Below are 71,241 nucleotides of genomic sequence, written 5' to 3' on the forward strand. Positions count from 1 at the left end.
CTATTGTATAAAGAAAAAATTTTCACTTGTATTTATTATATATTAATTATGAGTTTTTTTTAAAAAATAAAAAATAAAAAATAGCTGACTTTTTTATTTATATAAATGTGAAGAGGAACATTCGTACAAATAACCTACACCAGTACGGTCGGTCAAAGAAGCCCCCGCATTCAAATCTCGCAATCGCGAACACGAAAATTCAAAAGAAAGAACCGCGTGAGCCACATCTGTGACATTTCCTCGCTACCATACCAGTTACCATACAACATTATTATATTTTATTAGTCCAATAGACCCCATAACCACAAGGCCAAACAAATCGCATTTCCTCCGATCCCATTCAGCTATTTCAAAGGTAAGCGGTAAACCTCTCTCTCTTTCTCTCCTCTCTTTCTCTTTCTAAATATAAATATGGATATGTAAATTAATAGTACTATATATACAACTGGCGTAGAATATCCATTTCTCAGGAGTGCAAATCCAGCATTTCGTTCTCCGATCCCATCGTCTCTGTATTTGTATCTGAAGCTTTTGTGGCGATTGCTTTGGTTGGTCGGTGGTACAGGGTTAGGGTTTTCGGTGGTGAGATGGGGCAGCAATCTCTGATCTACAGCTTCGTGGCTCGGGGCACTGTGATTCTGGCTGAGTACACGGAGTTCACAGGAAATTTCACCGGCATCGCCTCCCAATGCCTCCAGAAGCTCCCGGCTTCCAACAACAAGTTCACCTACAACTGCGACGGCCACACCTTCAATTTCCTCGTCGAAGACGGCTTTAGTATGTCTCATCTATATTTATTTGATCTCTATGTTATTCATTTTCATCAACTCTCTCATCGGCACCTAATTTTGATCTAGATCTCGGTTTCTTAGATTCGCTGGTTTTGTTGACTTTTTTTTCGTCAGGATCTGTGTATTTGACCATTCGACTGTGCCTTATATATATATACACACACACACGCATATGTCTATCTACATATATGCATACGCGTGTGAGTTTATGTGCGTTTGAATCATGAAGGTTTCGATTATGTGGAATTGTTTCTTGATTTGTGAGATTTCGATTTTGTTCTGGATGAAATATGGTTGATCTTTTGATGAATGTTTTGGCGTGGAAGAGAGAGGATCGCGCATAGGTATAAAGTTATACTTTGTTTGGCCTTCGAGAAAATCGAGGAAGAGAAGAATTCAGATTTGTATTTTTGTCATTTATGGAAGCTGGGTTAAATACTTAAATTGATTGTCTAACTGAATATTAATACAAGATAATACTTTCTTTAGTCAGAATCTCGAGCCATAGGTTATTTTTTCCCATATCTCTTATGATGTTTTAATTCCTCACCTTTTGTCTTGCCTTTTGAGATTGGTAAGAAGGGAAGAAGCAGGGGGAAGTGCTTCGGGTTGCAGATCTAGTATTTTGGAGTGGAACTGTACTTTCTTTTGCTATTATGTCATGAGAATTTGAATTTGATCACATTTTTTTGTTTGATGAGTAAGACTAATATCATTAACACATTTCTCACTCATATAATGTCAATTATACCTGGCTGTATACACCAAACCTCTTTGTCAAATGTAGGCATCCATGTCGCACATGTGACATGATGCTGACATTCTGAAGTGTGTTGTAAGCCGTTCCAGAGTATGGGATGGAGGTTACACTTTTACTTTTTCGCTCCTATCTAAATGTTTCAAAATTGCTTTATGTTTATGAGAATGCTGCTGTTTGCTTTGGGTCTATGACTTTATCAATGTGGTGGCGTCTTTTAAGAACTTCTCACTGAGAATTCATTGAAAGATAACGAGGAGTTAGAGTAAGATGTTGCATAATATTAGCTGCAGAGTTTCCTACTTCACCTTCTCATAAGAGTTGGTGCGTAAATAAATCAAAAAGTAAACACAAATTTCTAAACTGAGTTTCTATGATGCTAATACTTAACAAATTGCATGTTCACTCTTTCTTGTTTTTTTCTCTTATCTTTTTTCTTTTTCTTTTTCTTTTTGAGTTGTTGCAGCTGCCTTTCTTGTTATAATAAAAATGAGGAAAGGATTGTTAGATCATCTGATTGTATCAAAGCAGTGTACTGTGTACAAAATAAAGTTAAATGCTTTGTTGGTTTTAATCCCCAGGTATAACGTATGATTTTGTATTTTTACCCTGCTGCTTTATTTTGGATGCTGCAGCCTTTTGTGTAGTTGCTGTTGAATCTGCAGGCAGACAGCTTCCCATTGCCTTGTTGGAGCGAGTTAAGGAAGATTTCAACAAGAGATATGGTGGAGGGAAAGCTGGGACTGCCATTGCCAATGGCCTGAATAAAGAGTTTGGGTATCTATCATCCTTTCTTACATTTCATGGAGATGTAACTTTGTTTCTTCCTAGAGTATTTGACTCTTCGGTCCATATTATAGGCCCAAACTGAAGGAGCACATGCAGTATTGTGTGGATCATCCTGAAGAGATAAGCAAGCTTGCGAAAGTGAAGGCTCAGGTTTCTGAAGTCAAGGGTGTTATGATGGAAAATATTGAGAAGGTATGGTGCTGCTGGTAGCACTTGTAATGTTATAATGTAATTTGGAAGTCAAAATTTACTGAAGACATAGGCTGCATTTGCTTGCATGTTTTGTTAAACTATGTTATTGGTAATTGGTATAAAATATCAGGCATTAATGTTAAGAAATTGACGTGTGCCTTCTTTCCCTTTTTTATGTTCCATTTTTTTTATTATTATTTTATTTAAAATGCTTCATGTTCTGATTAAGGAAATTCATCTGTCGTGCACAGGTTCTTGACCGTGGTGAGAAGATTGAACTGCTGGTGGATAAAACAGAGAACCTTCGCTCGCAGGTTAGTACTGGAAAATCTTTTAATAGTCAGATAGGCTCTTGCGGAATCTGTATTTGTTTTAGTTCTCATTCTTTATTTCTTTCCAGTTTTGCATAGTGTCTTCTCCTCCCTGATTTGTTGATATTGCATTACCTGATCCTAACAGTTGGATAAATACTTTGTTGGATGTATGGTTTGATGTATTTTTACTGATTCTACATTACAGGCACAAGATTTTAGGCAGCAGGGAACTAAGATGAGAAGAAAGATGTGGCTCCAGAATATGAAGATCAAATTGATTGTTTTGGCTATTATCATTGCGTTGATTCTTATCATTGTTTTGTCTGTTTGCCATGGCTTCAATTGTTAAATTGACTTGGAACTTCCTGGACACTTCCCTGCCGGCATTCTGATTTGGATTGTCTTGGTAGATTTTTTTCCACCTTGCAGATCCTTTCCCTTGGGTTTTTGATCTTTTAGGTTATACCTGTCCCCCTTCTGATAGCTTTATAGGTTTGGGGAGCATTTGTATTCTGGATTGCTTGTATAGTTGATGTGCTTCAGCTCCTGCTGGTAGATAAATTTTCTCTATGTTCTATGTTGTGGATTTTTTCGTTTAAGATGTAATGGGGGAACACTTGCCTGCATATTACTGTCCTTTTGGAATGCTATCTCAATCTGTCATAAATTTTCTTTGTATAATTTCTTCTTCTGATGTTTTTGGGGGATATGCAGTGGTGTTGGATGAGCTCTTTTAAGTTAACCAATATAATCTTATTATTACGTTAATGTGGCGCTTGGTTCGTGGCATCTAACATTTTCCCGGCATCCACATTCTCAGGAATGTGATGCCTAGAAATTGGATTCCCAAGAATGACTAGTTCCACATTTTGAAGTGATTAAGAATCTGATACGATTATCGGGGATGTGAGATTCTCATGTTTGGTTTACTTCTAGACGTCTTATAATTTATTCTTCCCAAAATATCCTTTGATTTTTCTCTTTGATTGCATAATTGATGCAAAAGTTTAAAAATTAAACGAAAAATAACGGAAGAAAAAATTATATATAAACCGTATTTTTTCTTTCATTTCCCAATTTCTAAATTGCATATACTATTTAATTTATTTTCTTTATTTTTCATCCATAATCAAATAAAACCTGTTCATTTTCATTTTTTGTGGAATAGAATAGTTCCTCACTTGTTATACAGATTTTACGCTCATTTTTCGTTTTTGGTGGAATAAAATTGTTTCACTTTTGTATGTAAATATTACATATGGTCACAATCAAACCCAAAAAATAACATTAAAAAAATACAATGTCAGCAACAGTTATTTCTTGTGGGGGCATGATTTTGTAACCCACCTATGTTTTATTATCATTTTTGCACCCATTGAGACAATAACGAAGAAAGGTATAGTTATTGGAGAGGTTGATCAGCCTATTTGAAATTGTAAGCAAGGGTCCTATGTTTGCTCAGCTACTTGGGAAGCAATTAGGCAAAAAGAGTGTGAAGTTCAATGGTGGCAGATTGTTTGGCATTCAGTAGCTATTCCTAAGCAAGCTTTTATGTTGTGGCTTGTTTTTAAAGATGCTATGATTACTAGAAGTAAATTGTGGAAATGGGGCTTTATGGGTAATTGTCTTTGCCCTTTTTGTCGAGGCTGTTTGGAATCTAGAGAGCACTTATTCTTTGAGTGTGGTTTCAGTTTTCGTATTTGGAGGAATCTTTTATCTCTTTGTTTGGTGACTGGGCCAAAAAGATCTTGGGAAGACATTGAAAAATGGTGTATAGTTGAGCTGAGAAATGATAGTTTGTGGAGTAGATTGTGCATTTTAAGTCTGGGTGCTGCTGTATATAATTTGTGGAAACATAGAAATGATATTCTACATGGTAATGCTCTTATCTCTGAAGAGAGAATTTTTACTAAGATCAAGTGGGAGATCCGGGTTCGTGTCATTGCCAAGGGTCCTTATAAACGTTCATCTTTGAATCTTCGTCTTGCTGATTTGTGGAATCTTCATGGCATTTTTTTGTAGTTAGCTGCTTGTTTTTGATTTCTACAGGTTTGAGGATGTATTTGTTGAGTGGTTTGTTTGAGGCCTGATGGTTTTGGGCGTGTTCTTTGTCTGTTGTGTAGTTTGTTAGTTTGTGGTAGGGATTATGGGTTGTTTGATCCTTTTGCTCTGTGATTAGTTTGTACCTTTAGGTGTGATTCTTTGGTGTTTGGATTTATAAAGTTTTTGATTCATCCAAAAAAAAAAAAGGTATAGTTATTGTCAAATCTACATAGCCGACCAAGGAATCGTCTAACTTTATCTTTTGAAGCAGAGGTAATTAGTTCTGAGTCTCCTATTTGGACCAAAAAATACTTATATATATATATATATATATATGTAAGCTAGAGGATGGTTGAAAAAGTTGGAATGTGTCCCATGAGATTGTATTTTGGTTTAGCATTTCATTAGAATTTCGCCGGTCCGTGTGTTACACAGCAGTAACATGTGAGAATGAATTCTTTCAATGAAAAATGTTTAGAAAATTAATGTGATTTTGTTTGCTTAATAAAAAACCAAATATATTTTGGCAAATCTAATATTTTGTCTCCATTTTCCTTCTTAAATTTCTTCTATTTGATTTATGACGTTTGCGTTTGTTCTCTTAGTCAAAATTTAATCTTTTGCTCTGCCTGAATAATTTGTCCAGTCCATAGATTGAATGTGCAAGGAGAAAGTTTGATCAACTTAGTCCACGCTTTCATTATAACTTCGCACAACACAAAGGTTTCTCCTATGAAGCTAAAAATGGTCTACGATTTCGTCTCCATCATACGGTGGTCACAACTCTTCAATTTTCTCTAGTGCCATTCTTCACACTAGTGACCCGTCATGGGTGGCCATCCCACATCAGCCACATAATTTTCTTTTAAAAGAAAAATGGAAACAAGAGTCAAGCACCCCCAAAAAGTTTTTCCCAAAATTGTGAGCTCCTCCCTCTCCTCCTTCCCCCCACCGTGCTCCTCTCAAGTGACAAAGCGTATCATGTAATGATAATCATTGACTGAGTTGAGATTAGACCATTCTAGTCATGGTCAGATTTAGAAGGCATTGCAGAGCTTTAACGCCTTGCTGTCCTTTGCGCGATAAGACAAAAGGTCGTTAACTTCGTGAACAAGATAAAAAAGTTGTGATTCGGAGTCTAGCTCGTCCATAATGCGTTGGAGCTCTTCGAAGGTGGACCCGAGCGATCCGAGGACAGCACCTCCTCTTGCCATCATTGACGTTAAAAAAAATATCAGTGTAAAGAGTAGTATTACTCTATTAGCAATTTTTTCAAAACAATGGCTTTATTTGACAACATTTTTTCTTTCTTCCTTGTGGTTTTTTTTTTTTTTTTTTTTTTTTTTTTTTTTTTTCAAACAAAAACATTAACAAACAACCAAAAACATAAAATACTCAAAACTACTTTAACCTATATGTCACATCAAAACATTTTTTTTTAAAAAAAAAAAAGGAAAAAAAAAAAACCCTCTTAACATCTCAAAACTAGATAACATGCATTTGTGTCCCGACTGCCTCTCATCTATTAAAGCCTTAAAGGCATCAATAATGAAAAATTGACAACTGTAAAAATTAATATCTCATCTATTAAAGCCTTAAAGGCATCAATAATGAAAAATTGACAACTGTAAAAATTAATAATGGTGGGATTGGTAACCAATTTAAGTCGTATTTATCATATTTTTTTGGTCAACTTTTCTCACGTGCAAAAGCCTCCTCCTTGTAAGTCTCTCCACCTCCGTCGTGAGTACATAGGGAGGAGGGATGAACTTTGTCTCTTCCCTCCTCCCAGTCCCCCTTAGCTTTTTTTGTCTCTCTCTCTCTCTCTCTCTCTCTCTTTTCCCCCTGTTTTTTCTTTGGTTTACTTGCATAATCTACGGCTCCACCCCCTCCCCACCACCACAAGATTGATTCTCCTCATCGACATATCCAGATCGATTTTTATCAGTCTCCAGTTGGTTGCCATTGCAAAAATCCTCAAGCAGTCTTGTCTCTTGGCTGGCATAAAAAATCACCTTTGCGGCTCATTTCTTGACTTTTAACCCAAAATATAGTGAATCGGACCATTTTTAAGAGCTTGTTTGGTAACCCAACCAAACAATTTCAATTTCCATTTCACTTCTCTCAAAAAAATCAAATAAAAAACATTCCAACTTTTTTACACTTTTTACATCACATCAATAATTTTTTATTACTATTCAAATAAAAAAACTCACTACAAAACAAAACTTTTTCACTTTTCTATAAAATATTCTCAAATTCTATATCACATCAATCATTTATTACTACTATTCAAATAAAACATCCATTTCCCACAACTTACCAAACAGCTCCTAATTGTACTTGTTTTCGGCACGTATTTTTGTTTCCTTGTAACCCCTTTCCCACATTGAATAAAAAGAAGGGAAAGCCGTATTTATCATGCCATCGTAGAACTAGTAAAAGACACAAGTCAGCCCCCGATGGCCCTTTACAAAGAACGCCTAGAAGAAAATATACAGATGCTTTGGAATGAATACTCATATGCTACACTGGCCGTCTAGGAATGCTAAAAGTCATTCTTTTGTTATTTTTATGTCCTTTCAAGAATAATATAGCTTTTAAAATCACTAATGAGCTTGTGATTGATCACTACTAAATTTTGATCAAGTCTCAACGGTAATTTTAAAAATCAAATTATTTTTTAAGGGACACAAAATTGACTTACAGAATTACTCTTGGCACCCCAAATCCAAGTGAATCAGTCCTGCAGGTCGTTTTCCTCGCAGACAAACATTCACAAATGAAAGAGGTGAAAGAAGCTCAAATCAACAAGCTAACTGGTCTCGAAATGGAGATATCTCTTCAAAGATGGGCAGTCTCCTTGTTCTGATTGGGGCCCATTCGTTCATCAACTGTTCAAGCCCCTCTATGTAAGCATCTTCCATACTTGATCTTGAGAGGTTTGAAGATGATGGTGGAGATTGGTATTTCTCTAGTTCCTGCAGCAGCTCCTCTGCGCGATTTCTTGACTTGGCATCTTCGGACCCTGAAACTTTACCCTGCAATACATCTTCAAGACATGTCCTTGCCTCAGTATGTCGAGATTGCTTGATCAGGCACAGGCACAAGTTGCAGGCCTTGTTCGCATCTGGGTCGATTATTTGAGCTTTGCGATAAACCACTTCGGCAGCCATATGGTTTCCTTGCTGCATGTAGGCCCAACCCAAGTTTCCCTGTGTCAAAGGCTTCCAGAGTCACATGTTTGTGCTGACAATCTAAATAATGACAAATGGGAATGGGAAATGCAAGGATAAGACAGCTAAAAGCCATTAGTTTTCGATATGATTTTAATTACTCATTTAGGATTACATGATAAAGCATGGGTGAATCTTGAGGTCAGCAGCTCATGGTTATGTAAATAGAAGACAAAATGAAAACAGAGCACTCCGCATGCTCCGAACAAACTATAATATAGGAGGGGCAAAAGAGAAACTCCTGAATTCCATGGGGACATACAACACGTCATTACCTTTAGATTTCAAACAACTGTTTTTGGGTCTTTCAGGAAACAACTAACAAAATCTTGAAATTTATCATAAACTTTTGTGCTTGATTAGTAAAAAACGCAGAATTAGAAAATAAAAAATTGTAATAATATTTCATTACAATAAGAAGCTCATACAAGTACTAAAAAACCAGAAAGAGTAAGCATCAGCAAAGAGGTAATTGATGTTATATAGTACCAGTATCCTGGACGTCTCTTGCTTGATGGTGACCTGGAATTTCTTTCCATGAGAACGACCAGTTTTGGTTGGCTTACCATTGAAGGCTTCTCCTTGGTAAATCATCCACAGCTTCTGCTTCAATAGCTCAATCTGCTCCTCGATTCTCCCACATTTCTGCTAAACTTATTAATGGTTACAAAAGGAGAGAAAGATAACGAAGGTGAGGAGAGAACCCCATCTATGTCTTTTATTTAGCAACACAATATAAGAACCATAAAAGCCACAAGAGTGGAAGTGGTTGCAGACATGAGCAGATTATTTGCAAAGTGTATAAGAGGTCCAAGGGAATCACGCTGCTTGATTCTGAAGCAGGGGAAAAGGAAAAGAAAATTTTGAATCTAAATGCCCTTCTTTTAACACATTCAACCATACAATATGGAGAGATATCACGACTATCGGTATAATGTTGAAAGTATATTGTTTATTAAAATTCCACGATGCCCATCATCATTGATTGCATCAATAAGTCAAGATAAACTGCTGGATATATACTAAATGCTGAACAGAGACACAGTACCTGATAAATAACTGTTAATCTCAAAATCTTAAACTGATGAAAAATGGTGAATTCAATCAGTTTTTATTATTCTAACAGTAAGTCAAGTAAAAAACAAAATCTTTAAATTTGTTTTGTGCTTCTGTGGGTACCTTGTACAAGTCAATAAGGACGTTGTCCAATGATTCCTGAGCTTGCTTCGAGCAGCGATCCCTGAAAGCTTTTATAGCTTCAATTGCTTCTTCTGCTCTATCTTGCTGTTTCATAACTACTGCCATGTCTTTGAGGGCACTGTCTATTCTATCACCCACATTTATTGCCTTCCAGAACAACACTATAGCTGCTTCTGGGTCCTTCTCAACTAGCTGCACAAAACCAATAGTTTGAGTTAACTCATTTAGATACGCAGCTTAAGTCGAACAAAATAAGTAGTTTGCAGTTAAACGAAGAAAATAACGAACTTATATTTACACCCAACTGGCGCACGAAGCTCCAAGCAAACAAATCTGAGAACTGATTGAGATATGTGCATGTTGGAAAGTTGTGCCAACTACATTTGAAAAAAACTTCAACCACCGCTTAGAATTAGATCATGCTAGAATATTAATTAAATTATTATTATTTTATTTTATTTTATTTATTTCAATTTTGAGATAAACAGTAATTTAAACCTTTTACAGTCATTCACTTTGTATTTCAATTAAATATTTTAGGCATTGGGGGAGAGCGTAAATGAATATTGGTCAACTGAAAAAAAGAAAAAGAAAAAGGCTTACTCATAATTTCAAAGCACCACTTGCGTTTAAAACTTTTCGTTAAATATAAAGCAACTACTTGGATAGAATTGTTTGCGATTCAGAAGCCAGGCATGATTCAGAGAAATCCAGCCACTTTGCGAATTTTGGGTAAATTAGGATAAATAAAACAAGGTTGGATATGGCCACGGCAGGAAAAGTAGTTCAGAGAATTGAACAGAGTCTGGGAAAAGAAAACCCGGGAAATTATTATATGGGAAAGGCAGAAGGCCCAATCCCAGCTGCCAAGACCTCTAAACACAAGTAGGATGAAAAAAACAACATTTACACACCCACGCAAACATTTTACATACGTAAGTGAAAATTTACAGTTCTCTTATTTAAAAAAGCACCGATTTCATGTGTAAGCGGAAAATCTTACGGTACCCGCGGTTAAAGGAAGAGTAATCAGTAATTTTCTTTTCCATACATGACCGTAAAAACATCCACAAGTACAATTGAAGATTCCAATGAAAGAACTCCCAGAATTCTCTCCTCAATCGTGACCAACAGCGGCAAAAGCAGATTGGCAACAGAAGTAAAAAAAGAAGAAGAAGAAGAAGAACCTGGACGTGCTTGGCTCGGACGTAAGGGCTATCACCGGGAGGGAGCTTGTGAATTACGTGGTACGGAGAAGGAGGATCTTCGTTCTTCGGGCTCATCTTCCTCCACACACTTTGTTTGCGGTGATGAACGAAAAGAAAGAGTGCATTTGAAGCTGCGGGGAGAGAGAGAGAGACTGGAGGTCATGGGAGCTGTGGGTTGGGAGAGGAACGAACCTGGACGCATTAGCGTCCGCGTTCGTTGCTTTGTGGATTCGCTTCGTTGGTAGGACCGGCTTGATTGACACGTATGAGTGTTAGACACGTGGCAGTCGAATGTTAAGCGGAGGTGCCCCTCTCTATTTTTATTTTTTAAAATTCTTTTTCTTATTTTTATTTTTATTTTTTTTAAAAAAAAAATGTGTCATAGAGGACTGGTCGGGATTTGATTTAATAAGTTTTCACATGTTGGTCAAAAAAAAAAAAAAAAAGTTTTCACATGGCATGGACCGTTAAATTTTTGAAGGAAATTGGCTATTTCATATTTGATATGGGGCCAAACCAAAACTGTAGCTCATTAGTATGTCACAAACTCTCTATGAATAAGTTTTTTTTTAGGCAAATATGATATTATTAGTAAGTTAGTTATAATAATATATGAGCATTTTATTTTAAATAAAAAGTACACATAATTTTTTCAAATTATCACCTTATTATTATTCCTCTAAACTACCGATTGTGTTAATATATCTTTCTAAACTATTGAAAAACATCAATGTCTCCCTTAATGACAAAAATAAAACCTTCATAAAATTATTAAATTTTTTGAAAACTATAAAAAAAATCGAAAAATAAAAAAAAGTTATACAAAAATAAAAAATAAAAAATTTTTAGTTATTTTTTCATCTTTTTTTTTAAAAAAAAATCGTTCTTTTCGTTTTTTTAATTTTAATTTTTTCGTTTTTTATTTTAATTTTAATTTAATTTAGTTTTTAATTTGTTTTTAAGAAGTTATTTTTTTTATCTTTTAGTTTTAGTTTTTATTTTTTCGAATTTTTAAAGACAATTTTGTGTTAGTGAAAAAAAAAATTAGGGTCATTTATTACTTATCAAAAATAAATAAAAATTAGGGTATTTTTGTTGGTCTTTCAAGGAATATTGGCATGTTTAATAGTTTGAGGAGATATATTGACACAATTAATTTGGAGGGATACATTTACTTTTCTCTATTTTAAAACTTTTGCTTAACGTAACAATTATTCGCAATCGCATAGAGCCAACTCTATAGAGAAAAAGAATAAAGAAAATAGGTGTTTGAGGAGGAGGGAGGCGCCCCCAATGGGGCTTCCCGCCTGGTCGTTTTAGAGTTATGAATGTTTTTTGTTTTTTCCTGGTCATTCTAAGGTTATGTAGCTTTTGTTCTCTTAGTCATTCTAGGGCTATGGATCTTTGGGTCTCCTAGTCATTCTACGACTATAGAGCTTTGTATTTTTTCTTGTTTTTTGTTTATTCATGCAAGAAGGCTAACACAAGACGTCTCGTATGAAAGCGGCCTCTCCATTCGTGCCGCCGATGAAAATTTGGCTGAGCTTTCTTTTTCTACATCTACTTTTGAGGCTATATTTATATTTTTCTGCCAGTTCCTGCAAGACACACGCAGTTTCTTTTTCAACGTCGGCTTGTGTTGGGTGCTTTCTGTAGTTGTTTTTTTCTATTTTTTTTAGAGTAGTTTCTGAAAGTTTGTCTGTTAAATTTACAGATTTTACTGGACTTTTTATGACTTGTTAGCTAGATCAGCCATCTTTTATTTATTAGGGGTGCTTTACTGTTAAGTGTTAAAGAGTGGTTCAAACATCTGTCATTATAATAGTTGTTTATTTGTAGGTAGCACTCAAGTCAGATTTTTCTGACTTAGTGTGTATGATGTTGATGTGCATCTATTCGTTGTATTTGCCTCCGAGCCTCTTCAAATTAATGCATAGTAGCTTCCGTTATTTTGTTTAAAAAAAAAAAAAAAAAACCTTTTGCTTAACATAATAAGAAAAAGGCTTTAAAAACGATAATGATTGTGGTAAAACACTAAAACTCACCTTGCATTCTTCTTGTTTAATAATTATTTTCCTCAAAACTTATACGTAGAAGGTCAACAACTTTTGTTTGATTTTAGTATTTATTTATTGGGATTTGATTCATACACAACACCATCATAACAACCACACAATAATCACTTGAGGTTCATTTTCATATGAGAAGTTGTTGTGTAATTGTTGTGTTGGTATTGTAAATTTAATATTTTCCTTATTTATTACGCAATGCACATTCTACCGCTTTATTTTCGGATCGCAGCCATTTAAAGACAAAAGATATAGCGACATAGACCGTCTGTCATAATTCCTGTACATCGAACGGTCATGGAAACCCCACAGTGACCCTTGCCCAACCGAAAACGGAGAAGTGGAAGGGAGCCACGTGTTCCACCCGCGGCCAGGCTTTCCCCACTCCATTAAAAAAAACACCTCAAATATGCATTTCCACCAAATCGTGCAGTCCACTATCGGTCTATCACACTATGGTTGCTGCACCACAGCTCGGTTTCTGTGGAATCGAGTCCCTCCGGTGCACCTTTCCGGCTCATTATCCACTCCCGAACAGAATTCGGGTTCGCAGACGGGCGAACAGGATTTTCTCGGTCGCCACCGAGCCGAAACCAAATCCGACCGGTTCGTCCAAGTCCACCTCACCAAACACCGTCAATGGGTCCTCAAGGTCTCCGCCGTCACCAAACTCCGCCAACGGGTCCGCGAAATCGCCATCTTTGAAATCCGTCAACGGAGTTTCCACAGTAAATGAACTTGCTGAATTTTTGTTTTCTTTTTATTTTTAAATTATTATATAAAGCCCATGCTTCTGTTTGGTTGCTCAGAAAGAGGAGGAAAATGCAGGGGAATGTAATTCTTTCTGCTGTGGAAAAATTTGGTAAATTACACGAGTCAACGAGCTGTTTTGGCTGTTGACTATATTCCGTTGAAAATGACTAAATTTTCTGATTCGTTCCTGAGAAAGTGGAGGAAATGGAGAAGAAGAAAAGACGATTGCAGTTCACAATTTTAGCAGTGATTTTAACCAAGTGGTCAATCTTTTTGTTCGTTTTCTTATTGACTGTTTGATTGGTTTTGGAAATGGCAGAGAATTGGAGATGTTTCACAGGAAATTAAAAGAGTGAGGGCACAGATGGAGGAAAATGAAGAACTAGCAATACTGATGAGAGGTCTTCGGGGACAAAATCTAACGGATTCACAATTTGCTGAGGATAACGTTCAGCTACGCCTCGTCGAGGTATATATGCATGCATTATATCGGTTGATTGATGTTCGGATTCCTTTCTGTGATGTCTGTGTAGTGTATTGCTCGTAAGTGTTCGAGCTCTGATGAAATGTATACTGGCTTCTTTAATAATCATCCAAGTTTCGTATAAAGTATGTGAGAGGGTAAACTTGGTTTTTTACGTTTATGAAACAGTAGGAAGTGAAAATAACTTAGGAACTGAAGTTCAGTATTGGTGTGGAATGTCTCCGACTCTCCATCTTTGTATTCAGGTATATATATTTGAACTGCAAATGTAATTTGTTGAAAATGTTAATTGTAGTTGGGGCCTAGTTAGAGGCAGTGAGAGCTTGTTGACATTGATCAGTTGAGGGGTTACTTCTCTGAACCTTCAATGTCAATTATTAAAATATTTATAGAAGAAATGAGAATAAGATAAAATTTGGTTAGTATATTGATGACTTGATATATACGTGGACACTTTTAACTACAGAGATGAAAGTTATGTAGGCAGTATGAGTATGTATTGGTACGAGATGCTTGCCTTTTGATTTTACTTTTGTGATATCTAGTAGTTCTGAGCCCATCGTGTTAAATTTTGTCCTCTTTGGTGTTAAATCATGCCACTGGGCCTTGGATGTGTGAAGGAACGTGATGGCAGTGGGCAGGTCTTAGGTTCAAGCTCTAACCAATTTAAAAGAAAACTAAAAAGAAAAACATTGTCCGGCAGACATGAATATAACATTCTTGTAAGACGGAATGAATTACTGTTTTCAAGTAAGCGTATCAACAATTCATAGTACTGCACAGGATTAGTCAGCTCTTAGAGTGGATGAGGTTGCTACAATGAATTGGGAAACATATAAATCCGCTACGTGTTTGATTCTATATTTTTCCATGAGAATTTAAGCAAAGATGTTTTGATATGAATCAATGTAGATCTTCTTGTGATCCTTAATGGTTTCTCTTCATGAGTTTGGCACTGAAACTTTCTAGTTGGTGCGACTGTTTCCCTATTATAATGTTGGCTGGTTATGTGATTTGCTTTGTGTGCTTCTGTAGGTAGATGAAAGCAGTGAGTTTTTGCCTTTGGTGTATGATCCTGCTAGCATTTCAGCATATTGGGGAAAACGGCCACGTGCTGTTGCAACACGAATTGTTCAGTTACTATCTGTTGCCGGGGGTTTTCTTTCACGTCTTGCTTGGGATGTGATTAACAAGAAGGTCAAAGAGGTATCTTTTTTATGCCTCTTTTGCTTTCTATGCTGACGGTAATTTCGCATGATCAGTTGACTTATTTAAACAATTAATAGATCATATATATTCTTGCTACAAAAGCAAGATAATTCAGTTTTAAGCAGCATCGGGTGTATGTGAATGACAATACCTTTTCCCTTGGAAGTTCTTTTTTCCTACAATTTCTCTCCAGAAATGGAGGATGTGGGTTTCCTCCATTAATTGATGTCACCCGATGCAAATTATTTTGAAGAAGGAAACCTAGCTGATGCGGATTTGATATTATTCTGCGGCTCTGCCATTATTTTCTGATCTTATTGTCATTACTATTGTAATCTACATTAATTATGATTCCATAATAACTTTTATGAATTTTCTATTTAAACACATGTAGATGTCGTATGGCATATGCATAAGGAATAAGATAACTTCTTCTTCTTCCTCTCTTCTCGTTCTTTCTTTCTTTTGCTTTTTTTTTTTTAAGTAAGAAACCAATCTCATTAAAAAAGCGTAAGGTGCATCTCGTAAGGCGCTCCTTAATACATTGGGAGTATACAAGGAAACACCTAATTAGAAAGAGAAAAGCGAGCAAGAAAGTCAACAAAAGTAAAAGACAAAGGGTGAACATACGCCGTAGTCCAAAAGTACAAAGTAAGGTAGTACGAGGATAGAATCTCTTCCAAGGTACTTTCCAAATCTTCAAAGCTCCTATTGTTTCTTTCCCTCTACAAGCACCAAAATAGGCAAATAGGCACCATTTTCCAAATCGCAGCGCTCCTTGGCCTTCCAGAGGACCACCAACAAGCAAGCAAGTTGACAACCCGTCTAGCCATAACCCAAGACATCCTGAAACGACTAAAGCCTCATTCTTTCTTTTTTTTGTTCTTCTTCTTTTTTTTCAACTTGGTATTAAAGTAGACGTCTCGAGTTCAAACGTAACCCTACAATTTAGTCCTCATTTAGTTGAATATTCCACGTACTAAGAAAAATATTAAATATTTCACGTGTTGGGCCTCACTTATTGATAAGGAATTTGATCCCACACATGAAGGGAAGAGTTACAATATTAATTAAATGATTAAATTTACGATTTTTATCAGCTTAAACTTTTACGATAATTGGTGATTTAAAGAGGTAGACGTGCTTTCAGAAAACTTGTATGCACATTTTTTTATAGGGGTGTAACCTGACCAGGTATTGAATCCCCCCCCGCGCGCGCGCGCGCGCTTCGAAAGTCACATACTGAATCAACCATAGAGCCAGCTATACCGAATTGCATTGTCGTTGATAGGTGGCGAGCAGTGATCGGTTAGGTAGGTCGATCGGGCGGCAGGGAGGAGGGTTGTGCTCAGATCTATTGATGAGCAAGACAGACTCACTATTGATCTGCAGCATATCAAGCGAGACAAGCTCACCGCCTCATTGAAGATGATGAGCTATGGGGGAGGAGGGTGGCGTAGGGGTGGAGGGGCCATGGCCCATGGGAGGGGAGTGACAAGCACAACCTAGGGTTTCTCAACTCCAATGACAGAGAGAGGGAAAACCAAAAAAAAAAAAAAAAAAAATTCAATATGAAAAGGAGGTATTCCAAAGAGAGTTGGGGTTCGAAAGAAGAGGACGACAAATGTTCCAAGAAATTGAGAGAAGAAAAACAGGAATCAAAGAGGAAGAAGGAGAGGGCAAAGAAAAGTGAAGAGGGCTTTTTGAGGGGGTGGCTAGGGTTTTAAACTGAAAGAGAAAAAAAAACCATATATATTAAGGAGGTCGGGTTCGGTTGGGTTTCTGACCCTATATAGCCGACTTCTGACCCGACCCTGGCAAATAACGGCCGAATTTGGGTGGGTTCAGTCGGCCGGATTGGGTAATCAAGGATTTTGAACAGCCCTAGTGTTTTTAATTGACCTTAATGGGTATACCGGTTTGAGATGTGCCCTCATTCATGTCCAGTATTTAAAATTAACTTCACACTTTCTGTACGATTTACTCATTAATTGCTTTTCCATATCAGAATGAAGTTGCTAGAGCGATTGAATTAAGGGAAATTGTCACTTCTTTGGGTCCAGCGTATATAAAACTTGGTCAAGCATTGAGCATTCGACCAGATATACTGTCACCTGCTGCAATGACTGAGCTGCAAAAGCTTTGTGATAAGGTAAGTTACTACGCTTCTTCTTCTTCTTCTTTTTTTGTTTGCTTTCAGTTTCCTTATTTAAATGATTACACTTAATCAAAATCACTATCCTTATGATGAGCTCTTCTAAAGAAAAGAAGGAAAAAGGAAAGTTACCTATATGATATCCATAACTTTCAGTATCTCTATAAGAGAGATGGTTATAAAACAAGAAAATAAAGCTACATTATGTTGCGCAAATATGTACTCAGCTATAAGTTACAGATGTTTAAGTTCATTTTCAATTAATACCTTTTATTGGTTAGTGACAGTATTTTAGATGTGCTGTAAATTAGGATGTAAAAACTACAGAAAAGAAGCTAATCGGGTTTGTGGATTAAGGCGATTTCTAATTTTTTTTGTTTATTGATAAAAAAAAAAAAATCCTATTCATTTTGGATTGTGATGTTAGGAATCTTGTTGGTAGATGTCACGGGTGCATTATTCTTCGGCTAGTTTCTTCTACGGCTAGTTGGGAAGTGAAGTTGTTGTTGCGTAGGCTTGTGAAGGGAGCTTAATGGCAGCACACGTGGAGTCTATTAGTTGGTGGAGTGGATTACGCTAATGGCAGCTGTAATCCGGTTGAGTTTAGTTACGCACGTGTTAAGAATTGTTAGTTAGTTTAACTGTATTCTAGTAGTTGTTGTAAGTAATTGAAAGAAGCTTTATAAGCTGTAGTTAGCATTTGTAATTGATATCTTGGATCATTGTTGTTCATTGAACAAAGGAGATTTGCACTCTCGAACGTGCCTGGAGAGTAGCCTTCTCGAATTTGGCTGATTCTATAAAATTTCAGAAGTTCATTCTTTTCTTCCTCAATTCTTCTTCTTTTTACATTTTATACACTGATTTTTCATAACAGTTGAAGACAACTGTTACAAGTGGTATCAAAGCCCACTGATCTTATCACGCTTATGAGAACAAGATCTGCGAGTATGGCAGACGAAGGACTGGTTTCAAAGGAGATGAAAGCTCTTGGGAGCCGAATGGATCAGATGCAGTCACAATTGTTGATGGTTCAGACAGTTGGTCAAACGGAGCTGCTGCAGCAGGTGCAGAAATTGATCGATGCGAACAATATGAAGCTCCAGGAGATGTGGGGAGCTACACAACGACAATCTCAGAAGGATAAAGGTGTTTGCCCAGATGTTATGGGGCAGAGTTTCTATGAAGGGGAGCCTTCAGGTCAAGAAGGGCATCATTCCGGTGATGGGTTCCAGACTAGATCTATGAAGTTCGATTTTCCTCGCTTTGATGGGGAGGATCCGGAGACTTGGAGTTCTAGAGCGGGGCAATTTTTTGATTATTATTGCACACCTGATAAACAGAGATTGTCTATATCCTCATTCCACATGGAAGGTAAGGCTTTATCTTGGTTTCAAGAATTAAAGTCTAGTGGTAGTTTATCTTCTTGGGATGAATTTTTACGGGCCATGAAGATTCGGTTTGGTAAGGGGTCTTACGATGACCCCATGGAAAATCTCACCAACCTTAAGCAAGTTGGGTCCTTAGAAGATTATAAAACTCAATTTGACACCTTAGCCACTAAGGTGCATGCTTTGCCTGATTTTCATAAATTGAGTATGTTTCTTGGAGGGTTAAGGGATGAAATTCGGTTGCCTGTTAGAATGTTTAATCCCAAAACCTTAATCGATGCTTATTCGTTAGCTCGGATTCAAGAGGAAAATGTTAAGGCTTATCGAAGAGTCAGTAGGCCTGCTTGGCATAATTCCTCTTCTAATCAGTTGTATTCAGGGGGAAATACTGATTTTATTGGGGGATACCCTAAAGGCAGTGGGTATAATGGCCCTAGAATGAATTTGTCTGTTCCACCAAGACAATCACATGGTCAATCATGGGCTGCTAATCAGGGTAGCAAGGAGGGGGGTACTCAAGGGAAGCCTCAGCCCTTAGTTCCTATTCAGAAAATTTCCCAAGCCCAGATGGAAGATAGGCGTAAAAGAGGGTTGTGTTATACATGTGATTCTAAATGGGTTCGGGGGCATGTCTGTAGTGTTCCTAAGTTGTTCTTGATTGAAGCTATACAGGAAGAAGTTAATACAAATATTGGTGAATTACCTCAAGAGGAGGAAGATCCGGGTGAATTTTTTTTGGAGGAATTTCCAGAAATTTCCCTCAATGCTATCATTGGGACACCTAGTCCCAAAACAATGAGATTGGTAGGCATTGTAAAGTTTCATACCTTGACCATCCTTATTGACTCGGGGAGCACTCATAACTTCTTAGATGTGAAATTTGCTGCTAGTTTGGGTTTTACACCGTTGCAAGGGGACGAAATTTCAGTAAGAGTAGCTAATGGTCAGAAGGTGCTTAGTCCAGGGAGCTGTAAGGCTGTGTGTATTAAGTTGCAAGGGTTCTCTTTTCAAACCGATTTGTTCATCCTCTCGTTAGCAGGGTGTGATATGGTTTTAGGGATTCAATGGTTGCAAACATTGGGCCCTATATTATGGGATTTTGTTGCATTAAAGATGCAGTTTTCCTTTCAAGGACAGCAGTATGTGTTACAGGGTATTCAGCAAGGACCTCAAGTGAATATGATAGAAGCAGATACTTTTAAATTTCCTAGAGCCGAGAGTAAAGGGGTATTGCTTCAGCTGATGGCCACTGAACCTCTCTTGCATTCTACACCTCCTGCAGTGCATGGACCTGTGCAGGATCTTTTACAGCAATTTGAGGACATTTTCAGAGAACCAAAAGGGCTGCCTCCTCTTCGGTCGCATGATCATGCTATACCTTTACAGGATGGTGTCACTCCAGTTTCTGTGCGCCCTTACAGATACCCCTTTTATCAAAAGGAGGAAATTGAGAAGATCGTCAAGGACTTGCTCAAATCTGGTGTCATTAGGCCCAGCCACAGTCCCTTTTCTTCTCCAGTTCTGTTGGTCAGGAAAACGGATGGTACGTGGAGGATGTGCATGGATTACCGAGCACTTAATAAGGTAACCATTAAGGATAAATTTCCTATTCCTATAGTAGATGAGCTGTTGGACGAATTGTGGGGGGCTAAAATATTTTCGAAATTGGACTTAAGGTCCGGATACCATCAAATTCGGGTGGTTGAGAAGGATATTCCCAAGACGGCTTTTAGAACTCATGAGGGACATTATGAGTTCTTAGTTATGCCTTTTGGCTTAACTAACGCCCCCTCGACTTTTCAAAGTTTAATGAACCATATTTTCAATCCATACCTTCGGAAGTTTATACTAGTATTTTTTGACGATATTCTAGTATATAGTAAGGATTTGAAATCTCATCTGGAACATTTGCAAGTTACTCTAGGGCTGTTGAGACATAATCAACTATATGCAAAGTTGTCAAAATGCAGATTCGGGGTGGCTGAGGTGGATTATTTGGGGCATATAGTATCGGCTGAGGGTGTATGTGCCGATCCGGGTAAAATCAAGGCTATGGTGGACTGGCCTCTGCCCTCTAACATTAAATCTCTGAGGGGATTTCTTGGCCTTACGGGGTATTATAGAAAGTTCATTAGAGGGTATGGTTCAATTGCAGCCCCCTTGACTGCAATGCTTAAGAAGAATTCGTATTCTTGGAGTGATTCAGCAAGGGCAGCTTTCAATGCTTTGAAGACTGCAGTAACTCAGGCACCTGTCTTGGCCTTGCCAAACTTTTCTGAACAGTTCACTATTGAGTGTGATGCAAGTGGACTTGGTGTTGGGGCTGTATTGATGCAGGATAAGCGTCCGATTGCCTATCTCAGTAAAGCTTTGAAAGGGAAGGCTCTTCACATGTCTACATATGAGAAGGAGCTCTTTGCTTTAGTCACAGCCATTCAGAAGTGGCGTCCTTATTTGTTAGGGCATTCATTTGTGGTAAAGACAGATCAGCAAAGTTTGAAGTTCTTATTAGAACAAAAGATTGGCACTCCTTTTCAGCAAAAGTGGCTCACTAAGCTGCTCGGCTATGATTTTGTTGTTGAATACAAAAAAGGGGTCGAAAACCGAGTGGCTGATGCCTTATCACGGAGGGAGTCTTGGGAGCAGGATGTCTCCTTATTTCTGCTGTCCAGTCCTAGTGTTACGTGGGTGCAAGAGTTAAAGAATTGTTACAGTTCTGATGCTGACTTAAAACCATTGTGGGACAAATGGTCTCTTCATGAGTTAGACACAAGGAAATACTCTGTTATGGGTGGACTTCTTCTCTACAAGAACAGAATAGTTTTGGGCCAATCTCCTGAATTGAAAACTCAAGTCTTAATGTTTGTCCATAGTGATCCTCTTGCTGGTCACTCGGGTTATGAAAGAACTCTTCAACGGGCTAAAAAAGACTTCTACTGGAAGGGTATGAGGAAAGACTTAAAAGCTTTCATTCGGTTATGCCCTACTTGCCAACAGAATAAACATGACAATATGTCTCCTGCGGGTCTCCTTCAGCCGTTACCTATTCCTACAAGGGTGTGGTCTGAAATTGCTATGGATTTTGTGGAAGGGCTGCCCCTATCTCAGGGTAAGTCTGTTATCATGGTGGTGGTTGACCGGTTGTCTAAGTATGCTCACTTCACAGCCTTGGCTCATCCCTACACGGCAGCTTCTGTGGCTAAACTCTTTATGTCTCAGATTTTTAAGCTCCACGGTATGCCCACATCTATAGTTTCTGATAGAGACCCGGTGTTTACTAGTTCTTTTTGGAAGGAATTTTTTCGTCTGCAGGGTACTTCACTCAAAATGAGTACAAGTTACCACCCGCAGACTGATGGCCAGTCGGAAATAGTTAACAAGTGTTTGGAAACTTATTTGAGATGTTTTTCACAAGATAGACCAACTCAGTGGTCTTCATGGCTGCCTTGGGCGGAATATTGGTACAATACCAGTTGGCATGCTTCAATTAAACTTACTCCCTATGAAGCAGTTTATGGGGTTCCTCCACCAAGGTTGCTTTCTTATGTTCCGGGGACGACTCAAGTTGATGCAGTTGAGGAAGTCCTTCGCACTAGACAGCAGATTTTAACTCTGCTTCAGCATAATCTGCAACATGCACAGCAGAGAATGAAGAGGTATTCTGACTTGAAACGCACTGAGCGTTCCTTTGAAGTGGGTCAGATGGTCTACCTGCGGTTACAGCCTTATAAGCAGTCTTCGGTTGCTGCTCGTCGGAACCTCAAGTTATCGCCTCGTTTTTACGGGCCTTTCCCCATTATTCGGAAGATCGGGGCTGTAGCTTATGAGTTAGATTTGCCTCCTACATCTCGGATTCATCCTGTTTTCCATGTTTCCCAGCTTAAGCTCAAGCTGGGATCTTCTTCTTCAGTGTTGCCTAAACTACCTCCGGTTGATTCTCATGGGGTTTTCTCGCCTGAGCCCGTGGAGGTATTGAGTCGTCGAGCTCGGCCTCGGAACAATAGGCCCTTTATTGAGCTTTTGGTCCGGTGGGATGGTCAATCCAAGGATGATGCTACATGGGAATCCTATTATCGTTTGAAGGATACTTTTCCACACCTTGTGGGCAAGGTGTTTTAAAGAAGGGAGTAGTGTCACGGGTGCATTATTCTTCGGCTAGTTTCTTCTACGGCTAGTTGGGAAGTGAAGTTGTTGTTGCGTAGGCTTGTGAAGGGAGCTTAATGGCAGCACACGTGGAGTCTATTAGTTGGTGGAGTGGATTACGCTAATGGCAGCTGTAATCCGGTTGAGTTTAGTTACGCACGTGTTAAGAATTGTTAGTTAGTTTAACTGTATTCTAGTAGTTGTTGTAAGTAATTGAAAGAAGCTTTATAAGCTGTAGTTAGCATTTGTAATTGATATCTTGGATCATTGTTGTTCATTGAACAAAGGAGATTTGCACTCTCGAACGTGCCTGGAGAGTAGCCTTCTCGAATTTGGCTGATTCTATAAAATTTCAGAAGTTCATTCTTTTCTTCCTCAATTCTTCTTCTTTTTACATTTTATACACTGATTTTTCATAACAGTTGAAGACAACTGTTACAGTAGATGTATTAGCGGAAGTGTTCAGGGTGTCTCACAAGATTTTGCTTATGGGTTTTCTTAATAAATCAGCTGAGTTGAGCTTTTGGTAGTCCTTTCAAGTTATTGTTTTGCTTAGGCAGATATTGGCATGGCTTGTCCAGTCCCAGTTGTTAATCGTAGTCAATGTAATTCGATTTGAACTTGAAGATCAAGTATTTTGAACTTTGAATTCTTCTAATATATTATTACTCCATCCCCCCTCCTGACAAATGAAAGAAGAATTCATAAAAACGGGTTGAACCTCAGACCTCCACCTATCAAAAGAGAAGAGATAGCACTTGGCTTGATTTTTGTTTAATGTTTTCTGAATTTGTATATTTTAGGTATCCCTCTTCATGGCTGATATTTCTGTTTGATGATATGTGAAGGTTCCTTCATTTCCAGATGATGTTGCTATGGCTCTTATTGAAGAGGAACTAGGTCAGCCATGGCAAAATATCTATTCTGAACTATCATCTTCCCCAATTGCTGCTGGTAGGTTCTCACATAACCTTTTGTATATAAGACTGCGTTAACAGTAAATTCTTGTTTCCCTTGACTAGCTTTCTAAAATTTATTAGTTCCAAAGTATTTATTCTTCCTGTGATGGCAGCATCTCTTGGACAGGTGTATAAGGGCCGTTTGAAAGAAAATGGGGATCTGGTGGCTGTTAAAGTCCAGAGGCCTTTTGTTCTTGAGACGGTTACTGTTGATTTGTTCGTCATACGAAACTTGGGTTTGGTTCTAAGGAGGTTTCCTCAGGTAATGTTGCACAGATCTGACTTGTAGTGAATTAGTACCTTTCTTTTGAAGCGGTAACTACGGGTAGCAATAATGGCTTCTTCTTTTTTTTTTTTTACTTACGAAAAAGGAAGAAGCAATAATGGTTTTTCACACCCCCTCCCCTGGCTTTCTACTTATATTTTTCAGATCTCAGTAGATGTAGTCGGACTGGTAGATGAATGGGCTGCTCGTTTTTTTGAGGAGTTAGATTATGTTAATGAAGGGGAAAATGGAATGCTCTTTGCTGAAATGATGAGGAAGGACCTTCCTCAGGTGAGTCTTAACAATGTACTTCTATTACGTTTCAAGAAGTTTGCGTTGATTTCAGCTACAAGGTTTGGTGAAACTCATCTTTGTTCAAATATTTATCATGAAGCACTGGAATGTTGTAATACAGGCTATGGAAATAACTAAAAACTCCAAGTTTAAATAATGCATGGGCGCGATGCTCTAAAGTAGTTTAACCTCTATATAGGACTAATGAGTTGATATTTTTGATAAGTACTAATGAGTTGATATTTATCCTGTGACAATGCTTTTTACGTTGAACTGTCATGTTTTCATTACAATGTTTAACAGTCAATATAGCTTATAGAAACACAAGTTACACAAGTGCGTTTTTTACTATGATATTCCTCAGTAAAGGATAGAAATTGTTCTCTTCTGGATACATCCCTCAACTGCCATTTTGACATGTTTACATTTAACGATGATAACCTTAATTGAAGAAAAACATTCTGGTCTTTCTATGTACTATTGTGCCGATGCTTGGGTACGAAATGTCTATTGTTACTTTGGATTTCAAACCTGTGATAACACGAAGGAAATTCTGTGAATGAGCTGTTATACTACCTGACTGTAGAAACCATGGCACGCTAAATATCTGTTTAATAATGCCTGGTAATAGGTCTAGACTTTCTGCTGACATAATTTCCAATAGACTGCAAACTAATCTATCTTGTATATCTTCAAAGCCTGCCTTTTCATAATTGCAATTCATTTACTCTGACAAGTGACAATAGTTAATTTTTTTTATTTTTTTATTTTATTTTAAGTAAAAATGGAATCTGACAAGTGACAATAGTGAAAGCTCTAGTTATCCATTAGATTTTTTAATTTTAATTTCAATTTTTCTTGTTTGTACAAATTCTTTCAACAGAAACGTCTCTAAACAACTTCTCACTTGGTGGGAGACTTTGTGTGAATACTGCTTAAAAAGCCTATGAATTTCAGGTTGTGGTACCAAAAACCTACGATAAATATACTTCAAGAAAGGTTCTTACTACAGGATGGGTAGATGGAGAGAAGCTGTCACAAAGTACAGAAAGTGATGTCGGAGAACTGGTTAATGTTGGAGTCATATGCTACCTAAAGCAGGTATGCATTTCTATTGGGATTTTTTATGCATGCTATGGTACTGTGGATGTTAAAAGTAAATTGTAAAGTGTCTATGGATATGTGAAATACTGCCTTACCTTGTTGTTTCTTGCTGTAAATCTACTAGTTTAAAATGGACAGACTATAATTTATACAATTGCAATAGAAATCATAAACTGAAGCAAACCCCCCATTCCTTCGCAACCCCCAGGGCTCAAAAAAAGTTGAGATCATTTGTAATAAATTTGATTTTGTTTTGACTCGGGAAAATTTTTTATCAAGATGAAATAGAAACACTCCAAAGCATGAAGGTGTTAGCAGGTTGTCTTGACTCATCTGGTATTAGAGCAGTTCTTTCTTGGGGTGGGGCTTTCTTTTTTTTCTTTTTTTTTTTTCTGTACGGTGCAGTGAGCCATCATTCTTGGTGGTTTACCTGTGCGGAGGTTGCTCTAAAGTTGGGTTTCTCTCCACTGTGCATGGGTGTTTGGGTTGTGTCGCTCTCACACTGGTGAGGGTGCTGCTAAGTGGTCTTGCGTCATCGTGTAAGGCTGACGGTGATCCCGAGCTGTTTTGCGAGTGCTGAATGGTGGATTGTGCCTAAGTGTTGTTGGGCTGAGTGTGGGGATGACAGTCAGTGGTGGGCTGACACCATTCTTTTCGGTAGTAGCGAAGGTTGGAAGCCGTGGTGTGCAGCCAAGGTAGGCAACCGTGTTTGTGGAGAGTGTGATAGGGGTGGACTGAGCTGTGCGATTGTGTTTGTTTGTGGAAGAAGGGTGCGGTTTGGTTGCACGGCTTGGTGGTAATCCCTATTCCAGTGAACAGATAGGTTTATTCCAGCACAGATATTCTCTTATTCTGCTTGAGTGTTGGAACTTATAGCTGTTTGGTAACAGGATTAAGTTAGCACTTATTCCAGTTTACTGTATTCTGAATATATCCTATTTAGACTAAGGGCAAAAAAAAGGTTTATGCCTTAGTCAGAAGAGAGAGCTTGTTATTACCGTCTTAAGTCAATTCGCTATGGCTTCCAGTAGCAACGTTCCACTGGAGGAAGCTTCCTTTGAATCAAGAATTGTTCCAAAGATTGTTGAACAGTTGAGGGAATTAATGGAAGATTCTGTTGAAAGAACTATCTCGACCGTTGAGGGGTGAACTCTAGGTCAGACAAAAATTGAGTCACCGGAAGTTTGATCGCAAAGGGAGCAAGACTCTGGGTTAGACAAAAATCAAGAGTCATTGAAAGTTCGATTGTGAAGGGAGCAAGAGTATGAGGCTCCACATATGAAATTAGAGTTTCCACGTTGGGATGATGGAGATCCCTCGGGATGGGTATCCAGAGCGGAATGATTATTCAAATATCATGACACACCTGATGGTTCGAAGGTGGAGATAGTATCAATTAGTCTTGAAGGGGATGCCATACAATGGTTTGATTGGTTGGTAGCATGCTGTGGAGAGCCAACTTGGTATGAATTTGTGGAAGGATTCCTTGTTCGATTTGGTCCTTCAGCATATACAATGTGGATGGTGAGCTAGCGAAGATTCGGCAAACATCAACTGTGAGTGAATATTAAAGCCGCTTTGAGCACCTCCATAGCCAAACTCGAGGGTGATCAGAAGGACAGTTGGTTGGATCTTTCATTGAAGGAGTTCGGTCAAATATCCCACTAAAAGTCAAGGCTCAATGACCAAGGATGATTATAACTGCCTTCTCATTAGCCAGAGTGTAGGAAGAGAGGCTCAATGAAGACAGCCGCCAAACTTTTAGAGAGGTAAATAGGCCAATGGTTGGTAGCTTATCCTTGACTCCCGTTTAGAAAACTCCGGCCATACGCCTGACACGAGAAGAGCTCAAGGAATGGACCACAAGTTGGCATTGTGACAAGAAATGGCATAAAGGGCGTCAATGCAAACAGGGGAGGTTATTGATGATTGAACCTGTAGAAGAAGTGAAAAGATCTTCAGGATAGTGAAGACTCGGACTTGGACGTTTTGGAATCTAACGGTGACAAGGATTTGGGTATGAACATTGCACATGCTATAGCTGGTTATTCCAACCCTCAAACTATGTGGGTAAGTGATTTTATTGAGTTACAGCCAATGACAGTCTTGATTGATATGAGTAGTACTAGCACTTTCATGGATATTGATACTGCCACATAATGTTCACTCCCCGTGGAATCTTGTACACTGTTTGAGGTTAAACTTCCAGATGAGAGGGTCTTGCAATACCAAGGTATGTGCCGTAAAGTGAAGTTAACTGTGCAAGATCAAGAAATAACTAACGACCTCTTTTTATTACCCTTGAAAAATTATGATGTTGTTTTCGGTATTGAGTAGCTGCAAACGTTTGCGAGATATTTATTGGAACTTTTCAAAATTGAGTATGAAAGTTATGTTGAATGGGACGAATGAGGCTCTTAAAGAGAAGCGCACTATGCGTAAGAAGGACCGCAATGGAGAAAGCTAATTTACCACATGGGAGACTTCATCAATAATCAACCTTGAGGGCAATGTTGTTTTTAAGGTGCGGGAATGTTAGAAGCCCAACATTTTCCTTTCCTCAATAGGCCTTAAAGGCAGATTCTGATTTCCTAAATAAGTTGTATCAACATCTTTTCCTTAATTAGCTCAAACCTTAACTTGTCTTTCCTGAAAAAGCCCTATTTATTTTCTATAAATTCAATGTAGATGCCGTATGGCAATTCACTGAAGAGTAATTTTCAGTTAGTTGCTATAAGCAATTTGTGGAGGCCGGCCCCCTCGAAGTGGTCAAATCTCTCCTCTTTCTGTTTTCCTTCTGATTTTTGCTAAAAGTTCTTACCAGAAAGGAAAAACTGAATCTCATGGTCATAAGTAATTTACTGAACATTTACTTATAAAAATAAAAAATGACTGAATATGTTGCAGAAAATACTCGCAACCCCTTAGAAGACACTGATTCATGTATTGTGGAACTAGGGAGTTAAAGATACTGATGAAATACATGTAGTTGTCATATTATTCACAATTTTCTAATATTGATTTAGTTGGATAAATGAGAGAGAGCTGATCGGAGAGTCAATTGCGTGTCTCCTCTGTATGCTTCTAATATAAACTTGCATAAATGTTACATTCTCTACCAATATTTCATGTATGATAATGAATGTGTTGTGAATGAGGAAAATGATGCTTGTTAACATGGTTTCAGTTGCAACTTATGGTTGGTGAGAATTCCTAGTTCCTAGCCTACTAAGCGTCATTCTATTTTAAACTTTGAACTTAGAGTTTCCTAATTTGTCATGTAAATGTTTCTCTCTCTCTCTCTCTCTCTCTCTCTCTCTCTCTCTCTCTCTCTCTCTCTCTATGAGGAGTAGCGCGTGAGGGCTGGGGTGGCGCGTGAGGGTCTTTGCGGAGGTAAAACACCAGTATTCAGTTTTAACTAGGAGTGAGTCATTCTTATAGTGGATATTGAGGTATTAATCTATGGAGCGTTGGTGTTGCATGGAGGCCAAGACTTTTGTTTTCACGGTAGTAGAAGGAGCTTCGGTGGTGAGATTGGTAGAAAGGAGGAAGTCTTTCTCCGGGCTGGTTATTCTCAGTTCTCAAAGTTTAGGGTGGTTGGCGTCGACAATGGAGAACTTGTAGTGGTGTCCGGGGGAGAAGGACTTTATCAGGTCCTTCAGGGAGGGGTCTAAGGTACTCATAGTCAGACGAGGGGTTAACGCAGCAGGAAGGTTTCTTGAAGTGGGAGTCTATGGTGTGGGTGGTCGGAGAGGAATTATCTTCATTCCAGAAGGTCGTGATGGGAGGGGCTGGAGGAGTTTTGTCCTTGAATTGGATAAGATCAATACATTCCTAAAAGCATCGTTTAGGCTTGGAGTGACTCGTCATGCTATAGTTCTAGAGAAGACAAGGAGAAACGGTGACGGCGCCATTGGAGGATATGACCCGGTTGATACTAATAGAGCTCTCAGCAAAGATGGTGCGCCCTCCTTCGCAGATGTTCTGCGTTCAGGTCCTGGTTGCATGGAGGTGGAGACGACGCTGCCTCTACCAGCGATTCCTTTGGCTAAGGATCGTGGTGATTGCCCAGAGGAGCAGAAGCTACCGGTTGTGATATCGAGTGGTTCAGTAAACGCGAATGTTCAAGTGAATCCTCTGGGTATGGACCATTGTAACCGGCGTGGTTCTGAACTTGCGAAGGCCAAGATGGTTCCTGCTGTTCGTGACAAGACAGGTTGCGTCCATGGTGATACTTCAGCAGGAAATCAGCTGTCAGGAGAGTTGAACACGTTTTCCTCTCTTTTGAATTGGAAAAGACAGCTGGAGAAGTTGAAGGTTGAGGTGGACCAAGCTTTTAGCAGGGTTTGTGAAGGGCTTCTTGAGTTTGGGCCTGGCTTAAAGCCCAAGGTTAATGGGCGGAAGAGAAAGAATAAACTCAAGAAGAAAATGAGGCTCCGTTGGGTTCGGAAAGATCCGAAGCCCAACGCTTTAGTCCTGAATGATCGTGTTGTGTGTCTTGTGGAGGGTCTGTCGCCGGTGAAGGGCATAGCGGGTTCATATAAGTCTCTGCCAACTCTAGAGAACTCCGGTGGGTTGGGTTTTTTGTCGTCCGGCACCCTTGCTCCGGGGAACCAGCTTGTCGGGTGTTCCTCTAGTCCTGAGCGGGGTTCTGCTTTAGTCCTGAATGATCGTGTTGTGTGTCCTGTGGAGGGTTTGTCGCCGGTGAAGGGCATAGCGGGTTCAGATAAGTCTCCAGCAACTCCAGAGAACTCCAGTGGGTTGGGTTTTCTGTCGTCCAGCACCCTTGCTCCGAGGAACCAGCTTGTCGGGTGTTCCTCTAGTTCTGAGCAAGGTTCTCGGCCAGAATATGACGAAGATTCTTTGAAGGGAGAAACGGGTACGTTTGAGAAGATGGGTCTGTCTCCTAAGCTGACAGAGGTCGCCGGAGGTCCACCTTTCGCCCTGGAAGTCCTTGTACTAGTTAGTGCTTCTCCTCCTTCGGTCAAGAGTCTTGGGCCAGTTTTACCCAACCCTGTTTCAGAGGTTTTTCCCAAAGACCCGGTTGTTTTTGCCAAAGCTCATAGGGAATCAGTTGATGTGTTGACTGTGTGGGCAGATTCGGGTTCTCCGGACTCTTTGGTTCCTCCGGGTCTTCCTTCATCTGTTCCTATGTTGACCCACAGTTCTGGTTCGGGAGTCAGGAATGGGCTGGAACTTGCTTTATTCCCAGAGGAAGAGCCTGAACCTTTGTCTTTTATTGACAAGGTCAAGGGATTTTCTGGTAAGAAGACCCCAGAGGGCTTTTTGAAAGCGGTTCTAGCATATAGCCACTGGGTGGGGATTACTTGCGATGGCTATGAAGGTCAGCTTTCGGCTGTGTTTGAGGCTATAATCAACAGTAATGTTAAGAAGGCAGCGAGTCCTAGCTCGAGCTTGAGCTTGAAAGGTACAAGGGAATTAAACAGATTAGCTTGTTTTGTTAATTATGACGCACATAGTGGTAGCACCTCTCGTGGTAGGTGCAAAGGCAGGGATTTTGGTGGTTTTTTATGAAGCCCAAAATCCTCTCTTGGAATGTTAGAGGGTTAAACGAGGGTGATAAGCGGTTGAAAGTCAGAAACTTATTAAGGCAATGGAAGGCTGATATTATTTGCTTGCAAGAAACTAGACTGGATTTTGTTTCCAATAGTTTAGTGAGCAATCTGTGGGGTTGTCACTTTGTTGATTGGTGTTATTTAGCTTCTCGCGGAGCCTCTGGTGGTATTTTGATTATGTGGGATAGAAGGATTGTAGAGAAGATTGATGTGTATGTGGGTGAGTTTGTTGTTGCCTGTTCTTTTAAAAGCGTTGCTGATAACTTCTCTTGGGCTTTTGCTGGGGTCTATGGTCCTAACTTGGACTCTATTAAAAGTTCTCTCTGGGATGAGTTGGCTGGCCTTTCTTCTTGGTGGGAGCTGCCTTGGTGCATCAGGGGTGACTTCAATGTCACACGCTTTCCTACTAAAAGATCTAGAGACGTTCGTCTTAATGCGGCTATGATGGAATTTTCGGATTTTATTTTTGAGCAGGATCTTATGGATCTCCCTCTTACAGGAGGGCCATTTACGTGGTCTAATAATAAGGAGATTCCCTCTTGGTCTCGCCTCGATAGATTTCTTGTTTCTCTAGATTGGGAAGTCAAGTTTCCAGGTTCTCTTCAGATAAGGCTTCCAAGACTGTGTTCTGATCATTTTCCTATTCTTCTTGATTGTGGTGGTGTTCATTGGGGTCCCAGACCGTTCAAGTTTGAGAATATGTGGTTAAAGGCCGAAGGGTTTGTGGATAGGGTGCGTCTTTGGTGGGAGTCTTATAGCTTCCAAGGCTTGCCCAGCTTCATCTTCTCTCAAAAGTTTAAGGCTTTGAAGATTGATCTCAAAAGATGGAACGATCAGGAGTTTTGTAATGTGGAGTTCTGCAAGAAAATGCATATGGAAGATTTGTGTGCTCTTGATAGATTGGAGGAACAACGGGGTTTAACTCCAGAAGAAAAGGCGAGGAAATGTGGGGTCATCAAAGATCTGGAGAATTCTATTTTACAGGAGGAGATTAGCTGGAGACAGAAGTCTAGGGCTCTTTGGCTTAAAAAGGGTGATAAATGCACTAAATTCTTCCATCGAGTGGCCAATTCGAATAGGAGATCCAATTCCATTGAGTCTCTCTCTGTCAATGGCTCTATCTCTTCTGATCAGCAGGTTATTAGGGATCATGTTGCTCAATTTTATAAATCTCTTTTTGCAGAACCTTTCAGTTGGAGGCCTAGGATGGATAACCTTGTTTTTGACAATTTGGATGCGGGTGAAGCCTCTTCCTTAGAACTTCCTTTTGAGGAAAGGGAGGTCTTAGAGGTGGTTAAAGATTTGAATCGTGATAAGGCTTCAAGCCCTGATGGGTTCACTCTTGCGTTCTTCCAAGATTGTTGGGATGTGATCAAGACTGATCTCATGGGGGTTTTCCAGGACTTTCACACTCATAGCAAGTTTGTCAAAAGCATTAATGCCACTTTTTTAGCCTTAATTCGGAAAAAGTTTGGGATTGTGGATCTTAAAGATTTTCGGCCTATTAGTCTTGTAAGTGGTGTTTACAAGATCGTTGCTAAAGTTCTTGCTAATAGGCTCAGAAGGGTTGTGGAGAATATTATTTCGAATCCCCAAAATGCTTTTGTGAAAGGAAGACAAATTCTTGATTCTGTTCTTATAGCTAATGAGTGTCTGGATAGTCGCATCAAATCAGGTGAACCAGGGTTACTTTGTAAACTGGATATTGAGAATGCTTATGATCATGTTAACTGGGATTTCTTATTGTATATATTGAGAAGATGTGGCTTTGGGGAGAGATGGTGTTCTTGGATAGCGCATTGTATTTCTTCGGTGCGTTTCTTGGTTTTGGTGAATGGCACCCCTTATGGGTTTTTTAGCAGCTCTCGTGGTCTTAGGGTCCGTTTGGGTTTGCGATTTCAAAAATTGCGATTTCAAAATAGCGATTTTAATATGTGCGATTTGAAAAAAGTGATTTTTAAAAACGCAGTTAAGCGTTTGAGAAAATCGCAGTTTGGCCTTTAAAATCGCAGGTTAGCCTTTTAAAATACTGCGTTTTCAAAAAAGTATCATGTTGCCTGCGATTTGAATAGCACTTTTCTGCGTTTTCAAATCTCAATTTTTTAAAAATGCCGTTTCCAAACGGTTTATTTTCTGCGATTTGGTTTAAAATCGCACTTTTTCTCTACGAAATCGCAATCCCAAACGCACCCTTAGACAGGGTGATCCTTTTTCGCCTCTTTTGTTTGTCATTGTGATGGAGGCCTTCAGCAAGTTGTTCTCTATTACTGTTCAAAGGGGCTCTCTCTCTGGCTTCTCTGTGGGCTCTAGTAGCAATGGAGTGATTAATATTTCTCATATGTTATTCCCAGACGATACTTTAGTTTTTTGCGGGGCTAGTCCTGATCATCTTCTCTATCTTCGTATGTTATTACTGTCCTTTGAAGCTGTTTCAGGTTTGAAGATTAATTTGGATAAGTCAGTTTTGGTTCCTGTGGGTCTTGTGGATAATATGGATGATCTTGCAGGCATTTTGGGCTGTGGAGTTTCTTCTCTTCCTTTAAAGTACCTTGGTCTTCCGTTGGGGGCCCATTTTAAGACTAAGTCTAGCTGGGATGAGGTAGTTCGTAAGGTTGAGAGGCGGCTGGCTAGCTGGAAGCGGTTGTATTTGTCGAAGGGTGGCAGAGTAACCCTTGTAAAAAGCACTCTCTCTAATCTCCCTACGTACCTTCTTTCTATTTTCCCCATTCCTTCCAGTGTTGCTAGTCGTATAGAGAAGCTGCATCGAAATTTCTTGTGGGGTGGCATAGGCGAAGAATTTAAATTTCATCTGGTTAATTGGGCCAAGGTTTGTTCTCCTATTTCAAGTGGTGGTCTGGGCATCAGAAATTTGAGGATTTTCAATAAGGCTCTGTTAGGGAAGTGGCTGTGGCGCTATGCCCATAAGAGAGAGGCTTGGTGGAAATCTGTTGTGGATGTAAAGTACGGATCTACTTGGGATGGTTGGTGTTCTATAGACCCCCCTGGGTCACATGGAGTGGGGTTATGGAAGAATATTAGGAAGGGGTGGAGTTTGCTTTGTAGCCATACCAGACTTATGCTGGGAAATGGATCTAGGATCCGTTTTTGGGATGATGTGTGGTGTGGTGAGGTGCCTCTTAAGGAAGCTTTCCCAGTTTTGTATGACATTGCGTGTGACAAGGATGCACATGTTGCAGACCATTTGGTTGTGGTGAGCGGGTCTTATCAGTGGGATGTTAGCTTCTTCCGAGCGGCCCATGACTGGGAGGTGGATGTTTTGGCTTCTTTTTTCTCTTTGTTGTACTCAACCAGAGTGAATTGTGAGGGGGAAGATCAGCTCTGGTGGTTTCCTTCTCACAAAGGGAAATTTGATGTTAGATCTTTCTATAAGGCTCTTGCTTGCAAAGAGGCTATTCATTTTCCCTAGAAAAGTATTTAGCGGACCAAGGTTCCGTTGAAAGTGGCTTTCTTTGCTTGGACAGCAGCGCAAGGGAAGATCCTCACCTTGGACAACTTCAGAAAGAAGCGTGTCATTGTGATTGATAGATGTTGCATGTGCAAAATGAATGGGGGTCGGTAGATCACCTTCTTCTCCATTGCGAGGTTGCACGCGCTCTATGGAACGCCATCTTTAGTCGCTTCAGTCTGTCTTGGGTTATGCCTCTTCGGGTGGTAGATTTATTTGCTTGCTGGAGGACATGTGGTCGTTCTTGGAGTGCAGCCGTATGGAAGATGGTCCCTTGTTACCTTTTGTGGTGCTTGTGGAGGGAATGCAATGATAGGCAGTTTGAGGACAAAGAAAGAACCCTTGAGGAATTCATTTCCTTTTTCTTTCATTCTTTGTACTCTTAGTCGGCTGCGTTCCTCGCACCTTTATCGTTTAGTTTTAATGATTTCCTTGAATTGTTTTCTTCTTCCTCTTAGATGCCTTTCTTGTATACTTCCTGTGTACTTGATTGCCCTTTGTGCTTTTTAATGATATTTCTCTTACTTATAAAAAAAAAAACTTTGAACTTATTTCATTTTCGTGGCAGTTGCTTGATACTGGCTTTTTCCATGCTGATCCTCATCCTGGGAATTTAATCCGCACTCCGGATGGAAAGCTATGCATACTCGACTTTGGTAACAATCTACTTCAATTAGAGCATATGGTGAAAGATCATCTTTCCCCATGGTTAGCAGCATCGTATACATAGTCTTGTTTGAATTACTCATTTGTAAATTTCTTTCTGCATTTCTAATAAAACATGTTAAAGCTTGAGGTTTTCTTGTTGAAGGACATGCCTCTCCTTTTTTTCTTCTCTTCATATTGTTAATTGTTTTTAGAGTTTGTTCTTCTTTTTGTCCTTTTCTAGATATTGATTCTTGAGTTCTATATCTTTGATTTTGTCTCTGCTAACATGTTTGATGGAACTCACTTTTGTTTTAAAAAAAAAAATGCAAGTTAGATGATTTTCTTCTTTTATAATTCCACATAGAGATTATGAGAAGCATCAAGCAAGTAGAGTATTGCTGCCATTGTTGGACACAATCAGATACTGTTGCTTTTCTTTTGGAGCAAATACATGAATCCATTGCTCAATGCATATTCAAATTATCATCTGTTCAAATTAAAAATGAAATTTTGTTCCCTTGTGTGTGATGTGGACAATTTGGAGAGAGAGAGAGAGGGAGAGAGATGAATAGTAGGACTTTTGATGGTGTTGAATCAACAGTGTTGAACTTCCTTGGCATGTTATAAGCTCAGATCTTTCCAAAATTTAGATTGTTAATTCTTTAGTAATAACTTTAATACACTAGCCTTGTATTAGAGCTTCCTTCTTCATTTAATAAAGTTATTTTACTTACAAAAAACTGCCCTTAGTTCAAATTAAAAGGAACATTTAACTGTAAAACCTTTTTGAATTTTATATTCATAAATAGAGATTGTATCAAATTACTACATTCTGTATTGGTCCAGTCCATTTTTTAATAACTCCCTCGGTTTTCAATTTTAGCAATTAATTTCTTGTGTTTTTCCCTATTTCCAAATGGATCCTTCTGTTCCTATTCTGTCAATTTTGCTAATAGAATCCTTGTGCAATTTCAATTATTCCCTAAAGAAAAAATAAGGGAAAAAAAAAAATAAAGCCAAAAAAAGAAAAAAAAGTTACAAACCAGGGGGACTGAGGGTGCCGGCCCCATTGATGCCGTAGTGACCTCATGGAGGGGTGGGTTGCGGAGGGGCCAACCTCATGGAGGGGTGGTCACCCTTTTCGTGACCTCGCCTCTACACACTTTGTGACCTAGTGAAGGGGGCCAGGTCAGGGAGGGGATAGGTCCCTGGATTACATTGAGGAAAGTACCCTCGATTCTGTCAAAATAGCGGTTTGGTTTGAATATCTCTCCTTGTGAGAATTACTTCCATTATATAAAAACTGTCGACCATTACACGGCTGGAAATCAGCTATTATAAAGGAAAGTATAAAACTATACAAGGTAAGAATAACTCCTACCAAATTATACAATATATACTTCTAAATATCGTTTGGACTAAATATGGTAGCACAAATCAAGCCGTTAAATCTGCTAACAGATTCCCCCCCACATCCCCCCGAGGATATTCACCAAAAAATAAACACCGAGGAAGCTACTTGAAAATGGGTCAAAGCATAGGATAGTAGTTTAACATTTTCCTTCAGGAATACATGGGTATATTGTTATAATGAATATGTTCTATAATTTTGTGCTTCTCTTACCATGATCATCATCGTTATCGTCAATATGATTAATGTCATTATTACAATTTTTTTTCCTTGTTTTTCATGATAGATAAGAGATGTAAAACTATTTATTGTTTGTGAGTTGCCTTCCTATTTGAAATTCAACTTATGGATGTTTCTTCAACTTCTTATCAATAGCTAAGTATCCTTAATTAGAGAAATGACGTATGTATACATATATATTTTGTGTCCTTTTGCCATGACTTAGTAGATCTATCTCTGCCCAATATGTTGGACTGTTTGATACTTCGTTTAGTTCTGAAGCCCAATTTTTTAGCATTCTAAAGTATAACTTGCTGCAACAGGTCTAGTTACAAAACTAACTGATGATCAGAAGTATGGAATGATTGAAGCAATTGCTCACCTCATTCATCGGGATTATGGAGCTATCGTCAAAGACTTTGTTAAACTTGGTTTCATCCCAGATGGGGTTAATTTGGAACCCATCTTACCTGTTTTGGCCAAGGTTTTTGACCAGGCACTCGAAGGTGGAGGAGCCAAAAACATCAACTTCCAGGAGCTGGCATCGGATTTGGCACAGATAACATTTGATTATCCATTTAGAATACCCCCTTATTTTGCTCTTATAATCAGGGCAATTGGGGTACTGGAAGGCATAGCTTTGGTGGGAAACCCTGATTTTGCCATTGTAGATGAGGCATATCCATATATTGCACAGGTATAATACCTTGTGAATTTTTTTAACACTTTTTCAAAATCTATTCACATCTATATGCAAAGAAATATGTTGGTGCTCATAAAAGCTTGGTGGTTAACTCTTAATGCCCCTTCAGTCTTTAAATGTAGCTTATATGCACTCCTAAAATAGATTAGACCGCTGGTATTTTAGTTTATGCTATTAGCTGTGAAGTGTTTAGGTAACAAACAAAGAGACTTAGTCAAGCTAAAAGGTCACAGATCTGAACTTAGCCCCTAAGATTTGTTGAATTGGAGATATCATAGGTAAATAATTGTAATCGATCTTTGACTGCAAAACACAAGCCACATCATTGGATGCTCGAGCTGATTTCAGAAGGTACCCCCTATGGGAAGGTTGTACATGATATCTATGTCAATAATCAGTTTTGAGGTTCATTTAACACCGCTTTTCTTAATACCCAAGTATTTTGCATTTACTAAAAACAGCTGGTGGAAGTTAGTATGGAAGGATAAAACTTCTGTAAATGATTGAGCTGGATGAATGCACTGCAGGACCTCAAAAGTACTAGTTATGAACTAGTTGAGATTAGGGTGGAATTTTTTTGGCAAGAATTCTAGCTGTTCATTGACAATTGGGCCATACTGATATCTAAGCTACTGTCTTAGGCTTTCTTTTTATGCCATTAGCCATCTAAATTGGAGTTAATTATGTCCTTATATTTTGTTGTTAGAGGCTCCTGACTGATGAATCCCCACGGTTAAGGAATGCTTTACGTTACACAATATATGGGAAATCCGGAGTTTTTGATGCTGAAAGATTCATTGATGTCATGCAAGCCTTCGAGAATTTCATAACTGCGGCAAAAAGTGGAGGTGGGGAGGATCTGAATGGGGGCATGGCTGAACTTGGCTTCCTGCAAAGTCGAACAGGGTATATCATTCCTGGATATTCATCCAGTGGATCTCAATCCAAGCAGCCTCTTCAAACAAGGGCAGCTTTTGCATTTCTGCTGTCTGATAAAGGGAACTTTTTTCGAGAATTTCTTCTGGATGAGGTACTTGTAGGAGTAACTTTTAAGTTAAAAAGACTAGTGTTGTTAACATTGATGTACAAGGTTAATATCGATGATGATGGTGATAATATAGTGATAAAGATAATAATTAGTTATATTTTATTGTTACTTGTTTTGGTTCATCAGATTTGACCAATATGATGATGATCTTACCATAAGACCCAGATGAGAAACGACAATATTGGCCACAGTTTTTGTTTCCCATCACCCTTTAATATATGTACTCTTAATCACTGAGGTTAAGAGTGGACAATCTGCTCTTGTATCTCTTTTCTATTTTTCTATTGGTCCCACTTGTCTTGATCCGTAACAAGTAAGAGTCCTAAGATTAGCAACAAAATTATGGAACACTAATTATTTTCTTTTTAAGTTTTTTTTTTCCTTGCTTGTTTTCTTTTGTTTGTAATTATATCAATACTTGATTTTGTTTACCTGCCTCAAATATATGGAAGTATAATTATCATTTACTTATCAAAAAAAAAAATAATTATCATTATACCATGGCATCAGGCTCAGTATTTGCTTCAGTTTTCTCATTTATTTATACTTTCTAGTTTCTATTTCTCCATTGTGGATATGCGGTTTTATTATTATTTTTCCCCACTAAAAAAGCTTTTCTTGACTAGTGCTATGGCCTTGTGATGTTTTCTCACAAGGGACTGCTTAAGATACGAATTATTTTCTCATTGGTATGCATTGAAGTTGGTTGTATGGAGGCCATTTAAATATTGTCATTGGTATGGGAAGCAGATTGTAAAGGGCATTGATGCGGTTACAAGGGATCAGTTGGTACAGATAATGTCAGTTCTAGGAGTTGGAAATGCTGCCCCAGTTTTTAGTATGGTTCCTGCTTTCGGACCCTTCAAGCCAGCAGCACTTCTACCCACAACAACTGAGGAAGACAAGCTTATATTGAATAATGTTCAGAAAGTGGTTGAGTTCTTGACAGCAGGAAGTTCAAGATCAAGAACGCCAGATCAGGTATTAAAGCCATTGAGTTCTTGTCATGGTGGTCCCTTTCTCAGATATAAATGCTTCTCCCTTCGGCTACTTCTTTCCCTCGCTATTTTTCTCAGTCAACAGGGTGTAGATGTTCATTCTTTAGTGTTTTTTATCTGACCGTTTTCTTTGTGGGTGTCAACAGGGTGTGGATGTTGTACAAGTCATCCAAGAGCTTCTACCAGTGTTGCCAGGCATATCTGCTAGAGTGCTCCCTGATGTGCTCAGTCGATTATCTTCCCGTGTATTGGCACGCGTGATCCGGGATACATTTTTGTAAAGAATATGCTATAATTTAGCTGTTTTAAGGCCTATAAATTGTGCATATTTTGATGAACTTGCTCAGAAATGCACTATGGCTATTCTAATGCGCATCTTCTGTGCATTTCTCAGTGGCATACAAACATCAAGACCCAAAAATTTCTCCTTGTATATAATAATCTCCACTGCATTTCAAATGTATAGTTGCGCTTCTTGTCATAGGCTGATTGCTGTTGTTTCTTTCAATCAGGGGAGTCAATTCATCTCCCAAAACACTCTTGTTTGGTGCATGGAAGAGTTATTCCTGTTAAAGCGTTACTTTATGTTTCGGCCCAAATTGTAAAGCAATTTTCGCCCTTGGTAATTGTTCAGTTCTCCTAGGTCGATGATGAAACTCGTAAGTGTCCAACTCTGTCCACAATGTCTCTCATGCTCAACTGCTCATTTTGTATTGTTCTTGTACTTTCCTTGAATAAGGCCCGATTGATTCTGAGTAAAAAAATTTCTAGAAAGGGTTTTTTTTCTTTCTATTTTTGAGTGCTTGTCATTGCGTCAAATATTGATTAACCTAAAAATGCTTTTAGTTAACCAAAGAAAATAACTATTACATTCCTTCCTTTCAGGGTCAATCGCGGTCTTAACAAACTCTGCCAATGGTATTGAGGAATCTGTTGCTTCGTAAAAATGTGTAAAAGGTGCTAGTTGCACTTAAAAGCTGAGTACTCTACCGTTGAGTTAGCAACTCAAATAAAAATAATAAAATAAAAGAGAGGAAAAAAAAATGAATTTCACAGCGCAATCAAAAATATTAAAATAGAAAAAAATATTTTTAGTCGATTTTGAACATAACAAAAGGTTTGGTCCAATACATATGTCCATTTGTAAAATGTTTTACGCTTTTTATTTGCATAAATCATTTTTCATTGCTCTTCCACACATTCGGGCAAACAATTGTAAGATGGTCCTTTATGAGACTTACATGCCCGAACAAGTACTAGGGGCTGTCTGAACACCTGTTCAAGCAAGTAGGCTTCACAAGGGTCCTCTCACAATTACCTGTCCAAATTGCTAACAATATGAATAGACAATTACACTAGATCTCAATCTCACTCCCGAAAGCTTCCTATACTCTTTCTTTTTCTCCGGAGCTCTTCTTCGTTGTCTCTCTCTCTCTTTTCCTTGCAATTTAGATTATATGAAAATATATGATCATATTTAGTTGATGTGTATATTTTAATTAAACATAAATTATTTTCTTAAAAAATAATTTCAGCAAAAACATTTTACTCCGAAACAAACAAGTACTAGGTTTTTTTGTTTTTTTTACCATTTCCCATTTCCCTGATCCCATATCCATGAAAAGTGAGATAGAAGTTATCTATTTGGAGGCTTTTTACTAGAGAAGATAAAGCGACCATGTGCTTGGTTGTACTTGTTTCATAAAAGAGAAAGCGATCATGTCAACACAATCTCATTGAATATAATATCATTAACTTGAACGTGAAACGAGAAGATTGGTCATTGAAATAGGCTCTTCGATCTCTGCCGATATTAGGATATTGCTACGGACACTGTACAAGATTGATGAAAGAAAAATATTTTTATTCATTGCTACATAATGTGCAAAAAGTCTAGTCCTTCGTTGATATCCTCTGGTCAGGATATTTACAGTGTTTCTCAAGAAAAGAGCGGCAGCCTCTGTTCCCCTGATGCATATGAAATGATACTTCTTTTAAGAGGTGAAATATAGTGCGCCCCATGGAGTGCCGCGGCTCGCAGTATATTCAGGGGTCCAAAATCAACAGAGTATGCCTTCTGAAAACCATCCAGGATTGCCATCATCGTAATATTTGCCAGTTTTCTCTCCTCCTCATATTTCTTTAATAGACTTACCTGCATAAGTTGAATCTCTGCAAATCAGCTTGCACATAAAAGGAAAACAAAATAACATCTCAAAAATAAATAATTCAACGCACAAAGCATGTTGTTCTCTTAGAGATGATAAATATATTCCAATTACATAATCAGGGGAGACCAAAATTTTCTATATCCCAATATGGTTAGGACAAGTTTGTTTAACTGATTCCATCATCCCTCTATTCAGGTATTTCCACCAATCCATTTCTCTACCTAATATTCAAGTACTAATTTGAAGAACATAGCACTGATTCAAAAAGAAAAATAAGCAAAAAATCAAAACCTAAAAGAAAAGAAAATGGAACAATCAAAATCAAAAGGGGACATCTTTGCAGAAAAGAAAATATTTGCAAAAACACGTACCTCTCCAATGTCAGTGCCTACAGCTATACCCTCGGCAATGACTCTTGATAGAGCAAGTGCATCTCCAAAACCCAAATTGACTCCTTGACCAGCCAGAGGATGAACCGTGTGTGCAGCATCACCAATTAGAACCACATGCTTCGATGCATAGTGATTGGCATGCATTAAAGACAATGGAAACACCTTTCTTTCAGAAGCCAACTTAACTACTTTCGGTGGAACTTCAAAACACTCATTGGCTGATAACGTCACATCTCCTCTAAGCCAAGAAAACATGTCTGCATTTCCTAATAAGCTTGACTTAGGATGAGGACCATATCCATAATCCAGAGCACTATTTACATCTTTCACAAAATCATCCTCACTCATTGATTTACGGTCCATTGACTCTTTTGGGTTCATAGTCCACACAATATTGCTAAAATTATCACCCATTGGCAAAAGTGCAATTGGACCAGCAGGTAGAAACCGCTGCCATGCACATCGGTTTCCATCAGTATGTTCTACAGTACATATGACTGCATTCTGCGAGTAATTCCATCCGGTTGTCTTGAATCCTGCTAACTCCCTGACGCGCGACTTGCCACCATCAGCTCCAACCTGCAATAAGCATCAAGAAAATTGAATACTAGACACCTCAGTATGTAATCGGCGACAAATGTTATTCAATAGATCTTACCCACTGAATAAAATGGACAATTATTCATCCTACTATTCATCAAGTAGCAATACACGATCATTTACATGGAAGATAAAATTACCACCAACTTTGCATATAGGCAATTGCCATCAGTCAATTCCAGCTTTGCTAAATGCTGCAGAGAAGACAACGGTGTCCTTGATGATGTGCTGTCCATCCCCAAGGATGAAGACTTCGGATGTAAAGTCATTGAAGTTAACCTGGAGGGATAGATGGTCTTCTGGAAATCTGTATTCTGTTAAAAAGTTTCAGATTCCTTAGTTGCAAAAGCCTCATAATTTACAGCAAGTATACCCATTTACGTTGCATGAGGAAAGGCATTTGATAATGACAAAATTATGGGTTCATCTATTCATGAGTCAGCATGGGAAAAAAAGTAGGCTGGGTATATATCGAATGACCAAATTGCTATGGCACTAAAAGAAAAATGTGAACTAGGGAAGACATCTTATACTCCCTTTGACCCAACATACAAGTTTTAGTTTGAAACCATTAATAAAAAGGTATATGTATAGTGTTCATCCCAAAATCTCTTTACTTTATATTAAAAGTGACACGATTTTTAACAAGAATATTGTTTGCTTTTTACGGAAGGTAAGGGTGAATAAGAAATTGAATATGTTAGAACACACTTTTAGAAAGTGGACTTGTATCTTGAGATCTCCCAAAAAGGAAAATAAGACATTTAAATTGGGACGAATGAGTAGATCGCTATTAACAGATCAGGGGATCACATTCATCATACTGGAATTGAGAAGAGCATTATGTCAGTGTCGTACCACTCTAGCAATAAGAAGCAACAGAGATACTAAATGACTAATACGAAGAGAGGCAAATTCCCAATAATCAAAGCCCACTTAAAAAATTAAAAAGAAAATGTAAATTAGAAGAAATTTTCTTAGTTATATTGTTACACCTGTTATAATAGTAAGAACATTATCCAACAGTGCCCAATGAAAAAACGATATCCAACAGACAAAAGGACAATAACAAAACTCCATAAATCAAGTGAAAATACTTAATTGCAAATGATTCTCAGGTTTACATGAAACATTGCAGGGAAACTGACATAAATGGTTTTATGATGCCTCAAGGGCTAGCATCTACGCTGATAAGAGCATCAGAGAGGGGTCTCGAACTTTCCAAGAGATACTTAAGCAATGAGGTTATTCAAGGGAGCTTGGCCAATGCAACTATGGTGGTTGGGCCATGGAGAAAGGACTGATCATACTACAGACAATTCATGTTCTAAACCTACACCCTGCCTCACATATTCTTTTGAAGTTGAATCAAAATCCTTTTCAATGGAATTTTATCAGTAAGTAAATGCGATAGATGACGGCAATTCTTCATAAAAGGAGATAAAAACTTTGCACATTCACCATATTAGTATTTGCACACTGTTTAGACAAGACTATATACTTAGTGATCCAATATTGAGCAAGGAAATTTTTTTTCATGAGACTAAAAAAGGGATGTACTGAAAGGAATAAATCCAATAGAATATGATGAGTGCGGGAGCAAAGCATTTGACTGAACTCAAAAACAAAAGAAGAGATTATATACCATATTTATGACAAATTAATAACAAACATATGTACCTCTATACATGACAGCAGAGAACCGTGAAGAACCTTATTCTCCACTACACAACTGTAGCACAAAGTCATCTGCCATTAGTAATTTGAAAGATTACAAGAACGAAATTTGTCTTCTTCCTATTTGTATGCTTACCCTAAAACTTCTTTATTTATGTCTCTTGCATTGTAGCTTGTGTATCCTAAGCCAGTATAATCCCAAACCTACAGAAAATCATCAAAACATAGAAGATAACTTTAATATAGTTTTCCTGGAGACATTATCAGTCTTATCTCAAAACGTAGTGCGCACACAGATATACGATTCTCCTTTAAGCAGAAAAAATCACATGGTTAAAGTTTCATATACAATGCCTAAAAGCAATTACACAGGGTAGAGACGAGTAAAACACCAGCTGCATATCGTGTCAAGTGGACATAAACAATGTCCTAAGGATTCAAATGTGAAACTCCCCACTTCAGCACCTTGGCAAGTAGGCGATTCTTTGTCCTTTTTCTAATTCCTGTAAATCAACACTTCTTCCTACTAACACAAATTAAATGACTGATATCCCACCTTCACTAGGCATTGATGATGATCTTTTCAGAGATTGCTCAATCCTTCTTCTCCTCAACATGACCAAATTGATAATTCCTTACCCTATCAGTTAGAGAACTTATGACTCGTATTAGTCTATAACCTGCAGGAGTGCAGTTACATTTTTGAACCCAACCCCTAAATCTTTAAGAAGAATGATTGATCAAGCTAAGCAAACTCTAGCTTCACAGAATGCATGATTCCTAATTCTACCTTAAACTTCCTGCTCACTAATCTGTCTTAACATTTTCATTTTAGCAATTTAATACATGTCCTTAATTATCTTGGTAAATGAATTAATAATCCATCTTTTCTAATTTCCACAATTTAAATAAATATAAAATGCATGATAGTGGGAAACATCAACGGGTCAATATATAGGAATTAAGTGACACATACAACTGAATGGCTCAATACATTGGGAACTGGAACTTCCAAGTATTTTAGAACTTCATATCACATTAAGCAATTAAAAGGAAATTATAATCAAAACAGCAGACAAAAAAATAATTGAAGTGACTGATTAGGAGGGGGTTGTTCTAGTCGAGCTCGTCCTCTCAACTCTGCGGGTGGTCCCCAGTTTCTCTTTCCATTGGAGTGGTCTATGTTTTGCTCTTCAATGGGGTTCGGGACTACGGAGCAAGAGGCGGAAACTGGGGCCTGCCTCTCTGCACTTGATGAGGAGCATAGGTGGTTAGATTAGATTAAGGGTTGTGTGCTTTAGGAGCTTTAGGGGCTTACAGGTTGGGTTTTTTGTGGGTTGTGCTTGGGTCGGGTTGGGTCGGTATTGAGGCTGTTGCTTCTTGTATACTCCGTGTGTACTAGGGGCACCTTACGCTATTTTTTAATAACATTTGCACTTATCAAAAAAATAACATTGCCACAAAAAAAGGAGGAAGTACAAATGATTACCTGCATTTTATCAAAATATGCATGTCGATGGCTTTCTACGTATTGCCAAGCACCAACATCTGCAAAGTACAATTGCTGTTAGTCTCACTTAGGAAGGGCCTTTGATAGAGGTTTGATCATCCTTTTGAAACAAAAGTATTTCAAGGCAGGTCCAAGATTTCATCAGCAAAAAAAACAGTAGTGGAATGTGTGTGTGTGTGTGTGTGTGTGCGGCTAAGTGTATATCCGCTTATCCAACCACCTCGCTTCCTACTTATAATAAGGATGAGCGGGTAGTTATTTTTGGAGGCGTCATCAAGTGAAATGTCTTAACTTACCCTCACTAATGAGGGCATTTTAGGAATAAAACTTATTGAAATGGCTTTATGGGCTTGTAGAACGACCCACTCAAATTTAACTTAGTAGAACATGACTTGAACCTTTGGGCCTCTTGGCTTCAACCCAAATTAAATTTGACTTAAAAGAATTTGGGATTTGATTATTAGTTTAGGCCATTTGGGACTTACTTTGACTTAATGCAATTGGAGCGCCAAGTTTTACAATTCTGTTGTACAACTTCTATGTAATCTGTCATTTTTTTAGAAAAAAAAACTTACATCAACTGAATTGGTTTAAACAAGCAACTCCAATTGTTTTCACAAACAAGTATCCGTCGATGGTATAAAAAAGTTATATATAATAAGCAATTATTCTTACGTAAATTAAATCATAAATTATTTATCTTGCTTGGCAAGCTAGACAAACTGTCATTATAGAATAAGATCTTCTAACATCAAGTGATAACAACATGAAAATGACAAATGTCAAGCTTGCCATACTTCACCAGCTCTAACCAACACCCAACTTACATAGAAGTTGTACAACAGGACATTATGAATTTTTATAGCTTAATTTATTGGGAAAAATATTGAAGAGGTTCATGTAGTTATCTTTTATCAAATCACTCCCCAGGGTTTAAAATGCATGAAATCATTCCATAGGGTTTAAAACATATCAAATCACTCATTAAGGTATGAACCATTATCAAATTAGTCCTTCCATTATATTTTTAACGGTGAGCAATGACACGTAGACTGACAATCACGTCATATCCAATTAAATTACATCAGAAAAAAAAACGAAAACCAAGAAAAAATGAGAGAGAGAGAGAGAGGGAGGGAGGGGTGGTTAGGGTAGCCAAACCACTCCCTTTGGCCACTGGGAGTGATTCAGTTACTCCCAAAGGCCATTAGGAGTTGGTTCGGCCACCCCTAAAGGCTAGGTTGGGGGTGCCCGAATCCCCCCAATGGCCTTTTGGGTGATTCGGCCACCTCCTTTGGCCAATAGAGGTGGTTCAACCACCTCCAACCACCACCTCTCTCTCTTCTTTTTTCTTTTTCTTTTTTTTTTTCCTAATGTGGCATGTTTAAATGATGTGGCGAAGTTAATTGGGCTAACTCAACGACATGTACACGTGTCAAAATTTTATTGGATATAACGTGACCATCAACTTACGTATTGCTCACCGTTAAAAAAAAAATAACAGAGGGAGTGATTTGATAATGATGCATACCTTAACAAGTGTTTTATGTGTTTTAAACCCTAGAGAATGATTTTATAAAAGTTCAAACCACAAGGACATCTACAGTATTTTTCCCTAATTTATTTTGATAAATTCTTCAAAAACAGTAGCATAGATTAATTGAGCTTTATACAAAATTAGGGAAGTAAATCTACCTCCTTAGATCGGATGAGGTGTTCTTTCAACTTCTAACCTAACTGAGGATCAGAAGTTAAAATGCTCAACCGAACCGATCTTAGATTCACTTCATACCAAACAACACCAACACCAACAAGGGTCGATAGGTGATAAATCAAGTAGGTCAATTGGATGGTGAGCTTTTTTATTAGAACTCAATGAAGCCCATGATCATGGGTTCGACCATGAAAGGCTCACTAAAACCAAGTCTGACAGATTGAAAAGTTTTTCTTTTTTTATTGTTTCAGATTGCAAGTGGCACCGTGGCAGAGAATGGGCAGGACTGGGAACCAGGTCTAAGAGACTGAAATTTATTTTCTTATTTTAATGTCTTACATCACGAGCTCACCTCACCTTGCCTTAGACAATGGACCGTGGTGCAGGACTAAGGGTGGTGGCGCTATGGTAGATAATAGGTGGGACAGTAGGAGGAGACTGAGAGCTGTGAGATAGAGATTTTTTTTCTTTTTTTCTGAGGGGCGGCTGGGGTTTGTGTGAGGCTGAGGCATAAAATAAGTATATATATAAATACACACACACACACACACACACACACGAGGGTCGGGTTTTATAGGTCAAAAACCCAATTATATAAACCCAACTTCCAACCTAGCCCCCCATTCGGAACCTAAAATTACTTTTGCTTGACCCCAACCAGTTTTGGTCAATTTGATTGGGTCTGATCAGGTAGATCAAGTTTTCAGGTATTTTGAACAATATATGATATAATTAAAATTAAGCAAATTTGAAGTTGGCACAGAGCATGATTGAAAATGAAAAAAAATATCAAAGTTAATACCTTTGAAAAGAGAGATAGTTGCAGGTGTGACTGTACTGACCCTTGGACCGGGGGGGTCTTCTTTTTTGAAGCATACTTTACTTCCCAATGCAGGATTGCTATCAATGATGGCAACATTTAAGTGCTTTGTCAATGGCATGCTTGCTGCAAATACATCGAAGATGATAGTTGTGAAATTTTAAAGCAACTGATCGGAATGTCAATCTCTTCGAACATCATCTCCCAAACCAAATACATTTATATAATTACTATCATGAAATTAATTGACTTGGTGGCAATCTGGTTATGATGTCACTCTTAATCCCTACTAGGAAACAAAACGAAACTATAGATAGGAAAATAATATTAAGCTAATGAGTAAAACTGAACAAGATTTCATATTACATAACAGAATTGCAACAGGGATTAGCCAAATAATTCCTCCCCCTCCCCTCTTCCTCCAATCTTTTACACGGACTACAGTACATCATGGTTTAGGGAAGGAAGGTGACTAAAATAAACACAAAACATTACCTACCCAAGGAACAAGCTAGAGCCATTCCAACCATGCCTCCTCCAACAATAGCAATGTCATACTGCTGAATGTTATTACTGAACTCATGTTTCTCTTCATGCTCCTAATTTTCAAGCAAATCAATTAATTTCAGGATTACAATTAATTTACATAGGTAGAACTTGTTAAGAATTTATGAGTATATTCAAGAAGAGAACTGAAAACAAAAACAGGTAAAAGCATTCTAAAACAAACAGTTTTATACACAAATACGCACCTGTAGATATGTACTTACGTATGCTCGTTTGTTTTATTATCATATATAACATAAAAAGAGCTTCTAGTTAATGAATAATCACTTGCCACCGTCATCCTTGTAAATAACTAGGAACAATAGGTTCCAGAAACCACTACACGGAGGGAGGATGTTATTGAAAGCTATAAGGTGCATGCAAATTTAGTCAAAAACAAATCTCAAGAGATCAATTCACCATCAATCATCTTTAACTCCTTATGAGCATCTGTTTCTCCACTTTATCATCCCCTTTATAAGTTTAGTAAATTATACCAATAAGAACATATTATCTGCTGCTGAAAATCAGTTGGAAATCTTGAGCAGGAGGCGTGCTCATATTCTTCTTTCTAAAAAGCACAGAGAAGTCCCATGCAGCACAAAAACAAGTAGCATAAGATGCTATAGAAGATTAGGAAAGGCTCCATTATTTCTCTTTCTTAATTAATGGGTTAAGTAACTAGTGCAAGAACATCCAAGTTGCATGCCAAGGCCAAGCAGAGACCCAATACTGGAAAAAGAGATACTGTTTTCTTTATAGTTGGTAACATGTAAGTGCACAGTGATCTGTATGGTCTGAGTCACACATTTCAGGACCCTTTTTATCCACCTAATTTCTTAATATGATGAGATAAAACCTTTACTCCCGTAATGAAGGTTGTCAATTTGGAAAAAGGAATCACTCTACTGCCTGAACCTTAAAAGATGAAAACTTAAACTCCATTGACAGACACGTTGACATGAACAGGAGAAAAAAGAAAAGAAAAAGAGTTTAATTGAGATGAGATAGGACATAAATAAACCCGTGATTCATATATGGTGAGTTTATTACATGGCTATGATTAGAACCAGACACTCTTGCAGCTGCATCCGTGCAGAAAGAATCGTGCCGAACTCTTAACCTAGCGACATTAGCAGCAAGTTTTCTCACGACCACCCTGCTTGAGAAGATAATATATTAGACTGTAACCATCGATGTATCAGCAATCTAAGCAATCATAAAAGAAATGCAAACAATATATTATCGAAAATGATAATCATTTACAATATCTGTCATGCCGGCATATGAATACCATTGAACAAACTCTCATAAAGATTTCAATCACGCATGGAAAGAACAAGATTCTAGAGGCATTTGAGCAGAGAATCTTGTCAAATTCAAATTCCAATAAGCGTTCCACAGATTACACATAGGAATCAATATCCCATGACTAGATAACGCATACCAAAAAAACAATAAAAATAAAAAAGTAAAAACTTGGAAGCTTCAGGTACTCAACCTCTGAAACCAAGTCTGACGAAGTAACACCAACAATTATGAAAAAAAAAGAAAAAGTTAGAAACACAGCGAGTGGCATCACAACAATAGAGGAATAAGGGTTTTCCAAATCAACGCGAGCACAAAAACACACACAAACAGAAATTCTGAATACACAAAAAAGCAGAAAACAAAAATAATAAACCAATAAGAAACGGAATCAGGATGAGCCAAAGCAATTCAATTTCGCTTAGAACAGAATGATTCTGTGAATATCAGTGTTTGATTAGTGGGAAATGTGAAAATGTGTACCTGTTCATTCTTCGCCTGCAGGAGCTGACTGCTTGTTGTGGAGAGAGAGAGGGAGAGAGAGAGAGAGAGAGGAGGCTTATTCGTTCTGAAAGGCCAAAGTCTTGGACCGAGTTGGAGGCCAATCTTGGGCCACGATAGTTGAATAGACTACTGGACTGGCCCAATTACGCCTAGATTGGGTTTATCTGTGGCCCAATGAATCTTCCATGGTATTTCTTTCACTTCATTGCATCAGAGCATCTCGGCAGCGTAACTAAAAGGCTCATAATGGTTGTATTTTTCTTCTCCAACAGATTAGCTCAAAAAAAAGGTAAAATACATTTTTAGCTAAGGGAATAGCAATAAGTTGCTACTCATTGTAGCACAATGTCCAAGTTTTTTTTTTTTTTTTAATTTCTCTTTCATCTTCTATCCGAAGACTAGAGAGAGAAAACAAAAATATTACTTAATTAAAATATAGAGGAGTGAATAATTTGCTGGAGTTTGTATGAAAAAATGAATAGGTAAAATAGAAAAATGCACTTTTTGACCGGATAAAATACCTCAAGCTACTGGAGATGTTCTAAATGGTATGGTTATTGGTTGCGGTTTCTAGGTCATAGTAGTTAAGTAAAGTCAAATTAATGCTATTGAATAGTTTGGCTCTTGCATTTCAACAAAAGAAATCAAAATATTTGAAAAATATGAAAATGACATAAACAAATACAATTATTAGGATATTAGACTCACATTTGTTCAAAATGCATTTTTAACGGAGGTCATTTTAATAAATTGAATTAGAGAAAGAGTAATGCTACGTAGCATCACTTTTTTTAAAATTCTTTCAGAAAAAGTGACTTGAATAGAGCATTTGTTATTTCGAATGTGGCATTTACTCTTATATATATTATAAATGCGCCATCCACGTCAAGTTTTCGGGATAAGTTCTGGAAAAAGTGACACTACATAGCATTACTTATTATAGAAATTGGTGGAAAACTTTGTCTAATGACAAGTAAGACTTAAGGATTTACAGCAAAATGGTAGTATTTCTACAAGAGATAGCAATATCAATAAAGGGAAAAGAGTAAGCCACCTCAAATGATGCTTCTGTCCCTTTAAGTGATCCAAATGAATTATTAACCCTCTTTACACTTTATTCATCCCAAAACAGACACTAAACAAAAAGAACATCACATCAGTATTCCCTTTTTATCCCCCACATCCATAATTGTGCTCACTCAACAGTCAACCCACTTGTTACAAACTCATAAAAGATGGCCATGAGGCCATCCCTTGCTGCAACAAACAATGAAAAGAATCCCAAAACAGTGATAAAGTTGGGATAGAAATCTTAACTAACTTTTGTTATTCGAATTGCCAATAAATATGAGACAGTTTTCATGAAACTCTTTTGTCCGAGCAAATTTTGGACAGTTCGTCCACCTGTTTGGATCAGTGAATCTCATAAAAGCTAACAATTCAGATAACAAATCGCTGAAAATCCGAATTCGAAAAAGTTGAGCATTCTCTTTCTCTTCCTTTTGCTTCATTTCACCTCACTAAAATGAGTACCGAGGCAAAAGCAGAAGGGAACAAGCTTTAGTGGGGAGGCACGAGACATGATTGTACCTCCTCCACCACAACCCCACATCCCAAAGAGGCCATCCCCACTCATATATGCAAAGGCAAAGCAAGCTATAATCTTTTTCTTTTTCTGAACAATACAGGAAAAAGGGAAGGTTACAAGGAAGCAAAAAGAAAAGAAAACAAGGGTAATAACCAAGGCAAAGCAAGCTATAATCATTAGGAGATAGATAACTCTCACATTAATAGTATACAAAGTCGATCTATCCCTGTCATGCTTCACCATTTCATTTGTTTGATCTGATGCCAATCCAAAGCCCACATAGCTCCAAGGCTGGACATGGTATCAATAAGTAGAAACGGTTGGGAGAGGTACAACCCTGTCGTCTGTACTCCTGGCGGCGTCGGCGCAGAACAGGTGCACTGCTTTAGTGTGCTCTTGCTACGTACCATCAAGGAGTTTGGACAACAAAGGTGAAGAAAGCAACAGCAACAATACCAAGAAGCAGTTCCCTGCAGAAAAGAAAGATGGGGTCATGGAAGAGCTCCATAATCATGAATTACAACTTCAAAATAGGAGCAATGGGGGCAGCTACAGTAGCAGAAGTGGGTCTAATGGGCCTCACATTGAACCACCTGCTCTCAAGAGCAATCTCAAGAAAACAACAATAGTTGATGGTAATCAACTACCGGTAGAAAAGAGGAAAGTTAGTTGGCCTGATGCTCATGGCAAAGATATTGCTCATGTCCATGAATTTGAACCAAGGTAAAATCACACCCCCGCTGACTTTACTCTCATGATGGGCTAGCTTCTTTGTGTTGGATTATTAGTTTGAAATCAATGTTCGTAGACTCAAAAGGAAATATATATATGGGACAAGAAGAAAAATCATGTCTTTCACATTTACAAGTTAATTCTTCTAACAACTGTACGTGTATTAGACGCTTATGTTAACTACAATATACCTAGCTTGTATTCGTCTATCTACAGAAACTCTGCTATGCTTCTCACCCTTTCATATGTTTACAGTGTGTCAGAAGATGGGGAACTTGAGGGAGTAAGGAACTCTTGCGTTTGTGCTATTCAATAAACAAGATGTCTAAAGGTATGATGCATGCCCCGCTTCTCAATGACCTATGCAAGTTTTAAGAATTTCTGTAAACATTTAAGTGTCTACGTATATATGCCACTGGATTCAAACATGTTGCATGATTTTCATACAAGTGTAATGTGCATATGTGGAAGTTGAAATGATTCTTGTCCTTGAAAGGCATGGCTCTTTCTGAACGATTTAAATGAATCCTCAATAGCTATCCATGACAGGATCCATTTAAGTGTGCACAATGGCAAAGGGAAACAGTATTTCCTAATTGTTCAAACAAGTGTATCAGAACTTGAGGGATGGGGCAAAAGAGAAATGCTAGAGATCCCAACATTTTTTTTTCAAAATTTGTTTCTAACATGATGTGTCACAATCCTATGAGATTGTGTCACATTTCTCAAAATGACAGATCTCATAGAATTGTAACACATCATGTTTGAACCAAATTTTAGAAAAAAGTGTTGGGATGTCTAATATTCCTCGGGGCAAAATTATTAAAACACCATATGCAGAGACAAAAACACAGGCATGGCTCCAGCTGGGGCAACCAAGCTTTCTGTAGTCATTATATCTCGGAATCATGATATGATATAATATGTATAATGTGAAGTTGTGAACAGCTTTGAAGCAAGGTCTCCTTGCTGCTCAAATCACTACGAGGAAGAAAAAAAAGCGCACACAAAATCATTCACTAAAATCACTACCATGACAAATTTTACACTCATTCACTAAAAAAAAGTACACACAAAATCATTCACTAATATCTCTTTGCTTGGCTTTTTAAGGTTGGAGATGTATAATTTTACACTTACTACCAGTTTTTCAAAATCCCGTGGGCAGAACCAAATCATTGTAGATGTAGAAATTTATGGGGAATATAAAATATGGAAAGGAAAAGCGGAAGCAAAGAGAAAGAAAAGACACAAGGAATTTTGAGGTGGTTCAGTTAATAAGACTTACATCCACCACTTTGAATTGCCCCAAAGGCTATATTGTGCTCTCATTAACTATATTGAATGCATTTACAAAACAACGGCTCCTATTTGTAGGTGAGGGAATACAACTATGGTAATTTACAATCAACTCTGTGAATATTCTAGTACATATATTCTGACAGTAAACATCTTACATAAAAAATTTATTGTGTTTAAAACTGTATCATCGTAATATGTGTGTCAAAAAAGGGTAACTCAGGTCTTGAGATAGGCAACAATACAGAATATTGATCCTGTTAGACCAAATACCCTTGTCCTTGCTGATTGTCTCATTGCAACCTCAGCATAAGCCACCATATACCTTTAAAACACTAACTCAGATGTTTCATATAATATTCATCACCTCAGTCAATGAATGTGTTGCAGCATATATCAATTCCATTGCTTTTCAAAGACTCTGAAGAAGTTATGAAAATTCTAGGAACCCTGCTTTACCAAAGAAACATATGTGATAAGTTGATAATCAGCTAAGCACCTAACTACAAGGTGAGAATGTTTTCTCAAATAGAACGCATTAGAAGAACTCAAACTACTTGTGAGACCACATTGTGAAAGGCAATAGCATACCAATTATTAATATTGACTTGCAAAAAAAGGATACATTTTTTTACACCAATAAATAAAGATATTCAAATTTCTAATCTGAAATTGTTTGGTGAACTGTTCTATCAGGTTCTTTTCTTGGTATTCCTAACAAATACAAATTATTCATGAATTAACTATTCCACTTTACCTGGTAACAAGATAAGCATTGCATGTAGTATCCAAGTGCCCAGCCCCAACACATTCTGAAGTATCAGGCCTATATTTGGAAGGCAAGCACATACCAAATTCCTAAAATTCACTCTAAATTTTGCAATCATCAGAAAACATTTGTCATTTCTTACATTTTCATTTTTACTAGAGATGTGCTTTCCTATCAATCCCATCACTGTTTTCTTCACTCCAGGAAACAAATATTCCCAATCACCATACTGGCAATAGTCATATCACTTTTATAGAGAGATACATTCTCTAAACTCAGAAAAATAATAATAATAATAATAAATCAGCTAAAATCTATGAGCACACACGCACACAAGAAGAAGTAACAATTATTCATGAGAATTGATATTAATGTTAATGCATAACCAATGCATTTATTCAGAGTAACACTTGAATGTTCATCCCTTTCAAAGCCAAATGCCCACCACTCTAGGATTCTGTTAGTAGAAACTTACATGCCTGATAACTCGTGGGGGATCTGACTATAAATGACTACCTAATCTGCATAAATTAAAACGCCATTGAAAAGTAGCAAGGAGGCACTCACTAGTCTCTAACTTGAAAAATATGAGGGGTTCTGAAACCTAGTAATCCAGGGGCAAAAGAATATGGAGAATGAGATAACAGAGTCCCTCTGATTTAACTTACTGCTGTTTTCTTATCTTCAATTTTTTCTACTTTTTTTTTTTGGATAAGTGCTATTTTCTTCTCTAATTTACGTAATTAAACTCACATGATCCTCTTCTCATTTTCTGCAGGCAGTGGTGGAGGCAGACATTTTCTTTTGTGTGGCCAATTGTGATACTTGCTAGAACAATGTTTTCATAAATTCGTGTAATGTATATGCTAATTCAATGAAGCATTTGATAAAATTCGAACGTTTAGTCTTTTGCTTAGTCAAAGCACAGCCCATTAATTTATCTATTAAGTTTTCTCTACTGTACTAAAATGGGAAAATCATATGGTTTGGAAGAAATGAAATGCAAAGATATGTAATATGTTCCTGGCTTATGAAAGCCCTTGCTTTTTTCTTTATACTTTTTCTCTGAACCAAAAAACAGCATTCAACAATGAGCTTTCGAATTAAAGACCACCGTGGTAGCAGATGGTGATGCATTCAGTATTAGGGCCGACATGAAAGATTTACTTTTGAGGTTCAAGAAGCCTTCTACAAACCTGATAAAGTTGTAGCAATCGTTTCAAAAACTGCTGAATTGATCACAAGAACGTACAAGTAGCAATGCTTTCTTAGTTTCTTAGAAGAATGATGTGTCCAAATCCCCACTAATCCAAATTGTTCAATTACAAATTATGGATATCGACAAAAATAAATAAATAAATCTACAGCTGTAAATGAAACCCCATACTACTGATAATCATTATGAGATCAAAAAAGTCAGTATGAAATGAAAGTGAATCAAGTAATCTAAATGGTGAAAAAATCCACCAAAGACAAGCAATGGCTGCAAGAATCACAATATCGTTTCTTTTTTCCCACCCCCACAATGATTTACTAAATTTTCCATTGACAAAGGATCATCACTTCCATATAGAAGCATAATCCTACTTTTTTTTTTCCCCTTACTGTATCATGAATTTATGGATTAATGAAACACTATTCCTATTTGTATCTGCTGAGTTCTTTTAGTGAGCTAAAGTATCTTTTACATCAGGATCATACTCTCAACGCTGACTTCATTGGTTATGACTTTTCCCTTTCTTTGATTTGTTCTTCTCCCGCATCTTCTTTTTCTTAGCTTCAGCAGTAATCCAACTGTAATCTGGGGGAATAGCAAATGGGTCTTGAATAGTTTCTATCCTACTGCTAGAACCGGCGGTGGATGAGCTGGGGCGATGATAAGGGGCTTTTATCCACTGAAACCAGGATGAACTCGAGGAATGTGTCACTGCTGGGCTCTCTCGCCCTGCAGCAGAAGGGCTTGAAGGGGGCGTTGTGAACTCATCCAACGGCTGTAGTTCTTCGAACTTTGTAAAAGTAACCAGAACTCTGATAGTGGGAACCACCGGGATAGCAACCTGAATGTTAAGTACAGATAACTCTTTCAATAGAGAGATCTAAACGAACAAAAAGACCAATATCAACAATAAAAAGTAAGGACTACAAAACAATTGATAGTCCTAAAAAAGCTGCTTAGCCTCATCAACAGCTGCTACCAGAATTTCTTCACTGGATAAAGATCTTTCTTGTATTGCATTCAAAACCCATGAGAACACGAAAGCATGCCAGAAAACAACAGAATATATTTTCCAAAAAAAAAAGCGACAAAAAAAATCCCAAACAAACATGTATAACTCATCTGGTGCACTGTGCAGAAAAATTGTTTGAACTTCAAATATTTCAATACCATAAAACATTCACAAAGTCTCAAGTGTCAAGTGATGATCATTATGAAGGATATAAAGAAAGATCAGAAAAGCCTTTTATTCATTCAGAAGTAGTTTCAAATCACCAGCATAAATTCTTTAAAGTTGAAAAGATAAACCAAACATGCCCAAACTTTTTTGTTGGTTTCTATTTTTCCCCAGTAGCACCTAGGCCTTGGCTGAGGTTGTACATGGGCTGGATTAGTGTAAGACCTTGGTTCAAATCTCAGCTAAAACTGAAAGCCAAGGTTTTGCACATAAAAGAACTTCCTCTGTTACCACTGGAAAAAATTCTTTCAGCAATTTCATAGCCAAAACCGCAAAAGTTTCTAGATACCAGATTCTCAAGTTTGGCACCTTACGATAGTCTTAATAAAATGAGAAGAAAGGCCTTTTCTGAATAAAACCCAAGTTTCTCAATTGCATTATTTGCATCCAACACCCATAGTCAACCATCCGTGACTCTTAATCAAGTTTCTAAACATGCTGTGAAGTTTAAGTTGTACATCCAAGTTTCAACACATATCTAGAGTTTCTTTTATGGTATTTCTCCATATGAGTGATTGTAGTACAAGACCCTGCATGTTTCTCAGAAATTAGTTATGGACAAGAAGATTGCTTTCCTCATTCTCAGTAACAAGGTTATCTATGAGACAACAGACTAAAAGGTGTCATTGGGAGTACAAGTAATTTTTTTTTCCTGGTAGATATGTCATACAATTGAAGATTCCTTCAGTTGATAAGGGACTGAATACTACATTCGACACTGACCATAAAGAAACATTTCATAAGGAATGAGGTTAAGATTGCCATAAGATCAGCTATAATCTATGAACCGGATTGTTGGGCCACTAAGAAACAATATGTTCATAAAATGAGCATAGATGGAATGAAAATATTAAAATGGATGAGTACGAATAAAAGAGAGGATAGAATAAGAACTGAAGTTAATCCATCTAAATGTGGGGGTGGCGAGTGGCAACTATTGATGAAAAGACCAGGGTGAGTTGCCTAACATGGCATGGCCATATGCAAGGAAGGCTAATGAATGCACTAGCAAGAAAAAGCAACTTAGTTCAGGTTGGAGTAGAAGGGGTAGAAGGAGGCCTAAAGTAATATGGGCAGAAATAATGAAAGAAGTTATAATAACAAGGAGTTGAAAGAGTATTACAGCCTTGGGATAAAATGGCAGAAATTGACATATTTAGCCTACCTTCCATTCCATAGCAAAACACAATCCTGCCAGGACTATTGTCTGTAGGATACCAAATCTGGTTAGCTAGGCACCTCTGTACAGAGATGGCAGCCTGAGAGTTTGCCCTTCCCTGTCAACTGGATTGGGTTCAAGTGGATTGAAGGACTTTTTAGTAAAAAATTCCTAACCTGACCTGTTTATTTTAGGGTGGGTTCAAGCAGGTAGACAGTTTTCTATGCACTATGACTGGTTTGCTTGGGTTCAGTTTGAAAAAATCAACCAATACCTAAACTGTTTTGTATCCTAACTGGGTTCAGGTCAACCAGTTTTAGTTGATAAAAGAATCACTACCATAGTCATTCATTTTGTGTGGATTTGGTTGGGTGGTGGGATCAGGTTGCATTTTTCCAGGTCTACCTATCAGGTAATGACATAATACATACATCAAAGAAATAAAATGGCCAAAAGAACTAAAAGAAAATCGAGGTCCTACAAGAGATAGCAGCTAAAGGTACAGAAACTGCATGCATCAAGGATAATAACTAAAAACAACTGAAATCAAAGATCCTCAGCACAACTCAAGTGAACCAAGAACCTAAAGTTTTAAAAAAATAAAAATAAAAAATGCCAACAAAACCCTGGAATCAAAGAAATAAATGCAGCATGCGAGAAGCAGTGCATAAAGGCCCATACCCATTTATTCCAACTTTTAATGCTGTGAAGCCAAGGCAGACTAGTTTAAGCTTGGCTCATTAGCTAACATAGGAAATTGCTTGTAGGAGGCGAACTGATCACAAGCTCAATAGTTCTCTAAGTATACTAGTCCAATCAGCATATCCTTCAAATTCTATAAGTCCTACCAGGTCCAAAACTATGCTATTAAGAAACCTGTAACCAACCCGTTGCAACCCAGCTCCTCCAAAGAGGTAATTTCTTACCTCAGTGAAAAATCTTAACAGTAATTAAAGTGTGGCAGTGTGGCTACAAATACTTGGAATGCGTTTAGAATTGCGATTTCGTAAACAAAAAATGCAATTTTAAACCTAACCGCAGAAAATAAATCGTTTGAAAGTTGCGTTTTTAAAAAATTGTGATTTGAAAACATAGAAAACTGATTTTTCAAATCTCAGCCAAGGGAGTACTTTTTTGAAAATTTATAATTTCAAGGGCTAACCTGCGATTTTAAAGGTCAAACTACGTCTTTGTCAAACGCTTAACTGTGTTATTAAAAATTACTTTTTTAAATCGCACATTTTAAATTCATTATTTTTAAATCGCAGTTTTTGAAATCGCAAACCCTATTCAAGAAAAGCATAAAAACAATTTGTAGGTAGGAAGTGGTGCATCTCTGGAAAAGGCGTGACCCCAAGGGCTACAGAAGATTAAACGTACCTTGACAGGAAAGGTTCCCATTGGAAGTTTTGTAGTAAGCAGTTCCCTCAAACGACGAATTGCCTTAACCTTGTTAGCAAGAATGTCAAGCAATGGCAGCAATTCTTCAGTTTGTAGTGGAAAGTTTGGCGAAAGCCAGAGAATAGGCCTCAATCCTCTCTTATACTCATTCTCCCGGCTTCCTTCCTTGTGACGATTTCTGCTCTCAGAACTTGTAGAAGAAGATGCTCTGGTATCCCTTCCTCTCCGGTGCTCATCCCCCCTCATTACAATCTCGACAGAGTGTCTTCCCGGTTTGGCCTGATTTCTGGATGGAGATTCTCCTAGAAGATCACTCACCTTGTCATCTACACAGAGGGAACTTCTTGGTGGGGCAATCTTCTTCGGTGCTTCATTTTTTGAATCCCGTTTCCTCCATCCAGCAAACCATCCTTTCTTTTCCTGCTTAGCCTCTCCATTTCTGCAACCATTCACGTCTTCAATAGGAATCTCCCTGTGCTCGTAACAACTATGGCGATGCCCAATAATCCCATCACTGTTCTCATTGGTTGATTCTGATGTATCCAACTTAAGAGCAGCTTCAAGTTGCCTCCTTTCATCCTCCGTCAAAATGTCACCGAACTCTTCACTATCTGTTTCATTGTCATTGCAGGATAAGAAGAACTCCTCATCTGTCATAGCCCCTGGGACTCTCCTAGATTTGATGCTCACAACCACATAGTGCATATCATATACCTTAGCCTTCCACAGGCCCACCATTTCCGTTTTTTCCTGTCGCCTCCATGTCAACTGTGGCAAAAGAACTGCCTGAGTCACATCAATCCCAGGCCTGAATATATTAGTCTGAGACATTGCAGTCACTTCTTGCCGAACCTCTTCTTCAGTTGCTGGAGAACCAGCACCATCCAAAGCATTCATCACCTCCTTATCCTTGTGTGAAATCATGCAAAGCGACCCTGGAGAGACCTTCCCATCCTCAGACCCATCGCCAAGGAAAAGAATACTCTGATCGGACCGCTGAATCCTAAAACCATCGAACCCAGCCAAAGTCATGTCTGCCCTCAAATTCGCACCCCTCTTCCAAATTTTGTATGTATCCGAAGGGGCAATTCTTGAAATGAATGGAATCACAGAACTCTCAAAGTGGAATGTAATTTCCATATAGAAGTCCCGCATCCTTCGCATAGACGCTATCAAGCGAGGCAACCTTCTACACCATTTTGCCCAGGCCAATGGCTGGTAATGCCTAACTATAATCATAGCAATCCCTTCTTCTCTATGGCATATCGCTTCCTGAAGGGCACTCCACCCCTGCTCATTCTGCAAGCTCCAATCGGCCCCAGCAACCATAAGCATTTCGGTAGCTATCTCATCACCAAGCTTTACAGCCAAGTGAAGAGGGGTGTCACGGTTTGGAACATCCCTCCGATCAATCACAGCAGCAATGGCTTCAGCTTTCTCTTCCTCGGCCAACGAAGTCGCCTCAGTACGAACTTCAGCTGGGTTACAAAGCCGCGGGAGACCAGCAAGTATCCTCCTGAGACTGGCATAATCCTTCGTGGCAATTGCCTTGTGCACAGGGCTATGAGCATATTTCGAAACGTCAATACCCGCCATGCCTCAGGAGTATAGACTACCAACCCAGACTAATATACAAAATCAAATTTTCAATTCAATCATCCAACACTAGAATCAATTGGATGCAATGAATGACCACTGTCCCAAATGAAGTTCTATAACCAAACTCGAGCAACAATTTGCGAATTCAAACAAATGAAACAGACCCAGTTCAAAAATTAGTCACCAAAATGAGAAATTCCTTGCAGTCTTTCCCAGAAATGTATTAGACCCAATTCAAAATTATACCCAAATGGCACAAGAGAACAGCATCTAAGACACAGTTTTGACACCAATCAGAGACAGAAGAAAAGGATCCGGGGTGGGCCCAAAGCAAGGATCCAAGAGGCCAAGAAATCTCACCTTCACCTTCTCCTTCTCCTTCTTATTCTTCTTTTGCTTCTTCTGTGTAACCCTCCAAAAGACCAAGATTGCACACCAAAAGAGCCTCAGGCACTCAACCCCACCACTTGTCCCTCTCTCTCTCTCTCTGTACAAGTTGATAAAGAACAAAAGATCCTTGTGATCCAATCCAGATCAGACAAACCCAAGAACACGCATGTGGGTGTTTGGAACAAAATTCTAAAATTTCCAAAAAAAAAAAAAAAAATCAAGGGAAAAGAATAACAAGAGTGGAGGAATCTGATAAAGAAATGGAAAAGAACACCGAATCAAGAAAGGAATACAAGAAAGCAACAAAACCCCACCATCCAAGCAAAGCTTACACAAACAGTTTATATTGAAAAAGGATTAAACACAAAAAGGGAATCAAGTGCGCAACTCATCCATAACATTTTTTTTTTACCTCTCTGCAGAGTTTACAGCACCTAAGAGGATGGGGAGTGTGTAATTGGACGATTAAGAGTGTAGGAGAAATAGGAGGAGAGGTCTAATTTTTCACTTTTTTTTAAAAAAAAAAATAAAAACCTTTTTTAACAACAGATAAGACACAGAAGAAAGAGAAAGAGACACACACAGAAGGTCCAAAATAGGAAGGCATCATGTGAGCCAGAAAAGAGGGAACCTGCTTTCCTATTTCCTATTTTTTTTAATATATTTAATTAATTTAATTAGATTCAGATTGCTTTGATTTAATTTGATCAGTCAAATAACCAAATACAAAAGTATGGTACTCAGATAAGTCTTCATTTTTCTAAATTGAATATATATTAATTAATTTTAAGTAGGCCCAAGATTAGGAGTAATTGTTTCTTATTAATTGAGAAGCCGCTGTAGGCTTGAGGTTTTTGAATAGTGGGATTCTTTAGGCCAGTGGGTATATACCGTCAAACAGTCTGTCAGGATAAGATCCGACCCGATTCTGAACCCACCAGGCTTCTTTACCCTTTTAGAATTGAATGCTTTCAAGATCTGGCTGGCCATTTGCCTGCATTTAATTTGGTATTACTGTTTATATCCCGAATGTGCTTATTTTTGGCAGAAGAAACTGTTAAATAAAAAGCATATGGGAAAACAAGAGAGGATTTGGACCTGATTTTTTTTTTTTTTTTTTTTTCTCAAGATTATAGGGGCGAGCGACAGGGAGAGAAGACTAAGAATACATAAACAAACACGTAAAAAAAAAGGCTAGACATCCTAACAATAAGCCCCGAAACAACATGCTCACAGAAAGTTTGGACTTGATTCGGATTAGGATAACGAAACAAAGACTAATATGGTAACTAATGAATCTCACATGCTTTTCTTCTTCTTAAGTTACTTATGAAAAAAAAATTATGTTTTAGCCTTCATCCTATTTTACTTTTCAACATTCTAGGTTTTCATGAGTTTTTATTGTCATTCCACATTTTAATGTGCATTACTTTATGGAATTTTTTGACATTGATGGCGTTGTCAGTTACTTCCATCATATTTAAAACTAAAATTTAGAACCAAAATCCTTATTCAATTCTGGTAAAAAAAGGAAAGTTTTATTTTTCCCTAGAATTTAAAATAAATATTCTCTAATATTGCCTCAACAGGATACTTGTATGAATTGAATGGATAAAAATTTCAAATAATTCGCTTGTTTGGACAGGTAAACCTCATAGAAATTCTCTTTTAAATAGTTGAGAATCGAAATTCGTAGTAGAGTTTATCCATTACTTTCTTTGAAGTTTTCTTAATTTGTGTTCTGGTTACAAACTCTATCAATTTCTTCAAATAATTTAAAAAAATTTCATCTATGGGTCCATTTGAGTTTGCGATTTTAAAATATATTATTTGAAAAACTGATTTTTTTTAAAATACAGTTAAGCATTTGGCAATATTGCAGTTTAGCTTATAAAATCGGAAATTAGCCTTTAAAATTCTGTATTTTAAAAAAATATCTTACTTGAGATTTGAAAAGACAGATTTTTTGCGTTTTCAAATCACAATTTTAAAAATCTCAGTTCTCAAACGATTTATATTCTACAATTTTTTTTTTATTTAAAATCGTATTTACTGTCTACAAAATCGCAATCACAAACACACCCTAAGCTTAGTTGAGATTAGAGAGGAGGGAGATTGGATTTTAAAATGTCTTATATTTGGATATTGCTTTGTTAAAAGGAAATCAAAAATACATTTTTGGTAAGAGGTAACCGTTGCTGAAAAAAAGGTGTTATCCTTTCAATGGTGTGGATCTCATTAAAGGCCAACCAAAATGTATATCCCAGTGTGAGAGAATTTAATTTCGCCACCATGGATATATATAAAACCGGTACAACCATGTAAATTAATTGCTTTATATATATATATTTTAATAGTAATATAAATACGGGACCAAAAGCAGTTACTGTCTGACCCGTCCATGTTTCTTGTCACTCCATGATTGAAATCCAGCCGGAGATTAGCTTTGACGGACAGCCGAGCGAGTTTGGGCAACTTGCCCAACCAACAGTTTGTCTTCAATCACTCAACATGATTATGCTAATGCCCTCTCCCATAATGAGTCCAAGCTAGCATATCAATAAGATAGCGTGACAGTTGCCACTTAATTTGACCATATCTATCATTTCTATAATATTTATTATTTTCTTTGAAAACTTTATCCATCCATATATTAAATTTTTAATTTAAAATTAAATTAGACAATGAAAATTACTCAATGAGATAGATATTATAAAATTAATCTGAAATCTGGGTGTTCATAGTAAAAATTGATAGTTTATGGTGAAAATACAACCAAATTGGGGATGGACATGGAATTAGTCTGCGGATCTTGGTTAGACCTCTACGCTCGGTAATGTCATCACTGTGTGTGGGCTAATCCGAAGTACTGTTCGGCTATAGATAAAGGACAGAATTTTTCGACAAACCACATATAAAAATGACACGTGTCCCTTAAACATTTGAGAAGCACATGTTTTTTTTTATTAATGCTATTAAAAAAGCTTGTAAGAAACGCATGATATTAAAATAACATGTGCTTCTCACATGTCAAGGGACACATGTCAATCTTAGTTGTAGGTTGTAAAAAATTTCCTATAAATCGATTTATAAAAAATTTCTGTCCATAAATAAACCATAATACCCTAATATAAAAATATTAAAAAAAAAAAAAAAAAAAAGAACTAATGCTATAATCTAGTAGCAACAGTTCTTTTCTTTTTCTTTGTTTCCTTTGCCATTGAACTTTCGCTGTCAACACAAAAATATCTCATTAGTCCAAATGACTATTTTTGCCTTTGAACAGATTTCTTTATACTTTTCAGATTTAACTTTTTCTCGAGCCTCCAAAAGAGATCATTCTCCCTCCCCCCCCCCCCCCCCCCCCCCTAGCCCCCTATTCTTTCTTTCTATATAACTTTCCTCATTGACTTCCACAGGTGGGATATCCCTGAAAAATATGCCTTCGAAACTGTTATTTACAAATCCTTTAATTACTGTTAAAATAATTGTACCATAAAAGTTACTTTAACCTTTTCGCGAGGAAAAGAGTGGAGAGATAAAAGTGGTCTAAAGTATTAATGGCCAATGGGCGTATCCACCTTCACGAGTAATCACAACTACACAAATTATGAAGATCACAGTTAAATTGAAAGCTTTGCGCGTCCACAGATTGGGCAAAATGCTAATAATTGCAACTCTTTTTATCTCGTGAATTTTTTCATAAATAATTGAAAAAAAACATCTAATTTATTTATTTATTTATTTATTTTTATAAATATCTGGACTTTTTATTTGATTACTGAAGTTAGAAAGTCACAATCAGATCTCTAAATAATTGAAAAAAAACAAACACTTCTATCCATCTAACTAATAAAAAATTTAGAAAAAAAAGTACACGTTCCACGTTCAGACTACTACCTAATTGTTAATGTCTCCCCGCTTAAACTTCCAATTGTGTCAGCGTGCCATAAACTACCAAAAAAATGTCAATATCCCCAATGCCAGTAAAAAGAAAAAAATGACACTACAAATTTTTCAATAAGACAAAAAATATTCTTATAAATATAAAGAATAAAAATAAAAATAAAAAAACAGGGGGTGGCTCGATTTTTCATTTTCTTGCTTAAAAAAAAATATTTTTTCTTTAAATTTTTTTTTTTATAATTTTAAGATTTTTTTTATACATATTGACATTTTTTGGTAGTTTATAAATAATATTAACACAATTGATAGTTTGAAGAAGATTGAAAATAAAGTGGTAATTTGAAGAGTATATGTACTTTTCTAAAAAAAAAAATTATGATATTACATTAAATTTCTTATTTAATGGCTAATGTGGTAAGAAGAAGCCTACATAATGATAATGAAGTAGATTATATTGAACCCTTACAATCATATACAATTGAATAAATTAAATATAATGGAAAGATCATTAAAATTCAAGCACTGATCCCTTATGATCATATACATCATGGTGGGAAATGCAGCATGTATTGCTTTATACCATTAAGAATGTCATCTTCGTTATAAAGTTTTTGTAATTGTGAACTTCTTATAATTGAATTTTTCTATATAGTGAATGAGTTTCCTAAGCTTGACTGCCCCAATTACGTACCAAAATGAACAGAAAATGTTGCATTTCAAGATCTTGAAATACAGAGATCTTGAGATCTTTATTTATTTCCATAGAAGTTAGAGTTTTTCTCAAACTTTCTTCATATCCAAAATATCTATGCCACAATCCAAACATAACAAAACAAAGGAGAAAGTTTCAAATTTTTAGTATTGAACTCTTATGATAATATACAATTTGAACAAGTTAAGTCAAGTTAAATTCAATTGAAAGATCATTAAAATTCTAGTGATAGCTTATGATCATATATACACCATGGTACGGAAATACATTATGTCTTACTTTGTACCATTAAGAATGTCATATTCATTAATGTGTTTGACAAGAGTCAAAAGAAAATAGACGTTCACTCGCTTTTAGGGCTATAGATGAATAAAGCTATTTATGAGCTCGCTCGAGCTCGGTGCACGCGTCACTCAATTATTATACAGGTCACTCGTGAACAAAAAATTATGATCGATTGTTAAACGATACATACTCTTATAAAACTCGATTTGGATTGATTAACGTTCGGGGACAAGCTTGTATAAGGCTCGAATCGCTTATTAGTTCGACTCGTGTGTATTATATATACAATCCGAATAAAGTTTTATACGAATATGTACCGTTTATATATGTGTCTTAGAAAGTTATTTGTCTCTATTGAAATCAACATTCGTATTTTTTGCGACTATGCGAATGATGGTTTTACAACAGTTTTAATTTATATGAAATCAATAGGGTTTGAGAGGCTATAACTAGGAATAATGAATTGCTTTACACCTTAAGTTAGTGATGAAGTCAATTTTCTATAACATCTCCATCTATTTACTATTGCTTTCACGTTCTTATTTAGTTTCAATTGCAAAACAAAATAAAACAAAACCAACTTCTTCTTCTTTTTTTTGAATTCGGATTAAAATTAATCTAGATAACTTAACAACCAAAACCATGCAGTCATTGAAGTTCGACACCCTCATATAGACCTATTATACATGGAAAAATGCTGGGGCGTACACTCCTGTACACCCCTTGTCCCACTCTCACTTGTTATAATTTATTTTATTTGTTTAAAAATTAAAAACACAAGTGAGAGTGGGACAAGGGGTGTACAGGAGTGTACACCTCAGTACTTCTCTTCTACATGAATTCGTTCTATTGCAAGTAGTAATTTTATTATTGATATATATTCACTCGGACCACATTGTGTGTGTGTATATATATATATACACATTATTGGGTTCCCTTTATACATTTTTGCATGGATCACCTAACCCACTAATAATAGAAGAGCTTACCAAAAACTGACCCATTTTACAAACTAACAAGTTAACCCCCAAAAGATACTTTTTCATCTTCTATAGAGAGAGAGTTTCTGAGAGCTTGTTTTCTCCAGGGACGCCTCCCTCCCCCCGGGGGTGCTTATCCCTCTAGTCTCTATATGAGCTAGGGTGGTTTTTGTTCCCCTTGTTTGTTCTAGTGGAAGTTTTTTTTGTTCCCCTCAGCTTGTTTTTGGTGGTGGTGTTTGTCCTCCTAGGTGTTGGGGCTATGGAGTTTGGTTATTTGTGTTTTTGTTGTTGTTTTCCTTTAGTTTTGACAGATTCATTTCATTTGAAGTCGTCTTTGGGTGTAACCTCGGTTCGTGTTCTTTTAGCTTTCTTTTCTCTTAAATCTATGGTGTTAAGCCGGAGATCTTTCGACACGACCACCCAGACTTTGTTCGCCGTCAGCCTCTGTTCCTGCTGCCTCATTCACCGGTGACGTCAAACTTCCACGCTCGGAGCGTGGACTGCACGCGTTGAGGGTATGGCTTGCACGTGAGGGCCACGATCACCTTTCTGGCCGGCGGGATGGTGTTGTCGGGAAGGAATGCTGATTGGCTGCAGCAGGGGTGGCCCGGTGTGCCGGTGTCGAGGTTGCTCTCCACTTGCCGGCTTAGCGTTTTGTTTTCTATCTGTTTTGTATATTCTTACTTTCTTTCACAGTTTACTATTGTAATGGGCTGAAAATTACTTGAGCATTTAGGTGGCTTGAAAGCTAGACCAAACTTTCTCATTTTTAGATGGGTGGTGCTGCTTTATTGTTTAGAGAGGGCTATAATTTTGTTCTTGTAATTTTAGTTTGTTGCTTTGGTAACTGCTTTAAGCTAGGTTTGATCCTAGCTTGGTGTTTAGAGATTCTTTATCTCTCTTCACTAACTTCAACCTTTGGGTTTGTGTTGTAGATTTTGGGACTGGTTTATTTGCCTTCGGGCTATTGTATTTGCCTTCGGGCTTTTTATTGAATGAATGTCCCTAATAAAAAAAGAAAAAGAAAAGAAAAAGAAAAAAAGAAACAAGTTAACCCCCAAAACACACAGCTTTGTATTCAACCGATGAACCGAATACAAAGCTCCAAAATGCAAGACTTTTTTTTTTTTTTTTCAAACGCCTAGCTGGGTAGCTGTCTTCCATCTCAATCTTGCACCTGTTATGCTTTGACACGTCTCTCTTAGAATTCGCAACTCTATCTTCAATCTGAATTCACTCTCCTCTTTTCACGTTATGCTCTTTCATCTTCTTGCTTGAAGCTTCTATCACCTTCTTCTACCTTCTTCTGGTTTTAACCTTCCTTACCCTAGAAGCTCCTGAAACTCTACATGCTTGAACGCTTATTTCAAACCCATTGCCTCTTCTTCACATTTTTCTACTGAAAGTCTAAAATACATTTATCTTATATTTTCTTATGCGAACCCATTAGTAACAAAACATAAAAAATGATAAATCGGCTATTTTGATAGAGTCGTAATCTTCAATGGCTACTTCAAAGAGCCTTAACCTCCAAAACACAATAAATTGTATTTAAAAATAATAATCAACTCATAACTTTGTTATTGATAGTTTTCCTCTAATGCTCCGTTTGTTTTGTCGTAAAATAGTTTCTGTCGTAAATATTTTTGACGAAATTATTTTCAGAAAAAATAATTTTCTCGAAAATATTTTCCTGCGTTTGGCTTGCATGAAAAAATTATGAAAGGAAAAAATACAACTACCGCTGGAATTCGGCAATGTCCAGTCGCCATTGTCAGATTTTGGCAAGCATGTTTGGCTAGATTCTCGCCGGACTCCTCTAGATCCAGTCAAATCTAGCCGGATCCCGGCCATTTTGGCCAGATTCGGCCGGCTTCTTCCCATGGCCGGATTCCGGCCAGTTTCAGTCGGAATCTGGTCTGCTGGCATCCAACGACGATGACCGGATGTCGCCAAATTCTGCCGCCGGCAATATTCCGATGGCCATATGTTGCCGAATTCCGGCGCCGCCTGGATTCCGACGACTGACTATTGCCGGATTCCGACAATCGAATATCAAATGTGCGTGCAAAGACGAAGAGTTTAATTTCGGGAAAAAAAAAAAAAAAAAAAAATATCGTAAATCGTTTTCCAAAAATTAAAGAAGGTTTTACGATCAAGCTGAAAATGATTTTCGTTGACCATTATTTTTGCCCCTATCAAATACTGTAAAATGCCGAAATCATTTTCCAGAAATTATTTTACACTGAAACAAACGGAGCATAAATAGAGAAACAATAGACTACCGATTACATAAGAGACCAATTAAATATTGACTTTTAAGACTATTCCTAACTATACTAAACTACAAAATAAATGGAGATTTACTCCTTATTAGTCTCTAAGACATCTTTGTCTTTCCCATTGTGGGCACAATCAAGTATTTGGCTCATTAAAATTTTCACATGGAATTCTTTATGAGAAAACAAAAGTCCTTGTGTTTGGGATTTTATTGCTAGAGCTCATAATCGGTTAGTGACCATGCTGTTGATTGAAGCCAACAAAGCCTTGGTTTAGATTTTAGTATTTGTTATTTTCATAATAGTTAAGTGATAATTTTAGAAGGGTTTTAAGATATTTTAAGAGTAGTTTGTATAATTTTTCCTTAGGGACAAGAAAATTGTTAGGGGAAAGGAATGATATTGTAATATTTTCTTGGGAGTTAAGTTAGAGAATGCATATATGTGGTGAGTGGGTGGTGATATCCAATTTCTCTTTTAAGTCTCTGACCAACTTCTTATTTATTTTTATTTCTTTTCTTTTATTTTCTTTCTCTTCCCTTCCCTTCCCGAACCAAACAAAAATGCGTCTCTTATTTTATTTTTTATTTTTCCGAGAGCATAACGGCTGGGCTACAATGCAATAACCTTTGCGTGTTGGATGACCTATGACGGCAGAAGACTTGACAATGAGAAGCTTTTAGCGGCGCGGTAGTTAACGGCACACCTAGAAGCATGAGTTTGATGAATTCTGGATGTGCGGCTGGGGTGAGCTACTTGGGGTTGACGAGGAAACCATAGCAGCTGCTTGATGCGGTGTTTTATGGCGGGTTGTGAAACTAAAGGCGGATATTTTGTGGCAGGTGCATCTAGGAAGACAGTGGTTGTTGGTGAACTAAACGGCACAAATCTACATTTGATGGTAGTGGATAGGGTGGTGCCGGTGGGGTAGGTGTTATGGGTGGGAATTGGCTTGCTGGAGAGGGGCGTGGTGGAGAAAAACTTTTAATTCTTCTCATGTGCTCCTCAATCTGCTTGCTAAA

At 37.7% G+C, this 71,241-nt stretch overlaps 4 protein-coding genes, 1 long non-coding RNA gene and 1 pseudogene across 6 annotated transcripts; 3 read left to right on the top strand and 3 right to left on the bottom strand.

Annotated features, from left to right (window-relative positions):
- The first annotated feature begins 203 nt into the window (after positions 1-203).
- On the top strand, positions 204-3,524 carry LOC133872550 (vesicle-associated membrane protein 721-like; annotated as a pseudogene).
- Positions 3,525-7,545: 4,021 nt separating this feature from the next.
- LOC133872557 (protein SULFUR DEFICIENCY-INDUCED 2) lies at positions 7,546-10,702 on the bottom strand. Its single transcript, XM_062310119.1, has 4 exons — positions 10,510-10,702; positions 9,302-9,514; positions 8,612-8,767; positions 7,546-8,101 (listed from the first exon to the last, which is right to left on the bottom strand). The coding sequence occupies exons 1-4, from the start codon at positions 10,603-10,605 to the stop codon at positions 7,694-7,696; spliced, it is 873 nt and encodes a 290-aa protein (XP_062166103.1). The 5' UTR covers positions 10,606-10,702; the 3' UTR covers positions 7,546-7,693.
- Positions 10,703-12,998: 2,296 nt separating this feature from the next.
- Positions 12,999-39,966, top strand: LOC133872575 (uncharacterized). The gene is made up of 13 exons (XM_062310137.1): positions 12,999-13,327; positions 13,672-13,821; positions 14,872-15,042; positions 17,054-17,197; positions 23,583-23,688; positions 23,807-23,955; positions 24,124-24,249; positions 25,210-25,353; positions 34,967-35,054; positions 37,000-37,373; positions 38,086-38,409; positions 39,178-39,408; positions 39,572-39,966. Exons 1-13 carry the CDS (start codon positions 13,055-13,057, stop codon positions 39,704-39,706), a joined length of 2,415 nt encoding a protein of 804 aa, XP_062166121.1. The 5' UTR covers positions 12,999-13,054; the 3' UTR covers positions 39,707-39,966.
- Positions 39,967-41,147: 1,181 nt separating this feature from the next.
- On the bottom strand, positions 41,148-50,755 carry LOC133872584 (uncharacterized). The gene is made up of 10 exons (XM_062310143.1): positions 50,647-50,755; positions 49,909-50,014; positions 48,809-48,908; positions 48,292-48,435; positions 45,755-45,813; positions 44,402-44,469; positions 44,269-44,320; positions 42,729-42,902; positions 41,968-42,567; positions 41,148-41,580 (listed from the first exon to the last, which is right to left on the bottom strand). Exons 1-10 carry the CDS (start codon positions 50,652-50,654, stop codon positions 41,365-41,367), a joined length of 1,527 nt encoding a protein of 508 aa, XP_062166127.1. The 5' UTR covers positions 50,655-50,755; the 3' UTR covers positions 41,148-41,364.
- A 1,515-nt stretch (positions 50,756-52,270) lies between these two features.
- On the top strand, positions 52,271-55,971 carry LOC133872605 (uncharacterized). Its single transcript, XR_009901061.1, has 3 exons — positions 52,271-52,978; positions 53,243-53,318; positions 55,834-55,971. It is a non-coding gene; the product is annotated as an uncharacterized LOC133872605 (long non-coding RNA).
- Positions 55,972-56,425: 454 nt separating this feature from the next.
- Positions 56,426-62,557, bottom strand: LOC133872594 (uncharacterized). 2 transcript variants are annotated; one of them, XM_062310163.1, is made up of 3 exons: positions 62,470-62,557; positions 60,048-62,246; positions 56,426-57,112 (listed from the first exon to the last, which is right to left on the bottom strand). In XM_062310163.1, exons 2-3 carry the CDS (start codon positions 61,662-61,664, stop codon positions 56,771-56,773), a joined length of 1,959 nt encoding a protein of 652 aa, XP_062166147.1. In that variant the 5' UTR covers positions 61,665-62,246; positions 62,470-62,557; the 3' UTR covers positions 56,426-56,770. The 2 variants fall into 2 exon arrangements, with proteins under 2 accessions (XP_062166147.1, XP_062166137.1); XM_062310153.1 differs by having other exon boundaries at positions 60,048-62,542.
- Positions 62,558-71,241: the final 8,684 nt, after the last annotated feature.

Source organism: Alnus glutinosa, chromosome 1 (assembly GCF_958979055.1).
Source record: "Alnus glutinosa chromosome 1, dhAlnGlut1.1, whole genome shotgun sequence".
Taxonomy (NCBI): domain Eukaryota; kingdom Viridiplantae; phylum Streptophyta; class Magnoliopsida; order Fagales; family Betulaceae; genus Alnus; species Alnus glutinosa.

Coding starts and splice junctions, on each gene's coding strand:
- LOC133872557 (XM_062310119.1), bottom strand. CDS start 10,605: ATGAGCCCGAAGAACGAAGATCCTCCTTCTCCGTACCACGTAATTCAC. Junction 9,515..10,509: donor TCCGAGCCAAGCACGTCCAG/GTTCTTCTTCTT, acceptor GGTTTTGTGCAG/CTAGTTGAGAAGGACCCAGA. Junction 8,768..9,301: donor TCCTTATTGACTTGTACAAG/GTACCCACAGAA, acceptor TAAGTTTAGCAG/AAATGTGGGAGAATCGAGGA.
- LOC133872575 (XM_062310137.1), top strand. CDS start 13,055: ATGGTTGCTGCACCACAGCTCGGTTTCTGTGGAATCGAGTCCCTCCGG. Junction 15,043..17,053: donor TTAACAAGAAGGTCAAAGAG/GTATCTTTTTTA, acceptor TTTCCATATCAG/AATGAAGTTGCTAGAGCGAT. Junction 23,956..24,123: donor TTCTAAGGAGGTTTCCTCAG/GTAATGTTGCAC, acceptor TATATTTTTCAG/ATCTCAGTAGATGTAGTCGG.
- LOC133872584 (XM_062310143.1), bottom strand. Junction 48,436..48,808: donor GGCTCTAGCTTGTTCCTTGG/GTAGGTAATGTT, acceptor ATGTATTTGCAG/CAAGCATGCCATTGACAAAG. Junction 44,321..44,401: donor ATAAATAAAGAAGTTTTAGG/GTAAGCATACAA, acceptor TTTGTGCTACAG/TTGTGTAGTGGAGAATAAGG.
- LOC133872594 (XM_062310163.1), bottom strand. CDS start 61,664: ATGGCGGGTATTGACGTTTCGAAATATGCTCATAGCCCTGTGCACAAG. Junction 57,113..60,047: donor TGGGAACCTTTCCTGTCAAG/GTACGTTTAATC, acceptor CTTAACATTCAG/GTTGCTATCCCGGTGGTTCC.